The sequence below is a fragment of the Pistacia vera genome, unplaced genomic scaffold (assembly GCF_008641045.1).
Source record: "Pistacia vera cultivar Batoury unplaced genomic scaffold, PisVer_v2 Contig294, whole genome shotgun sequence".
NCBI lineage: Eukaryota > Viridiplantae > Streptophyta > Magnoliopsida > Sapindales > Anacardiaceae > Pistacia > Pistacia vera.
Genome location: NW_022196106.1, coordinates 353,590 through 425,678, shown reverse-complemented (window position 1 = coordinate 425,678; position 72,089 = coordinate 353,590). Strand labels below are relative to the sequence as shown.

The 72,089-nt window shown below is 36.2% G+C and overlaps 1 protein-coding gene and 3 pseudogenes across 1 annotated transcript; all 4 read right to left on the bottom strand.

The window, feature by feature from the left end:
- Positions 1-7,835: 7,835 nt before the first annotated feature.
- Positions 7,836-10,115, bottom strand: LOC116135084 (annotated as a pseudogene).
- An 11,913-nt stretch (positions 10,116-22,028) lies between these two features.
- LOC116135126 lies at positions 22,029-24,929 on the bottom strand (annotated as a pseudogene).
- Positions 24,930-31,117: 6,188 nt separating this feature from the next.
- LOC116135125 (zinc-regulated protein 8-like) lies at positions 31,118-32,323 on the bottom strand. Its single transcript, XM_031420830.1, has 3 exons — positions 31,720-32,323; positions 31,325-31,361; positions 31,118-31,194 (listed from the first exon to the last, which is right to left on the bottom strand). The coding sequence occupies exons 1-3, from the start codon at positions 32,212-32,214 to the stop codon at positions 31,118-31,120; spliced, it is 609 nt and encodes a 202-aa protein (XP_031276690.1). The 5' UTR covers positions 32,215-32,323.
- Positions 32,324-52,020: 19,697 nt separating this feature from the next.
- Positions 52,021-64,357, bottom strand: LOC116135124 (annotated as a pseudogene).
- Between the last annotated feature and the right edge of the window lie 7,732 nt (positions 64,358-72,089).

The following is a 72,089-nucleotide window of genomic DNA, read 5'->3' as shown; positions in this document are numbered from 1 at the left end:
GCATGATGAATTGATGATCATGACCTTCACTCTGCTCCTTAAGTGTATGGCTCTCAGTTTGTATCTGGGATAGAGTCACTTTTGGTCTCGTTTACTCACTTCTTGCTGCATTTGATTCATCTGCACCTGCATGTTGTTCACCATTACTATCACTATGTTGCATGGGGACATTAACTCTCCAATTTATCAAAAATATTAGTCGGGGCAGAATCAATCTTATTCTGTTTCCTTTTCTTAGCTCTTGGTTTTCTTTTACTGGATTTTGCTTCAGTTTTTATGTGCTCAACTTCAAACTCTACTCCCTGCACACCATTTGCATTCACCTCAGGTTTGGCCCCCAGAAACTCATTTGCATTCCCTTCAGTTATTGTTCCCTGCGACCCATCTGCACCTCCTCCTTGGTTACCATCCCATTTGTTCTGTTCACTAGGAGAGCTACCCTCAAATTTCGCAACACCTTTATGTTGGGCATCACCACCCTCACCTAGTTTCATTTTCTTAGATTTCCGTTTCCTTTTCCTAGATACTACATCAGATTTTACATCCTGCAATCGATTTGCATTCACTTCAGCTCTTATTCCCAGCAACCGATCTGCGTTCACTTCAGGTTTGATTCCCTGAAGCACATTTGCATTCACTTCAGTAATTGTTTCCTGCAACCTATCTGCACCATCTTGGTTACCCTCTACTTTATTCTGGTCACTAGGAGCGTTACTATCAAATTTCTCAACACCCTTATGCACGTCATCAACCTTTTGCAGGGCATCACCACCTTCACTTAGCTTCTTCTTCTTAGATTTACGTTTCCTTCTAGATAGTACTTCAATTTTTACATCCTGCACTCCACTTGCATTCACTTCAGTTCTAATTCCTTACAACCCATCCTCATTCGCTTCAGTTTTTTTCCCCTGCAACCCATCTGTGTTCACTTCAGGTTTAGTTCCCTGAAACACATTTGTACATCCTTCAGTTATTGTTCCCTGAAACCCAGTTGAACCTGCTTGGTTACCATCCCATTTATTCTGTTCACTAGGAGCAATACTCTCAAATTTCTCAACACCCTTACCCGGGACATCACCACCTTCACCTAATTTCTTTTTCTTCGCCTTCCATTTCCTTTTTCTAGATATTACTTCAGTTTTTACATCCTGCACTCCACTTGCAGTCACTTCAGTTCTTAATCCCTGCAACCCGTCCGCATTCACTTAAGCTTTTATTCCCTGCGCTCCATTTGCATTCACTTCAGTTCTTAATCCCTGCAACCCATCCGCATTCACTTCAGCTTTTGTTCCCTCAAACACGTTTGCATTCACTTCAGTTATTGTTCCTTGCAACCCAGTTGCACCTGCTTTGTTACCATCCCCTTTATTCTGTTCACTAGGACCACTACCAGGAAATGTCTAACACCTTGTGCGGGTCATCACAGCTTCACCTGATTCTGTTTCTTACCTTTCCGATTCTTTTTCTTATTACTTCAGTTTTACGTCCTGCACTACATTAGAATTCATTCAGTTCTTATTCCTCAACCCCAACATCATTCTCGTTTGTTCCCTGCAATCCATTTGTGCCTCACATCAGCTATATTCTCGGGTGCAACCAATTTGGTTTTACTTTAGCCTATTTCCTGCAACCGATCTACACTCAACTCAATTTTAGGTTCCTGCAACCCATGTGGACGTATTTGGTTACCATCCCCTTTATTGTTCCCTTGGAGCCAATCTTATTAGCTACAAAAGCACCTCCAATTAGTTCCTTTTCTCAGATCCACCCTCATATTTCTTAAGCCTGCAAACCATTCATGTTCACGTCAGTATTTTCTAACAAGAAAATCACAAACAATGATAAAAGATGGAAGAATATCAATCACACTAATAGAGTCCACAATCAATAAAAAACAGAAAGTGTTCTTTCATATCTCCACAGTTCAAATCGGAGGGCAGAAATGACATATTTACCTCCTCAAACAAAATTACACCGGAGTGGCCGCGGAATGTGAGAGTGAAACGGAGGATACTTGTAGAAGACAGATCTGAGAAGCAAAAATGTAGAGCTACAGGCAACTAATGCACGCTGTGTTACATGTAACGCAAATTAATTATAGAAGAGAACTTACAGGACTCCATTTTTGCGATCATACTTCATACCCTAATTGGTGAGTGCTACAGGCCACACAGATTTATCAGAAAGGCGATGAATCCGTTCATCCTTCACTGTGCGTTTATGAAAATACTTTTATGTGAGCGCAATATTTTGACACTCTAATTGCGAAGCAAATATTTATTTGATGAACTCTGGTAGATAGAACTATAGTTGCAACCAAGGGATTCCAAAAGTGATCAATGCATTAATTGTGGGATATACAGCATCACTTCACCAAAATCATTAATTTACATCATCACAAACTAACATTAGCAATGTAGAAATTTTGATTCTTTTGGCTGAGTCATCATCATCAAATCAAGAAAATTTTGGTATATCTGCAAGAAGATGAGACTCCTTGATAAATGGCAGTTTGCAAATCCCTGAATGAAAGGGGAAATTCATAAACCCTGAACTCTTGGAAACCAACGTCATAAAATTCAATCCACCCCTTGGGCTTAATAAAAAACAAATTTTGATTCTTTGGCTCGAGTATATCATCAAATTAAGAAAATTTTGGTATAATCTGCAAGAGACGAGACATCTCGATAAATGGTAGTTTGCAAATACCCTGAATGAACAGGGAAATTCATAAACCTTGTACTCTTGGAAACCAACGGTCTAAAATTCACTAGCTGGGAGCTCAGCATAGATTTCGCCGTACACAAGTGGAGCCACTATCTATTGGGCAACAAGTTCATAATTAAAACTGACCAGAGGAGCCTTCAGTTTCTTTGGACCAGCGAATGAAGACACCAGAACAGCAAATGGCTATCCAAACTCATGGGATTTACCTTTGAGATCAATACTATCCGGGCACTCTAATAAGGGGCAGAGCATTGTCTCGCAGGGAAGAAGAGTGGTTCATCAGGCTATTTACCATGGTACAGTTTTCAGACTACGAAGATCTCACCTCTAAATCCCAGCTTGATCCCAAGTTGTAAACCATTATCAAGACTTACTCCTTGACCCAGGTGCCAGACCTCACTATCAGCTACGCCGTGCTGCCTGCTGTACAAAAACAGGTTAGTTTTGCCCAAATTTTCAAATTTATTCCTAAGTTACTTGAGGTTTCATGCTAGTCCTGGGGCAGTCATCACGGATTCTTTCGGACCTATAGAAGGTGGCAGGAATGCTTATTGGGAAGGGATCAAACGCAGATTGTACAAAATTATGTTAAAGCTTGTACTGTTTGCCAAACACACAAGTATTCATCTTTGAGTCCTGGCGGTCTGCTCCAGCCCTTACCTATTCCCAATCAGATCTTTGAGGATATATCCATGGACTTTATAGGAGGCTTACCGAGATCAAAAGGGTTTGACACCATTTTGGTGGTCGTTGATAGATTAACCAAATATGGGCATTTTATCTTACTGTCCCATCCCTTTAATGCTAAGGACGTGGCTGACATTTTTGTGAAGGAGATTGTCAAGCTACATGGTTTTCCACAGTCGATAGTTTCAGATCGGGACAGAGTGTTTATGAGCCAGTTTTGGCAGGAATTATTCAAGGCTGCCGGCACCACTCTTAAGTTCAGTTCCGCATACCATCCACAGACGGATGGATAGACCGAAGTTGTGAACCGATGTGTGGAAACGTATCTCCGGTGTTTTTGTAGTTCACAGCCGCGACAGTGGCCCAAATGGTTGCCTTGGGCTGAATTCTGGTAAAACTCCACATACCACAGCTCCACCAAGATGACACCTTTTAAAGCCCTCTATGGTCGTGACCCACCCATCCTTCTCAAGTATACTGACAGCCCTTCCCCAGTGGAAGATGTTAACAAGCATCTGATGGAAAGAAATGCCATCCTGAATGACTTGAAAAGCAATTTATTGGCTGCCCAAGGGAGTATGAAATAGGCTGCTGATGCACACAGGAAGGACATCACATTCCAGGTGGGGGATTTCGTTTACTTAAAGCTACAGCCTTACAAATTTCGGTCATTGGCTAGGAAGCTCAATGAGAAATTGAGTCCCAGATTCTATGGTCCATTTGAAGTGATAGCCAAGATTGGTCAAGTGGCCTACAAGTTAGCATTGCCCTCTACGGCACGTATCCATCCAGTCTTCCACGTTTCTCAACTTAAGAAGAGTCTACACAGTGCTGTGCCTATTCAACCATTGCCTCTTTTTCTTAATGAAGATTTAGAACTGCTGGTGCAGCCCGAAACAATGCTCTCTTCTCGCACATTACTTGATGGGACCAGGGAGGTCCTAATCCAATGGAAAGACCTTCCAACCTTCGAAGCCACTTGGGAGCCTTTCGAGGTTATTGCACACCAATTCCCTCAATTCCACCTTGAGGACAAGGTGGCACTTCAAGGGGGGGGGGGGTAATGATAGGCCACCCCTTACTAAAAGCTATCAGAGGCAGAGGAGACGTGAGAAGAGCAGGACTCAAAGGCATGAGAAGAGTGTGACCAGAGGCCAGGGGAATTAGTTAGGAATAAGTACACATGGCTTGTAGGGTTGGTTACCTTGGGAAACTCTCACGTGTATATAAATGGGGGAGGTCTGTTAAAAAAGGGCAGAATATATTTTGTTAAAAAGGGATCCTGAGGGAGGCCACTAACTCCTCGAATTGTTAGCAACTTTATCTGTCATTACGTTCTTTATTCCGTTTATTTTGCGTTATCGATATTGTACCACCGTGAATGAGTTAATATAAACACTTATTTTCCAGTTTCTTTATCTGTATTCTTTGTTGAGATTATTGGATTGTGATTTACTGGAGTTGTGAACTGTGGGAGTTTGAGGTTTGCATCAGTTACCATCCCCTTTATTCTGTCCCTTGGAGCGCCAATCTTATTAGCTACAAAAGCACCTCCAATTAGTTCCTTTTCTCAGATCCACCTCTCATATTTCTTAAGCCCTGCAAACCATTCATGTTCACGTCAGTATTTTCTAACAAGAAAATCACAAAACAATGATAAAAGATGGAAGAATATCAATCAACTAATAGTAGTCCACAATCAAATAAAAAGCAGAAATGTTCTTTCATATCTCCACAGTTCAAATCGGAGGGCAGAAATGACATTATTTACCTCCTCAAACAAAATTACACCGGGCAGTGGCCGCGGAATGTGAGAGTGAAACGGAGGATACTTGTAGAAGACAGATCTGAAGAAGCAAAAATGTAAGAGCTACAGGCAACTAATGCACACTGTGTTACATGTAACGCAAATTAATTATAGAAGAGAACTTACAGGACTCCATTGTTTGCGATCATACTTCATACCCTCAATTGGTGAGTGCATCACAGGCCACACAGATTTATCAGAAAAGCCGATGAATCCGTTCATTCCTTCACTATGCGTTTATGAAAATACTTTTATGTGAGCGCAATATTTTGACACCTCTAATTGCGAAGCAAATATTTATTTGATGAACTCTGGTGGATAGAACTATAGTTGCAACCAAGGCATTCCAAAAGTGATCAATGCATTAATTGTGGGATATACAGCATCACTTCACCCAAAATCATTAAATTTACATCATCACAAACTAACGTTAGCAATGTAGAAATTTTGATTCTTTTGGCTCGAGTCGTATCATCAAATCAAGAAAATTTTGGTATAATCTGCAAGAAGATGAGACTCCTTGATAAATGGCAGTTTGCAAATACCCTGAATGAACAGGGGAAATTCATAGACCCTGAACTCTTGGAAACCAACGGTCATAAAATTCAATCCACCCCTTGGGCTTTAATAAAAACAAACTTTTAATATTGTACCAAGCCGAAACTATACAAAAACCCAATCTTCCCAAAAGAATAAAACTGCTATTTGGGCTTAACCTAACACAATAACCCAACCCNTTCAACCAAATTACCCGTGACCACAACCCCCCAAGAGGACTACTGACTATCGACCACCATCGCTAGTCACCAAAACAATACACGATTGATTGGATCTGACCAACCGTGCGCCGAAAATGACCATAGATCTAATGTGCAAAGGCTAGATCTTTAACTGTCAAACAATCACCTTTTCACGATCAAATCTGTGGCCGTGAAAATACCATAGATCTGCTCATGAAAAACCTTGAAATGGCAGTAAACAACCTCAACAGCACACAATCAATTGTACATTGTTCAAGTGACTACCGACAATGATGGCCAACAACCGACAGGCGACAGCCCTATGTCAATGGTTGAGGTGCTTTTATTAAGTTTTAAAATTTTCTGGTTGTTAAGGTGTTTTAACTAAATCTGAAATGTTGGGGTTAAATAATAAAAAAATCAGTTAATAATAATATTAAAATATAAAGACAATTTAGTAATCTAACCCTAAAATATAACATACCTACAAATTTATTCCTCCCAATCAAACACATCAATATAACATATCCACCAATTTAATTATATCTAACCAAACATATTTTTAATAATATTTTCAATAATCTTCAAGGTTGTCTATCTTCCCATTAATATAACATTCCAATAATACAATATTCCCTAAACTAAACGCCCCCGAACGTCTATCTCCATCTTGAGTCCATTATTGCAGTAACTAAGTTGACTGCATATGAAGAATCGTGGGCCTGGCTGAGTCAATTTGATCCGGGTGAAACCATTGTTGTGTACTTCGATTGCGTTCGTTGCATCACAGTTGATGTACCCCAATTGCCCCACTTCTAGCACGTCATGCTCTACGGTGTATTGGAACACTAGCCCAAGAATCATACCAGTAATTCAAACCGTTATCATAAAGTATACAAAAACTTTGTGGGGCAAATTAATGTGACACCTTACAACCGTCAAATCACATACCAAAAAATAACAGTGGAACAGTTTACAAAATAGAAAGAAGATGAAGATTAATTACCTAAAGTATCTCCGACGGAAAATGTATTGGAATCAGCCCATTGTTGAACATTCAAACCAAGATCCCAACCCAAAGAGTCGCCAACATAATGAATGTTTGGAGTTCTTGGCGCAGCATTTGCGAAGCTTAAGTGCTGGATTAAGAGAAACATAGCTAAGTAAGCTCGATGCCAACCTGAAGTGTAACCAACGTGATGAGTTGTTTTCGCAGCATATGTGAAGCTTAGGAGAAACATAAATTTAGCACTCGTTTGCTGCAAGAAATGAACCAAACAAACATTAACTATAAAAAACAGNTTTCCAAAAGAATAAAACTGCTATTTGGGCTTAACCTAACACAATAACCCAACCCAAAGTTGTTTCAGCTTGGAGTTGAATACCCGGCTCGTTTGGGCGAATTTGGAACAAGCTAGATGAGCTTAGAGGTTAGGGTTATGGGCTAAAGGCACCAACCTGAAGCAACTCCAACCGAGGGCCAAGACCTAAGTAGACTAATCTATACATATATGACATTCTCTGACTTTAGACTTTATTTGAAGCGCATGCACATCGACTGACTGACTGTGTCAGATCCTAGTATATAATTAAATAACCAACAGAAATAGATAAGTTATACCGGAAACCTTGCAGCAGGCAATACACCCATCAGTTGATCAAAAAGTAATACTATACTTACATCAGACTTTTACACAATTTTTATTACATCATGATGTGACATATATCACAATCACACAAAATTTTAATTATTTTGAAATTTTAATATTATAATAAAATTTATGTGATTATAACATATGCCACATCATAATATTTACAAAATGGTGTAAAAAAATGATGTAAACATAACATTACTCTTGATCAAATGACTGGAAGGGTTTCCCAAGTGAGAAGTGAATTTCAAATTTATCAGCATCATAAAAATCTGAACCACGCGGTGCGCAATCGAAATGTTTTTTTAATCACAGCCAATGAACAATAACTGTTTTTTTAACAAACTCAAAGAAATCAAAATGATGTCGTTTTCACTTAATTCAAGCATCCTCAAGATTGAAAAGGCAGCGTTTTGAGTTGCAAACATAAAACAGATGCTGAATGAAACATTCCTTAACAGCCCTCCTCAAGCTAAACTGTGCTTACAGTTTCAGTACCAGCAATTCAGCAGCAGCGGAAATTCAATAGACAATAAACCAAATAACTCTCTTCGGATCTTCAAGCTTCAATACTGAACTTCCATCTTCTCAATATACACTTTGGACTAATCCACCAACATTATAACCACCAGTGTCACATGTCCTCATTATGCTGGCATACATGTGTTCAATATTTGAAACAGCTCCATTAGATGTTTTACTCTTGAATGCAATAATCATTTTTTGGCGACAACAGCAAAACGAATGCTAAGATAGAACCGAAGAACATTTTGATAGCATATCTCATGAAACCATTGTCGTCTTCACCGGAGATCTTCCTCGAAGAAGATATGGCAGTTTCCGCAGGTAAGGCTTCTAGTACTGCATCCGCCAGATCCATGATGAAGGAAGAGGTTCAGCTCAGGGCAGGTACACGTCCCCAGTTCTGAATGCCGGACTCAAGAGCCAACTCCCAGTACTCCATGTCAATCTCTTCAAGAGTTTCTATCTGTTCACTCACAAAGCTGCAGCATAAAGACTACAATTAATTTAACTCTGTAGATTACAAATTTAGTGCTCATATCAACACACAAATTTTCTATTTTAGGAACTGGTCATGTACCTGACTGGAATCGCCAGGAGACTCTTAACACCTCTCTGGCCTAGCTCAACAAGAACTTCATCAGTGTAGGGCTTCAGCCATTGTACCGGCCCAACTCAACTCTACAAAAGAAAGGAAGGGGAAAGAAAAGAAAATTCCAACAATTTAACCAACCAAACATTATAGTGCCCAACCTAATGATTAAGGGGAAACAAAAATCGGTGATGGAGAAAGTTGGTAGACAGCAGCTGCAGACAGTCCTCATAATTAAGGGAAGACAAGAAAGATGGAAGCTAAAACTTATGAAATTGGGTTTCACAGTCGAACCTGGTATGCCAGAGTATGATCATTGCCAACTCCTCTATCTTTCAAGATCTGCATGATTAGGTAGATGCACTCCTCCATCTGATCTTTGTATGGATCACCAGCATTGTCAACATAACTGACTGGTACACGTGGGCACTGAAGAATATCATTACCTGTATTTGGCCATATAGAAGTCAAAGACAAGTTGTAGAGAGCTAATCTCGTCAAATGACCATAACCCAGGCAAGTTAAAATTTAATATATATACTGATTTTGTGCTTCGAAACAACCATATAGAAGAAGAGACTCTAATAAAATGCACCTCCTCAGGGTTTGAGAACTTCTCCAACCCTTTCTGAATCAAGTCAGCCATAGAGTTAATGTAACCTTCTCATTGATACCAGGACCGTATAATAGAAACATGCATCCTTGATAGATATGCATCTTCCCTGACATATTATTCTCACTCAGAAATGGTTTATGATATACAAGATTGATTTAGTACAGACAAGAAATTAGAGAATATACCGGAAAAAAAAAATCACCTAATATTCTCTCAAAACACGAATGCTTGACCCAGTTGTAGATAGAGAATTTGGATAAAGCAGCAACACAACGAGCCTTGTAATTCTGTCTCTCTGAATCTGTCAATGTAGCGAAATTTTTTAACTATATGGACTCCATGTTTTAAGATAGGAGTCTTTCTTATCATAAATTAGCCGTTAAAAACATAATGGCAGAATAATTGCGTCTGGACACCTGGAATTATAGTATTTAATCAAATAAGTACCACAAAGATCACATTTAATAAAACAAAAGGAGAAAGAGCGCATAGCCCCATGGCAGTTCAATGTGAGGCAAAACTATCCCCTGTTACTAAGTGAAAAGATTAAAACCCACCGGCTGCACTGCCTCTTCTGTGGATGGGGTACCATTACCTCATTCCAACATAGACATTGACAGGTAAGTTCTTTGCTTCCAAAGCCATTTTAAGTTATTGCTTTATTGCCTTATTCTGAAAGCAATAACGTATTTACAGACAAAATTGAGGGAAAAAAAGAAGAGGAAAAACAGAGCACAGATTTTCTAATAAAAAATATAGAAAAGAAGAAGAGAAGTAGACCAAAGCATGAACAATAATACCCAAAACATAACAATATAAAAATAATAGGACATGTTCAACCTGCTCATTTGTTATTTTCCGCAGAGGTGAGCCACCACTATGGAAGCATATCCTTCTTTACTTTGGGAGCTCGTAGCACAGAAATATTTTGCAGGGCAACTGAAGAAACCGATACAACCTGGGAAGACGTATGATGTCCTCAATCAATAATAAAACAATTGGAATAAACTAATATTTTAAAGATACAATACGAAAAGAGATAATACTATAAAATAAGGAAAGGAGGGGACAATCTGAGAAAGATAGAGCAGGCATACCGGATCTGCAAATAAATTAAACAAAAATGGTTGAACACCGTGATGTTTTCTCTGGTCCTCAAAGATTCAGAAGTAACACTCCAACCCTATCTTCATTTCAACATTTAAGCGAAGTTAGGTTTTGGCTGAACGCCAAAAGTTGCTATACAAAAGCATCAACAAGTAATCCTTCTTTACTTCTAAAGTCTTAAAAGACGGCTAATTCAGATCCAACTACTGGGAAGGACTTCAAGCCCATAAAAGTCAGCATTTGTAGATAAATAAACAATTATGCTAAGGAGGATAATTTTCAGTTACCATGTCACTAATCTGAAATTTCAATTCAAGTGCTACAATTCTACGAAACACCCAAGTGTTGGGAATACGACTGTCTCTTTCAGTTGAAATTTGTGATCTTCTTTGCTCGAGGCACAGAATCTTTCTCAGAAAGTGAATCAAAACAAGGTTCCCATATCCTTTCCTTTGGAACAACCACTATTTTCATCCACAAAAACTGCAAAATAACCCAACAAACAAGTTAAGAAAAATTATACATCAATTAAAACACTAATGAGGCCAAAAAAAAAAAACAAAAAAACAAAAGGTTTATAATAAGCGAAGTGTATCACCCTAGATCTTTGAATTGTTTTAACAAATCAACATCAATTTTGGTTCCATTTCCCTTGCACACGATTGATTGGCATTAGATAAGAAATCAGAACAAGATTTAGACCAAAGAAAGGGTGACAAAGTGCAATTAGGCATCTGAAAATTTGCACACACCTTGGTGCTTTCAGGAACAAATCTCAATGGATATAAGACAATGTCCACCTTTAAACATAAGATTTACAAGAGCCAAAATATTTTAATTCGTTATTTCTACTCTCATAATGAGGGAAGGGGATGTATTTCCTAGGCCCATAACTGTAGTACCCATAATCAAATTAATTTTATCATAGCCCAGAAATTTATTAAAAAAGAAAAATTGATACTCTCTAATAAGCACAAACAACTAATTTTTTTTAAAACAAATGAGACGTTTGCCTGTATTTTTCCTATTTTTATATTATTTATAGTTCTTTTGTTTTATATTATGGACAAAATAGAAGTATTGTTTTAAAGAATTCAGCCTAATTTTAGATTTCAAAAGGAAGAAAAATTCGAAGATGCAATTACAACTATAAAGTAAATAAATTTTTTGAAAGTGAAATTTCAATGTAAAACTGTAACTTGGTTATTGAAACTCAACTCAATTACTATGAAATTTTATGTAACATTAAGTATTTATGCAGCTAAAGATAACTTAATGATAGTACATTATGATACAAAATCATTCTCAAAACATTAATACACAATTTGAGTTTTTAAATGGCAATTCAGTTTTAAAAACAATTTTTCTGATCAATGCTCTGTTTTAACAAGTTATGCATCAATCATCCATTGATAAGAAAAAAAATATTTTGAAAAAAAAATTAACTAGCTACCTCTCTCTCTTCTCCATCATCTCGACTAGCTACCTCTTCTTCTTCATCATCGTCGTCGTCGTCATCATTGTCATCATCATCATCATCACCACCACCACCACACCACCCTATCTTCTTGTGATTCAAAAAATATAATAACGCAACAATTGATTTTTTTTAAAACAAAAAGAGACATTTACCAAATATTTTCCTTTTTTTTTTTTTTTTTTTTTTTTTGTTCTTTTTAATTGAAAATCACTCAAACATGATTCATACCATTTACTTGTTGACCTAATGTTTCCGTCTTCCTCCTGCAAAACAAATCAGATTTTTAAATAACTTATGTATTTGATTAAACTATTAAGTATTTGTGCAACTAAACATATTTTATATATGATACCAAATCATTTTCAAACATTAAAACACAATTCAAGTTTTGAATAGCAATCATATTTACATAGCCTAAAACATATGTTCTTATCATGTCTGTTTTCTCCCCCTGAAATTTTTCCAAATTATGCATCAATCATCTACTAATAAAAGAAAAAAAATAAATATATTTTGCATTTAATATTTCATTTTCTTTCAAATAGTAAAATATGTACAACTATTTTATTATGTATAACTAATCAATTCACATACCTGTTCTATGAACAATTGTTGCAACGTGGAGTTAAGGTTACCCATCCCCGTTCTTGTCATTATATAATCAATAAAAACTTGTTGAGTTTTGGTGTCAGTTGTTCTCCATAACCAAAGATCTTCATATTGGACATTCCCAAATCCGAAAGGACTCCAAAGCTGGGAATTCAATAGAATATGAGCCTGAGCTAAAACAAGCAATGTTATCTAGACCTCTAAGGCGCAAAGAGACAAACTAGGAAATACAATCCTCTGTATTGCTGATGCTTCCTCATTTTGATTATTTCTTGGTGTTGAGCATCCATCTACTTTAAGTCTTCTAGCTTCACCAGCTTTTGACCATGGACGGGGAGAAAGAGGTTTTTCAATTTGAGCAACCTGTATTTTTTATAGAAGTTAAGTTTCCCAAACTTGGGGAGCTTGTGTGGTGATCTTTCCTCCATGGTACTATGCCCTTTCCCTCATATTCCTCTTCTTCTTTCATCCCGAAGATGAAGATCTCCTCTAAATTCTTGCAATCAATCTCTATTCTCTTCCAAACTAATAAGACTTCGCAATAACACTATGGAGAAATAGTTTAATTAACTTTGGCATCTTTGCACACTTATTCTATTCAGTTGTAGAGGTTCTATGTATTGAGTGTCACTCTTCTCATCTTCATATTTCAATCAGTTTGGCAAGGTCCCAGATTTGTAGTTCCTCTAGTTTTTTGAATGTTAAATTCGATGCCGTGCCCTTCATCCTTCCAATGTATTTAGGAGATACATTACATCTGATCCATCTTGTTAAACTTTTCAAGTCATTGAGACCTCTGTCCATGAGTTCACGAAACATATTTTCCAAACCGATGATAATAGAACATCGGTTTTTTCAATTATCAAGTTCTTAAGGCAATCACAAATCGTGAAATCATGACTCATACCAGTGAGATCATTTTCCTTGAGTATTTTTTCATATATCTATACAGTGCTCCAACTTGCATACCTTTTGGATCACCTATTATTATTGTAAGTTCGATAACTTTTTATTTTGAACAGCATGTTTTATCAGGTAAAAGACCCTGGTTTGGGATAAAATATTTCCAACCTATTAAGTCTAGACAAGCATTGTAACTCAGCAAGCTTGGCTTTGCTTCTCCAATCCCCCTCATCTCCTTCAAAATCCCAAAGCATAAAACTTAGAAAATGTACAACTACCTCTAACTTACAAAGAGCTGATATACACCATGTGCTATTCGCTTTAGCTTTAGACAGAGATTCAAATCTAATAGCTCAAATGAATTATTTGCTAAAAGAGATAGGTATCTCCCTAATTTAAACCACAAAGCTAAGAATTTCAGGTTGCTTAGTTGCCCGTTATAGATAAATCGCCCAACTTGCAATAGTAAAGATACATGTTCTAAATTGTAAGCAAAGAAAGTGACTCGGGCAGTGGCAATAGTTAGTTTTACTCAAGTCTAGAACTCTAAATCTTTCATACCTTGAAAGAAATTGTTATGAGAACCCATTCATGATTCTTTTGCAATAGTAAAGCCTGCACTTTGGACATTCCATCCCATCGTACGCTCGCGTTAATATTATTTGACATCAATGAGATACATGTGAGACTTTCAAATGTATCTCTTTCCGGCCATTCTTCCAAACCAATGCCCGCTTTCACCAAGAGTATTTGTTGTACTTAGGTGCTATTATATGTGCAACATCACGTACAACATCATGCATTTAACATACACATCATAATCTTATCATCGCCGTCATTTTCTTCATGAATCAAGAGAAAGAAGAGACAAGGAACTTACAATAGCACATGCTCTGTCTCTAACAGCTCCATTGTGTCAACATTTTTGAACCACCCCACCACTCCCTATATCTCGCTAAAATGTAATTGAGATTTCGAAATCCTCTGGAATAAGCTACAAAAGAAGAACAATGATTTCGCATCTTCACTCTCTAGATATTTGATGCTCAACTCCAAAGATGAATCACACTTCCTTGCAAGCCTCGGATGTCTTTTGGGGTAGACGTTTTGAGTTGTCGTGCCGCGTCAATCCAGCATACTTGTTTTTGTTCTTCAATGTTGTTGCTATGGTACCAACTGCAATCGGAAAACCACCACATTCCAAGCTATTTGTCTGGCAATTGGGTTTAAATCACTGTTGTCAACACATCTCCACTTCTTTCTCCTTAAAAAGGACCCAATATTCTTCTTTTGATAACGTTGCAACCGTAAATCCGTTGAGCATCCATTTCGTTACTACATCTCTGTTTCGAAAGGTGAGCACAATCTTGCAACCTCCATGGTCTTTCTCCGAAAGGAATACCAATCTCCTCCAATTCAATATTGCCCACACTCTTCAATATTATGAGGATTCGTTTTCTCCTCTCCTTCTTATTCCCATTCTCTCTCTCCCACAGACACTTGCTCTCGCTGACTCGGATATCCGACAATTTTCAGACCTCATGGAAGCAATTTCTCCTGAATATTCCACGAAATCGGGTTCTGGGAAGCAACCACCATAACAACTGAATCGTACATTTTTTTCTTCTTTGGCTGTTTGCCAATTTCTTTCACCCAGTGTGGTCTAACCCACACCCCCCCCCCATCCCACATATTCCGATTATGCTGACCTTGTCCATCTTTCAGGGCCTCCATAATTTCATCATTCTGATTTTCTCTGGATTCAAAAATTCCAGAAATCTCACAGCCGGAGGTATATTGCTGGAGAGGAGGAGCAGGCTGAGACACAGTTTGGAATTTTCCGTCGTCGTCTTGGAGCTGAATGATCACCACTACCTTCTGCTTTGCCACCTTGCTGAACCGGTAGTGCGATCTAGATCCATGCACCACCCTTTGAAGCACCGTTTGTTCGCATTGACTTCATCTGCCAGAAACTTTTCAGCATCTGCAGAGACGTTATCAACTTCTGATATCCAGTTTTTGACATCAGGTAAGATATTTCTCTGTTTCTTTCAGCAGCATCAATCTTCACTTGTACGTTGCCTCTAGTAGCCTCCAGTTTCTTAGCCTCCTTTTTCAACTTTCCAATGTTGTCATTGTAGTGAAACAAGTAACCGAGCTGACGGCCTGTTGCATCGAACAGGCAGTTAAAAAATTTCTCGGCAATTGAACCGACAGTTGAAGTAACAATTTCCATGTTGTTATTGTGTGTTTTGTGATTGATGAGAGATTGAGGATGAATAATGATTGATAGAATGTAGGAAAGAGAAGTGATGTTATGTAATTCATCTCTTAGATACATCCATCCTTTGCCTCTGCTCTCAAGGCTCCTTGGTTCCATGTTAAAAAAGTTATTCTTTTCTTCCATGACTTACTAAGAGTTAAGAATTTGTTTGAGCATTTCTTTTCTTCCATGACTACTAAGAGTTAAGAATTTGTTTTGAGCATGAAAATGGGAATAAAGAAATTCTCAGTGTGTATGATAGAGAAAGAAATAGCAAACCATAAGAAAGGAATTTGCTGTATAATAAAAGAAAACTCAGAGAGTCACAGTATAAAGCAATTGAAAAAAATTGATTGGCAATCGATGGTGCCAACAACTATGGTTAAATTATATATTTTTTAATTTATAATGATTTATTTAAGTTCATTTTGGTTCGAAAAATTATGTATAGGTGTACTTGTTATTCAATTTCTAACTGTATAAAATAACTTTGAAAATATCTGATTTTAAAACTACCTAGACCAGCTTTTCAATTTCTTTGATAAATCTAATTATTTTTACAGTCATTCATTAAACATTTTTGATGTTTGTAGCTTGAGAATAAAATAATTAATTTTCTGCTACAAACATACTCTTAAAATAACCTTTGCCTCTGCTCTCAAGGCTTCTTGATTCCATCCTTAAAAAGTTATTCTTTCTTCCATAACTACTGAGTTAAGAATTTCTTTATGTATGAAAATGGAATAAAGATATTGTGTTGGTTACTGAATGAACAATCAATTAAAGGACAAGAGTTACAGCATAAAGCATTGAAGTAGAAAAGAAAGTGAATGGATGTTGAAATGACTATTGATTCCTAATTTGCCTTGCTTCTCAAGGCTTCTTTGGTTCCATTATTCTTTTCTTTCTTTACTGTTCTCACTTAGATATGTTAAAGTAAACATTAAGAGTGCATGTGTATTCTTGTCTCTTAAACGATAATTGATGTGATTATTTACTGATTTCCCAAAGCCAAAGCATGATGAATTTGATTAGGGTGTGCAAAACCGGATATCCGATCCGGTTTTGCATTTTTCTAAATTTAGATCACAATGAAACTTGATCTAAATCCGATGGATTTTGTCTAATCTGGTTTTGATCCAATCTGAATATTGGAATCAATAAATCCGATATCCAGTTTTATCTGAATTTTCTTAAAAATATCAATTTCCCCCCTAAAATTTTACATTTTTTACCCCTACTACATTAATCATTTTATCACATTTTGACCCCCAAAGTTATCATCGTTTTAAATTGTCCACATACTTTACCACTTTTCACCTAGGACCCCAAATAACTTCTTAAAACTTGTAGTTATGGACAAAACTAGATCGGATCTAGATATCCGGTTTCTTTGTAGAGTCAATCTAGTATCCGATTCGAAAATCCGAATCTACCAAATGGATATCCAAATCTAATCCGAATTTTTGGATATCCGATTTTTCAGATCGGATCAATACAGACCGAATATAAGTATATCGGTTTTTTTGCACACCCCTAAATTTGATCAATTAAACCATGGTAATTTTGGGATAAAGAAATCATAATATTACTATTTATCATAAAGGCAGTGATCATTAAACCATGATGCAAGTAAATAATTATTAATAACGTTTCATGTTACAAAAGTGACGATGCATTTTCAATAAGAACATTATTTCGATAAAATTTCATAAACCTTAGTGAAATTCCAGATATAATATGTGAGTAAAGCAAGGACTGTTTTTGTAGACTGATTTGTTGCTCTAATTCCAACAATTTAAAAAGATGGTTGTGTACTTGTACCAAATAATAGAAAGTTTAAAGAAATTCATACTCTTTCATTTTTTGCTCTAATTTCAACAGCCTTTGCTCTCAACTCAAGCTTAATATTTTTCTCACAAATGGAAGATTCTAATGGAATGGGTAGGGTCGCATTTCCAATACTGTAGGGAACTTTCATGAAACCATGAAACCTACGAGGGTTTTACTTAAAAAACCTTGTATAATGATAACTTGAAGACCTGAAAACAAGCTCATTAAACTTACATAATCATCACTTTCTCTTCTCAATGCCAATTAAGTTATAAAGAGCGCAAGCCTCAACATTGAACAGTATTCCTGAAATCAAGTTAAAAAAGGCTCAAAATTGGGACTCTAAGTTACAAAAAATTACAAAGAACAATGATGTCGTCAAAGAGTTCAAAATTTGGCTCCCAAAACAAAAATGTTCTGGAGTATCTGGATTCAGTTATGTCGAAAAATGATCATATTCTTCTCTCATTTTTGCAGCCTTCACACCAGCAATAACTCTGTTTACTAACAACACGGCAATCCAGTTTTTCACAATGTTAACTAGGACACGCCGTCACTTCTCTTACTTTCTTTCCTGCATGATGAATTGATGATCATGAACCTTCACTCTGCTCCTTAGTGTATGGCTCTCAGTTCGTATCTGGGATACAGTCACTTTTGGTCTCGTTTCTCATTTCTTGCTGCTTTTGATTCATCTGCACCTGCATGTTGTTCACCATTACTATCACTATGTTGCATGGGGACATCAACTCTCCAATTTATCAAAATGTTAGTCAGGGCAGAATCAATCTTATTCTGTTTCCTTTTCTTAGCTCTTAGTTTTCTTTTACTGGATTTTGCTTCAGTTTTTATGCCCTCAACTTCAATCTCTACTCCTGCAGACCATTTGCATTCACCTCAGGTTTAGTCCCCAGAAACCCATTTGCATTCCCTTCAGTTATTGTTCCCTGCGACCCATCTGCACCTCCCCTTGGTTACCATTCCTTTCGTTCTGTTCACTAGGACAGCTACCCTCAAATTTCGCAACACCACCCTCACCTGGTTTCATTTTCTTAGATTTCCGTTTCCTTTTCCTAGATACTACTTCAGATTTTACATCCTGCAATCCTTTGCATTCACATAAGCTCTTATTCCCAGCAACCGATCTGCGTTCACTTCAGGTTTGATTCCCTGAAGCACATTTGCATTCACTTCAGTAATTGTTTTCCTGCAACCTATCTGCACCATCTTGGTTACCCTCTACTTTATTCTGGTTGCTAGAAGCGTTACTATCAAATTTCTCAACACCCATATGCACGTCATCAACCTTTTGCAAGGCATCACCACCTTCACCTAGCTTCTTCTTCTTAGATTTACGTTTCCATCTAGATAGTACTTCAGTTTTTACATCCTGCACTCCACTTGCATTCACTTCAGTTCTAATTCCCTGCAACCCATCCTCATTCGCTTCAGTTTTTTTCCCCTGCAACCCATCTGTGTTCACTTCAGGTTTAGTTCCCTGAAACACATTTGTACATCCTTCAGTTATTGTTCCCTGCAACCCAGTTGAACCTGCTTGGTTACCATCCCCTTTATTCTGTTCACTAGGAGCAATACTCTCAAATTTCTCAACACCCTTATCCGGGCCATCACCACCTTCAGCCAATTTCTTTTTCTTTCGCCTTCCATTTCCTTTTTCTAGATATTACTTCAGTTTTTACATCCTGCACTCCACTTGCAGTCACTTCAGTTCTTAATCCCTGCAACCCATCCACATTCACTTCAGCTTTTATCCCTGCACTCCATTTGCATTCACTTCAGTTCTTATTCCCTGCAAACCATCCGCATTCACTTCAGCTTTTGTTCCCTCAAACACGTTTGCATTCACTTCAGTTATTGTTCCTTGCAACCCAGTTGCCCTGCTTTGTTACCATCCCCTTTATTCTGTTCACTAGGACCACTGCCTCAATTTCTCAACACCCTTGTGCGGGTCATCCCCAGCTGCACCTAGATTCTGTTTCTTACCTTTCCGATTCTGTTTTCTTGAATTACTTCAGTTTTTACGTCCTGCACTACATTAGAATTCACTTCAGTTCTTATTTCCTCACCCCCATCTACATTCACTTCAGTTTTTGTTCCCTGCAATCCATTGGTGCTCACATCAGCTATTATTCTCGGGTGCAACCAATTTGGTTTTACTTTAGCCCTTATTTCCTGCAACCGATCTACACTCAACTCAATTTTAGGTTCCTGCAACCCATGTGGACGTATTTGGTTACCATCCCCTTTATTCTGTTCCCTTGGAGCGCCAATCTTATTAGCTACAAAGCCACCTCCAATTAGTTCCTTTTCTCAGATCCACCTCTCATATTTCTTAAGCCCTGCAAACCATTCATGTTCACGTCAGTATTTTCTAACAAGAAATCACAAAACAATGATAAAAGATGGAAGAATATCAATCAACTATAGTATGTCCACAATCAAATAAAAGCAGAAATGTTCTTTCATATCTCCACAGTTCAAATCGGGGGCAGAAATGACATTATTTACCTCCTCAAACAAAATTACACCAGGCAGTGGCCGCGGAATGTGAGAGTGAAACGGAGGATACTTGTAGAAGACAGATATGAAAGACAAAAATGTAAGAGCTACAGCCAACTAATGCACGCTGTGTTACATGTAACGCAAATTAATTATAGAAAGAACTTACAGGACTCCATTTTTTGCGAGCATACTTCATACCCCAATTGGTGAGTGCATCACAGGCCACACAGATTTATCAGAAGGCCGATGAATCCGTTCATTCCTTCACGTGCGTTTATGAAAATACTTTTATGTGAGCGCAATATTTTGACACCTCTAATTGCGAAGCAATATTTTTTGATGAACTCTGGTAGATAGAACTATAGTTGCAACCGGGATTCCAAAAGTGATCAATGCATTAATTGTGGGATATACAGCATCACTTCACCCAAATCTAAATTTACATCATCAAACAACATATAGCAATGTAGAATTTTGATTCTTTTGGCTCGGTAGCATCATCTCAAATCAAAATTTTTGGTATAATCTGCAAGAAGATGAAGACTCCTTGTAAATGGCAGTTTGCAAATACCCTGAATGACAGGGGAAATTCATAAACCCTGAACTCTGGAAACCAACGGTCATAAAATTCAATCCCACCCCTTGGCTTTAATAAAACAAATTTTAATCTTGTACCCACCGAACCTATACAAAACCCCAACTTCCCAAAAGAATAAAACTGCTATTTGGGCTTAACCTAACACAATAACCCAACCCAAGTTGTTTCAGCTTGGAGCTGAATATCCGGCTGGTTTGGGTGAATTTGGAACAAGCCATGAGCTTAGAGGTTGCGGTCAGGGCTAAAGGCACCAACCTGAAGCAACTCCAACCCAGGGCCAAGACCTAAGTAGCTAATCCATACATATGTGACATTCTCTGACTTTGGACTTTATTTAACATTACTTGAAGCCAACAAAAGCATATTTTAAAATCTTGCAAAATCACAGAATAAGTACAAAGCATGATTTTCTTTTATTTTTTATTGGGTACAGAATAAAGATATCACATAATTATGAAAAACAAACTCAAACACTACCTGCCAGGCAACACCGTTTTCCATTAATATCAACCTGAAAATGTGTGGAAAAATTTTATGATTAGACATAAAAAGGAAGTTGATTTCTAATATATGTCAGGAAACTTAAGTCAGTTCTATAATACCAGCGGGATAAAAATCCAATATGTCATAAATTTCCCATAAAACATGGAAGCGCATGAGAAGTATATAAATAAAAACCAACAGAAATGGATAAGTTATATTGGAAACCTTGCAGCAGGCAATACACCCATTAGTTGATCAAATGGCTTGAAGGTTTCCCAAGTGAAAAGTGAATTTCAAATTTATCAATATATAAAAATCTGAAGCACGCGTGCTAATCAAAATGTTTTTTTAATCACAGACAATGAACAATAACTGTTTTTTTAACAAACTCAAAGAAATCAAAATGATGTCGTTTTCACTTAATTCAAGCAGCATCTTCACGGCAGCGTTTTGAGTTGCAAACATAAACAGATGCTGACTGAAACATCCTTAACAGCCCCCCTCAAGCTAAACTGTGCTTACAGTTTCAGCTTGCTTATGAACACAGCAGCAGAAAATCCAAGAGTCAAATACTCCTTAGACTAGGCAGCCGCAGCAGAACTTCAATAGACATAAACCCAATAACTCTGTTCAGATCTTCAAGCTTCAATACTGACTTCAATCTTCTCAATATACACTTTAGACTATCCACCACCATTATATCCGGCAACAAATTTTAGTTCCTATATGTTCAGCATCTTGGGCTTCATCGACATAGCTCCTCTTTATGCAGGTCCTGAGATATGTCCTTTTTATGCTAGCATAATACCACCAGTTTCACATATCCTTATTATGCTGGCATACATGTGTTTCAATATTTGAAACAGCTCCATTACGTGTTTTACTCTCAATCGCCTTTAAAGAGATTATTCTTGAATGCAATAATCATTTTTGGTGACAACAGCAAAACGATGCTAGAGAGAACAGCATATCTCATGAAGTCCACGTCGTCTTCATCGGAGATCTTCCTTGAGGAACATATGGCGGGTACTGCAGGTAAGGCTTCTATTACTGCATCTGCCAGATCCGTGATGAAGGAAGAGGTTCAGTTCAGGGCAGGTACACGTCCCCAGTTCTGAATGCCGGATTCAAGAGACAACTCCCTGTACTCCATGCCAATCTCTTCAGAGTTTTCTACGTGTTCACTCACAAAGCTGCATCGGAAACACTACAATTAATTTAAGTCTGTATATTACATATTTAGTGCTCTATCAACACCAAAATTGATATTTTAGTAACTGGTCATGTACCTGACTGGAACCGCCAGGAGACTCTTAACTAAACGAATAGAGAAGCAACAGGAACAAAATAATAACAGTTAAACAAACCAAACAGTAACTAAGAAAGTAATACGCGCGATTTACCTGGTTCACTCATGTAGGCTACGTCCAGCTGAGTCAATATTATACAATATGCCTCACCTCTCTCGTTTACAATGAATGAATTGTTCTCACACTCATAACAAGAGAAAGAATGTTATATACTAGGTTTAAGGGATTAAACCTAGTTTTACAAGTGCGTCTCCGTTACCCATTAATGCTGAAGTAGTCGACAACTCCAACATTAACACCTTTCTTACCTAGCTCAACAAGAACTTCATCAGTGTAGGGCGTCAGCCATTGCAGCGGCCCAACTCAACTCTACAAAAAAAGAAGGGAAAGAATGAAAATTCCTAAAATTTAACCAACCAAACATTATATGTGCCCAACCTAACGATAACGGGAAACAAAAATCGTGTGATGGAGAAAGTTGGTAGACAGCCAGCTCCAGACAGTCCTCTAATTAAGGGAAGACAAGAAAGATGGAAGCTAAAACTTGTGAAATTGGGTTTCACAGTCGAACCTGGTATTCCAGAGTATGATCATTGCCACTCCTCTTTCTTTCAAGTTCTGCATGATTAGGTATACCCCTCTGATCTTTGTATGGATCACCAGCATTCTCAACATAACTGACTGTATGCGTGGGCACTGAAGAATATCATTACCTGTAGTTCCACATATAGAAGTCAAAGACAAGTTGTAGAGAGCTCATCTTGTCAAATGACCATAACCCAAGCAAGTCAAATCTTAAATATAAATGCACCTACTCAGGGTTGAAAAATTCTCCAACCTTTCTGAATCAAGTCAGCCACAGACTAATATAACCTTCTCGTTGATACCGACCGTATAATAGAAACATGCATCCTTGATAGATATGCGTCTTCCCTGCACTTATTCTCACTTAGAATGGTTCATGATATACAAAATTGATTTACTACAGACAAGAATTAGAGAAAAAAAAAAAAGCACCTAAATATTCTCTCAAGAACACGAATGCACGACCCAGTTGTAGAGATAGAGCTTTGGATAAAGCGGCAACACAACGAGCCTTGTAATTCTGTCTCTCTGAATCTGTCAAACGTAGCTAATTTTTTAACTATATGGACTCCAAGTTTTAAGATAGGAGTCATTCTTATCTAAATTAGCCGTTAAAAACATAATGTGCCAGAATAATGCGTCTGGACACTAGAATTATAGTAATTTAATCAAATAAGCGCCACAAAGATCACATTTACAAAACAAGGAAAGAGCTCATAGACCCCATGGCAGTTCAATGTGAGCAAAAAGTATCCCATGTTACATAAAGTGAAAAATTAAACCTACCTGCTGCACTGCCTCTTCTGTGAACGGGGTACCATTACCTACCTCCAACATAGACATTGACAGGTAAGTTCTTTACTTCCAAAGCCATTTTAAGTTTGTTGCTTTATTGCCTTATTCTGAAAGCAATACGTATTTACAGACAAAATTGAGGGAAAAAAGAGAAGAAAAACAGAGCACAGATTTTCTAAAAAAAATATAGAAAAAGAAGAAAGCAGCCCACAGCAATGAACAAATATACCCAAAACATAAACAGTATAAAAAATACAGGACATGTTCAACCTGCTTGTTTGTATTTTCCGCAAAGGTGAGCCACCACCTATGGAAGCATATCCTTCTTTACTTTTGGGAGCTAGTAGCACAGAAATTAATTTTGCCAAGGGCCACTGAAGAAACCGATATAACCTGGGAAGACGTTGATGTCCTGAATCATATAATAAAACAATTGGAATAAAACTACTATTTTAAAGATACACAATGAAAATAGATAAAATTGTAAGAATAAGGATGAGGGACAATCTGAGAAAGATAGAGCGCATACCGGATCTGCAAATAAATTAAACAAAAATGGTTGAACATCCGAGTTTCTTTGGTCCTCCAAGATTCAGGAGTAACACTCCAAAACCTATCTTCATTTTCAACATTTAAGCAAAAGTTAGGTTTTGGCTGAACGCCAAAAGTTGCTTATAACAAAAGCTTCAACAAGTAATCCTTCTTTACTTCTAAAGTCTTTAAAAGACGGCTACTTCAAAGATGTCCAACTACCAGGAATCTTCTTTGCCTAGGCACAGAATCTTTCTCAGAAAGTGAATCAAAAAAGGTTCCCATATCCATTTCCTTTGGAACACCAATATTTTCATCCACAAAACTGCAAAATTACCCAACAAACAAGTTAAGAAAAAATTACCATCAATTACAAAACTAAATGAGGAAAAAAGAAAGAAAGGTTATAATAAGCAGAAGTGCATCACTCCAGATCTTTGAATTGTTTTACAAATCAACATCAATTTTGGTTCCATTTCCGCTTGTAAAATGATTGATGGCATTAGATAAAGAAAATTAGAACAAGATTTAGGTCAAGAAGAAAAGGTGTGGACAAAGTGCAATTAGTCATCTGAAAATTTGTACAGGAGATCTCAGTGCTTTCAGGAACAAATCTCAGTGGATATAAGATAATGTCCACCGTTAAACATAAGGATTAACAAGAACCAAAAATATTTTAATTCATTATTTCTGTTCTCATAACAAGGGAAGGAGATTTATGTCCTAGCCCCAATAATAGTAGTATCCAATAATCAAAATTAATTTTATAATAGCGCAAGAAAATTATTTAAAAAGAAAAAATGATACTCCCTTATAAGTTAAAATAAAAAAATTCCTACAATATATCCAATACAACCCACCCATCCCACTCCGCCGGCACAAAGCCTCCCAACTTCCTGTAAACTTCAAAATTTTGATTCAGGTCCTTTGAAAATTTATACCATCACAAGAGATTACATTAATCTATTCTCTTCAGTCAAACCAACTTCCAAAAATTAACGGGCCACACATTCTGTTCTCGTATGATTTTAAGAGCTACTTTGGTTGCATACGATAGCCCTGTCTTTGGATCACGATAACTGTGATGATGAATGCCAATTAAAGCAACAAATATTATTAATGAAGTCCATTCTAAAGTAAATAGACCAAAAACCTCTGAACACCACACAAACATATGACAAATAGAGGGGAACTCTAAGGAAATTTGTATCAACCAAAATCATTCAAAGCGACAAAATTCAAATTCTTTTAAGGGCTTAACCAACTTGTTTAATTGGCAAGAAAATGACTAAACGTTTCCTAGTAACACAAGTATTGAAATGTATACTTAGTTTTCTAGTAACCAGTAAAACAGTAATTTCCAACTCACCCCTGTTGTCGCATTTGAATAAGTTCTAGGAAGTTCCTTTTCTTGAAGCAATACAGAGCCGAAGGAAATTTTATCTAGAGAAACTATTAACTCCAACATTATTAATCCTCTTCCATCTATGCTAACACAATTCAAAGAAGTTAGTTTATAATCATTATTCTCAACGAGATTAATTGTTATGCCACACTAAGAATTCTATTTCAAAACTTATTTCCAGTAAATTAAAGATAAACTACAAATAAGAAATTCCATAAGCCAAGAATCAAACCAGAAACTGTACACCACAAACCGGAACTGCTTAAAACCATGAGTTCAATTCCAAAACATGCATTTCTAAGTTGCCAGCAAGGTTTCAAGACAAATGCCATAATAACTCTTACCTGGCAGGCAATTCGGTCACCGCACAGACAGCCTTCCCTGGATCTGGAAAGACATATCAAAAAACAAAATCAAGAGCATGCACATACTAAACGTTCAAGTAAATCATCACTGCACCAAAGAACACCAAGCCTATGAAATACAAATTATAGGTAAATACATTTCACAAAACCATATTGGAAAATAAAAAACTTCCGGTGACTGAGGTGAGCCAATCCAAGCTCTTCTTTTGCAAACTAATGTGTTGATCATGGAACTTTAACGGTAGTACTTCAGAAATCTATGCATTTGGTTCCCATGAAGAAAAACAAGGTTATTGGAGAATGGGATTTTTTACATGTAATTTTTGGTGAAGTAATTCAGTGCACATGAAGAGAGCCTGGAAAATTAGATGAACATTATAAAGCCAGATTTTACAAGATAGTTTCTTTTTAAATAATAAATTGGCACTTTACATGCTATTGCAGTTTCTATCCACTTAAAAATCTATAATGATTATATCACTACAGCCCGTCCTAGGAAGGCTGCAATCCTGTGGAGGGGAATCATTAATTCATGCAGGGGCCTGTATATTTATAGAAACTCCAGAAGGCCACAAAATTGAATAATTGAGATAAAAAGCATAACTAGAAAAAAAAAATGGAGTCATTGGCAGTTACAAGCTCTGCAGGAGATGTTGACAGTTACACAATTTCAGTGGACGCCATACCAGCATTTTTATCAAAAAAATATCAGCTTGCAGCCACAGTAGATATAGTGAACTTACAAGGAATAGATGTGGTTGAAATCTCTGACTGAAAGGACGCGCCTTTACTGATTTCCAGATATGAATAACCTATGCAAGAAATTTATAAATAAGTATAAAATGTTTACCATCCTTTGACAAATATCATATCTGTAGGCCACTATAGACAGCTTTGTGCACTACTGCTCTCTTCTTAACTTCCTTCTCCCTCGCTGAATTACATTCTAAGTTCCTCAAGTTCATGATCTCTACAAAATTACAGTTCACACTATTAAAGTTGAGCTCATACAAGGAAATGGTACACTACTTCATATATGTTAATAACTTTCCAGAAATTCATGAGTTGATATTATATACCATGTACTGCTATAGCCTAACCTGTCTGAGCTGCTTCCAGAAACATCTCTCGTTGGGTCATCCTCTTCTCCTCTCCTTCCTTTTTCCTTTTTATTGGCTAAAGATAGAAAAGATATAAAACACTGGATAAATATTCATCTCAACTTATAGGATCACAAATTACAAACTGTGACAACATTGTGTACTCTCTTCCTGGTATTGTGGATAGACAAACGTGGCACTAGAACCTTAACCGTAGAAACACTAAAGAAATCAAGGGCCCAATAATGTAACTATACAAGATACCTTAATGTAAGCCCATGGATTGAACTGAGTGGTATAAGCCCTTAGTTTCATGAGGCAACTTTTTTTGGGATAATAAACAAGTTACTTGACTATCAAGATTTTAGGTTACAAGGGTAACCCCTAGTGTAGAACTTAGTGAACAAGTAGGAAAATTCAAAGAATTTTTTGGCATCAACAAAAAAGAAAAAGCAATCATCTAGACACCTAGGAAATATTCCAGGATTTGTGGCCTTCAGGGTAGCAATGCCCTTGGTTTACAGCCCATGCCTAAATGAAATCAATTAAATAATCGAAATATATGATCCCACAATAAGCCAGCTTAATTTTCCCTGAACATTTCCAACAGCAATGTGTTAAAGCAAGTGAATTTATACCTTCTAAAAGAATTTAAGATCATTTACTGCTGCAAAGAGGAGCTATACCTTTCTTCTGCATCATTTTCTCCTCCTTCATCTAGCTCAGGTTCCTAACACCAACAAGTGTGAGTCAAATCAGATAATAAAGATACTGTAATAGCACAATTTTACTGGAAAGCTTCTTCTAGAGAAGCACTCGAACCACATTCATTATAAGCAGTCCCCTTGTTAACAGCAATATCATTTTTGTTGCTTCATTTTCAGAACCAGATCATCATGATCTACCAATGAAAAAAGTTGCAAAAGCACAACAGAAAACTGAATGCAAAGAAAATACAAATGGAGACACTCAATTAAACTATTCATAAGAAAGATTAAGTGGTAGACTTTCTTATACACAAAATAAAAGAGCAGAATTCAAATTCAAATGAGAATGCTTTGAATAATGCATAATCTACTACCTCCTTAAGAGCATCTTGATTTCAAAACAGCTCATCCTCTTCAATTTCATCATCGAGCAGCTTAGTCATCCTGAAAAATCATTCATTTTAGTCTTTTCAATTCCCGCTCAAGTATTACATCAATATAACCATAACTTGTGAATTTTACCACTACACAGCCAGCATACAGGCACAGCATTCATCACATGTAACATCACATACATTACACAATCCGGGACATGATTGACATTGTTAAATGTTTAACCTACGCGTAAATGTTACAAATTTAAAGTGATATAAGACTATTTGTTCAAAGAAATGAAACTGTACCTTCATTTAGATTATCAGATTTTATTTCTTAACACATAGTAATACTTTCATTACAAGTCCAACAACTACCAACAAATGAAACAATTCATCCGGTAACGCTACCACTGTATCCTAAATCTGCACATAAAGGATGCTAACTGCACAAATTTCTTCTATTTTTTTTTTGAAATAGTAATAAAGAACAAAAAATCATAGTCCTGGCATTATGTTCTCCCTGTAACTTTACCATCTAGCAACGTAGGGGAAGCCACCGTCCCAAACTGTCTTATTCCAGTACAGTAACTTATCTTTTAAAAAATAAAATTTCCCAGGCCTCGGATCCGGTTAACACTACCGTTACAGCCTCGTAGTTCCGCATTACCATAACATAAGCAACGAAGAAGGAATTATACGAAACTTACCTTTTTCCTCTTGTTGCTCGAGAGGCGCAGTCGAGAAAAACGACAGGAGCATCTTCTTTGTTCGAGGTTTCTTCCAGTGCCTCCACTGCTTTAAACACTAATTTAAGCAGTTAAAATAATAATAAACAATTAAATAATAATAATGTTAGATTACATTTTCTGCTCCTTTATGATTCTTTTCTCATGTTAAAGATGACTCTCCAAAGGAGAATTGTGTTTGATACATTACAGATTTTGATAACCTATATATTTGTACAAATTATTTAATATGTTACCCACAAATTAACATCGCAATTAATCAATGTATTTATAGTAATAGTACTGTACAAAAATGCTTTAAAAGGTGCTTGTGTTCGTACCTGTTCTCAGGGTTTTGAACATTTCATGCTCTGTCATCCTCTGAATTTTCTGATAATTGTGAGCCAAATTAATGATCACCAACTATATGTGCTTCCAATATTTGACGAACCTGAACAATATTTAACAAAAGTACTCATTGAAAATAGAACGGGAAAATTATGAATAATAATATTTTACGTAATTGAAACAATTAAAAGTATTGAGGGCTGATCAGAAAATAACCTTAGACATGGCAGGTCTTTGTTCTGGGATAGGAGAAATGCATAAGCTGCCTGCATACGTCAAGCATTCAACTTTCTTCTGAATGTAATAAAAATGATCCAATTTGGGGTCCTTTCCATTCATCATTTTCTTTTCTAGTAATTGTCGCCCCTGCACCATCCATATTCATATAAATTAAATAGGCCTTAGTCTGAGGGGATTTTGGTACCCAAATTCGCCTATAACTATCTGAGCTCCTATGCTGACTGATGGTCGACCTGCCACCTCTTTGGATTGAAATTCCCCACCTGTTTATGACATTGATGAGACATAAATAATAAAATTTTCAATGAAAATCTTAAATAATCCAATGGTATACCAAAAGGTATATACCTTTTAAGAAAATCCCTCTTCCTCTTCAGCTTGTCTGCTTTTTCCTAACAGTGGATTTGTTCTCTTTGTTCTACCATTCCATGCTCTATCTTCCCATGAATCTTCCATTACAATTTTCTCACGTGAATCTAAACAAACTATATACGTGGTGATTATGGTGAGGATCCTAATAAAACGATCATGAATCAAACAATCGAAGAAAAAATAAGTATTTTACATCCAAATATTGTTCAAATAGTATAACTATTTACAACAATCAAACTTTCTTTATTTATCTGCAATTGAATTGAGTTGTTTTACAGACATCCCCAAATGGAGAAATTAAACATCATCTCCTTTTGTACTTTGCTCTTTATACTTTCTCAGTGTTAGCCTTCCTCTACAAAACAATATTAACAAAATCCAGTTGGCAATAATAAGAAATATTTTCATTTTAATCATACAAAATTTGGATAAATATTGCAGTTTGTAAACATGATTCATACCAGTAGGTATTCTAGAATCAAGTCTCAGTTGAAGTATTTTCAGGTAGTCCTTCTGGCTTCTCTGCTTCTTGCTTCTTATTCTTTAATTTAAACCATCATTAATTACCTACCTCTTCTTCTCCTTCTTCTTCTGTTGCTTCTTCATCATACAATACTGTCTTCTTGTGATTCAAATAAAATAATAAGTACAAACAATTAATTTTTAAAAACAAAAAGAGACATTTACCTAATATTATTATAAGTTCTTTTTTATTTTATATTATGAGACAAAATAGAAGTATTGTTTTAAGAATTCTGCCTAATGTTAATTTAGATTTCAAAAGGAAGAAAAATTCGAAGATGCAATTACAACTATAAGTAAATAAATTTTTTGAAAGTGAAATTTCAATGTAAAACTGTAACTTGGTTATTGAAACATCAACTCAAATTACTATGAAATTTTATGTAAGATTAAGTATTTATGCAGCTAAAGATAATTTAAGATGATAGTACATATTATGATACAAAATCATTCTCAAACATTAATACACAATTTGAAGTTTTAAATGGCAATTAGTTTTAAAAACAATTTTTCTGATCAATGCTCTGTTTTACAAATTATGCATCAATCATCCATTGATAAAAGAAAAAAAAAATATTTTGAAAAAAAAAATATTAACTAGCTACCTCGTCTTCTTCATCATCGTCGTTGTCATCATCATTATCATCATCACCACCACCACCTCTGTCTTCTTGTGATTCAAAAAAAATATAATAAGCACAAACAATTAATTTTTTTAAAACAAAAAGAGACATTTACCCAAATATTTTCCTTTTTTTTTTTTTTTTTTAATGAAAAATCAACTCAAACATGATTCATACCATTTACGTTGTTGACTAATTGTTTCCGTCTTCCCTCCTGCAAAACAAATCAGATTTTTAGATAACTTATGTATCTGATTAAACTTATTAAGTATTTGTGCAACTAAACATAATTTATATATTATGATACCAAATCATTTTCAAACATTAAAACACAATTTCAAGTTTTGAATAGCAACTCATATTTACATAGCCTAAAAACATATTTTCTGATCAATGCTCAAAAACATATTTTCTTATCGATGCCTGTTTTCCCCTGAAATTTTCCAAATTATGCATCAATCATCCACTAATAAAAGAAAAAATAATATATTTTGCATTTAATATTTCATTTTCTTTAAAATAGTAAAAATATGTACAACTGTTTATTATGTATAACTAATCAATTCACATACCTGTTCTATGAACAATTGTTGCAACGTGGAGTGAAGGTTACCCATCCATCTTTCTTCTTTACCAAGATAATCAATAATAACTTTGTTGAGTTTTGGTGTCAGTTGTTCTCCATTACCAAAGATCTTCATATTTGGACATTCACGAATCCAAAGAGACTCCAAAGCTGGGAATTCAATAGAATATGAGCCTGAGCTAAAACAAGCAATGTTATCTAGACGTCGAAGGCGCAAAGACGACAAACTAGGAAATACAATCCTCTGTATTGCTGATGCTTCCTCATTTGTGATTATTTCATGTAGTGTTGAGCATCCAACTATCCAAAGGCTTCTAAGCTTCACCAGTCTTTTGACTATGGACGGGGTAAAAAGGTTTTTCAATTTAGAGCTACCTCTTAATTTTATAGAAGTCAAGTTTCCCAAACTTGGGGAGGTTGTGGTGTGATCTTTCCTCCATGGTACTATACCCATTTCATCATATTCCTCTTCTTCTTTCATCCCGAAGATGAAGATCTCCTCTAAATTCTTGCAATCAATTATCTCTATTTCTTCCAAACTAATAAGACTTCGCAATAACACTGGAGAAAATAGTTTAATTAACTTTGGGCATCTTTTCATACTTATTCTTTTCAAGTTACAGAGGTTTATGTATTGAGTGTCACCCTTCCATATTTTCGTCATCTCTGGCAGTTTTTCCAATTGTAGATTCTTTAATGATGAGAGCAGCTTTGTTTCTCCATTTGCAACCTTAAGCTCTTCACAATTGAATATATATACCACTGATTTACAATTATCTATTGCAAAATTTTCCAGATTTTGAAACCTCTGTAACAAATGACTTGGAACAATGTGTGCCAACCTGTTGCACTTAACCACATCTAAAGATTTTAGCTTATTGAAGGACTGGGTTGAGTGTTCACCATGACATATTTCAATCAAGTTGGCAAGGTTCCAGATTTTTAGTTCCTCTAAGTTTTTGAATGTTAAGTTCGATGAAGTGTTTGAGCATCCCACTATGCGAGCTCTAAGCTTCACCAGTCTTTTGACTATGGACGGGTAAAAGGTTTTTCAATTAGAGAGCGACCCTTATTTTATAGAGTCAAGTTTCCCAAACTTGGGGAGGTTGTGGTGTGATCTTTCCTCCATGGTACTATACCCTTTTCATCATATCCTCTTCTTCTTTCATCCCGAAAATGAAGATCTCCTCTAATTCTTGCAATCAGTTATCTTATTTCTTCCAAACTAATAAGACTTCGCAATAACACGGAGAAAATAGTTTAATTAACTTTGGACATCTTCGCACACTTATTCTATTCAGTTGCAGAGGTCTATGTATTGAGTGTCACTCTTCCATATTCAATCAAGTTGGCAAGGTCCCGATTTGTAGTTCCTCTAAGTTTTTGAATGTTAAATTCGATGTGCCCCTTCCAATGTATTAGGAGATACATTACATTCTGATCACATATCTTAAACCTTTCAACTCATTTAGACCTCTGTCCATAGTTCACGAAACATATTTTCCAAACGATGATATATAGAAACTCAGTTTTTTCAATTATCAAGTTCTTAAGGCAATCAAGCAATCGTGAATCATAACCTTACCACCTGAGATCATAATTTTCCTTGAGTATTTTTTCATAATCTTAAAAAAGTGTTCCACATGCAAAACTTTTGGATCACCTATTATTATTGCAAAGTTCGATAACTTTTTGAACAGCATGTTATTATCGGTAAAAGACCCTGGTTTGGATAAAAATTTCCAACCTAGTTAGTCTAGACAAGTATTGTACTCAGCAAACTTGGCATTGCCTCTCCCATCCCCTCATCTCCTTCAAAATCCCAAGCACAAACTTGAAAATGTACAGCTCCTCTAACTTACAAAGAGCTGATATAACACCATGTGCTATTGCTTTAGCTTTAGACAGAGATTCAAATCTAATAGCCTCAAATGAATATATTGGCTAAAAGAGATAGGTATCTCCCTAATATTAGACCACAAAGACTAAGAATTTCTAGGTTCCTTAGATGCCCAATGAAGATAAGTCACCCACTGCAACCATTAAGATACAATGTTTTAGATTGCAAGCAAAGAAAGTGACTCGGGCAGTGGCAATAGTTGAGTTTCACTCAAGTCTAGAACTCTAAGATCTTTCATGCCTTGAAAGAAATTGTTAGGGAGAACCAATTCACGATTCTTTTGCAATAGTAAAGATTGCAACTTTGGCATTCAATCCCATTAGGTACAGCTTTAATATTATTTGACATCAATGAGATACATGTGAGATTTTCAAATGTATCTCTTTCAGGCCACTCTTCTAAAACAATGCCAGCTTTCCCAAGAATATTTGGTTGTACTTAGGTGCTATTATAGTGCAACATCACGTACAACATCATGCATTTTAACATATTCTTCACCATTATAGTCATTTTTCCTGAATCAAGAAAAAGAAGAGGCAAGGGTACTTACAAGAGCATGTGCTCTGTGCTAACATCCTCCATTGTCTCAACATTTTTGAACCACCCTAACCGCTCCATACCCCACTAAAACTGTAATTGAGATTCTGAAATCCTCGGAAATAAGCTACAAAAGAAGAACAATGATTTCGCATCGTCACCTCTATAATATTGATGCTCAACTCCAAAGAGGAAATCACACTTCCTTGCAACCCTGGGATGTCTGTTGGGTAGACGTTTTGAGTTGTCGTGCCACGTCAGTCCAGACATGCTTGTTTTTATTCTTCAAAGCTCTTGCTATGGTAACAACTGCAATCGGCAAACCACCACATCAGCGGCTATCTCTCCTGCAATTGGGTTTAAATCACTGTTGTCAACACATGCTCCAGCTTTCTCCTTAAAAGGACCCAAGATTCTTCTTTGATAACGTTGCAACCGTAAATATCGGTGAGCATCCATTTCGTCGCATACATCTCTGCTTCGAGAGGTGAGCACAATCTTGCAACCTCATGGTCATTCCAAAAGAATTCCAATCTCATCAGCTCAATTCTTCTCCAAACATCGTCTAATATTACAAGCATCTTTTCTTCCTTCTTGATTCTTTCCCAAGGAAACTTGCTCTTGCTGATTCAGATGATCCGAAATTTTCGAAACCCACATCGAGCAATTTCCCCTGAATATTCATAATATTTACGGTTTGAGACACAGTTGTCATCACTACAACACCATATCGCTTATCTTCACCTGCCTGTTTGACGATTTCTGTCACTAACGTGGTCTTACCCACACCGCCCATTCCACACACTCCAACGATACTGACGTTGTCATCTCCCAAGGCCTCCAAGATTTGCTTCATAATTGATTTTCTGGATTCGAAAGTTCCAGAAAATACCTCAGACGGATAAATAATTCCTGAGGAGGAGCAGGACGAGATACCTTCTTCTCAACTTTCCAATCTTCTAGGAGCTGAGAAATCGCAACATTCTTGTCTTTCGCCTCCTTACGAATCTGTAACGGGATCTGGGATTAATACACCACCCGTTGAGACACCTCTTGTTTGCATTGACTTCATCTTCCAAAAACTTTGCAGCTTCTGCAGAGATTTTATCAACTTCGGTCATCCAGTTCTGCACATCAGTTTCAATAATTTCAAGATCCTTGCAGCAGCATCAATATTCCTGTACCCTCTCTCTGATACCTGCAAGTTTCTTAGCTTGGTTTTCCAACGTCCAATGTTGTCGTTGTAGTGAAACAAGTAACCGAGGTGACGGCCTGCTGCGCCGAACAAGCAGCTTCGGTAATGCTCCCAACAACTGAAGAAGCAACTCCATGGTGTTTTAAAAGAAAATCAACAAGAGAAATGATAAAGAAAACACAAGGTTTCAGTGATTAACAGAGTATGCATGAACGACTCACTTTATAAGTCTTCTTCTATGTGAGCACTCCAGTCCAAAAAGATAGCTTTTCTTTTCTTTTTTCTTTTTAAAAAAATAAATAAAAAATTGACAGTATCACTGTTACTTTGATAAATAACCTAAAATTACCCAAATAAAATAATGTTCACAATTAACAAAGGTATGTTGTAAGCACCAATATTACCCCAATAACATAAAAAAGTAATAATTAATAGTTAATTTGTTACAAAATTAAAGTACGTACTAAGTCGAGAAACTAAATGTGACAAATGGTGAGGAAATTAATGATTCCTCGTGATGTGTGTGTCATCATATGCTAATTCTTCTTCCTTACCGGGAAGGGTAAGCCGATAAGCTTACAGAAATCTTGAAATGAGAAGACCCAAGTTCAATTTAGCTGGGCAAGGTCTATCAATGTTATGGTTATGGATTGTTGAAGATTTGAGTCCATTAAAACTTTTCCAAACCCAGTATAAATTACAATCCACATACAATAATCGAATTCACAAAATGGAAAATTATAATTATAATAATTCAATAACACTCAATAATTCTGATCTTTACACTTTCCATATATATTCCAAATTTGATGACTCTGCAATTTACTCTGTTTTGACCATTTCATGAATGGTTTCTCCTGAATTTCCACTACAATTATCTGAATTTAACCTTAAAGAAAGGCATTCGTGAAGGTCCTGATAAAAATATCCTTTTATTAATTACAGAAACTGAGATTCCATCACAATTTTACATGCAAATTTCTCCTATAAATATTTCAAGTTTTCAAACTCTTAATTTAGGAAAAAAAAAATGCTGTTCCAGACAGGAACCTGTGATCATTAAATTATAGATCGATTACCAGATTAATCGCTCTAAAATAAATGCTTTAAACTGAACTAGTTGTATTTGTATAAGGTTATAATATATAGTTCAGACAAATCTAACAAATTAGGAATATTCATAAACTCAATTTATGATACGTCTGTACTGTACAAACAAGAAGCGAGAGTTTTCAAGAAAAATCAGTTAATTAGATCATACTTGAGGCATCACCATATTAGATTCTAGCTACCATCCTTAATATTGGAGGGAAAAGTCTTCAATATATACGCACAATTAATTTAAGCGTGCTTCTACAGAATACCTGAAAGCCCTATAGCAAAACCCTCTTGGTAATATCATAAGTTTCATTTTCAAAACATTTATTATGTATTAATTTAGTGGATACGACTGGTACACATATTGATCTGATGTATATGTGAAAGACTTTTCCTTAAAGATTTTATTTGGTTTCTATTTATAAAGAGAAGCGAAGAAAGAAAAGTTAGTTAGAGAGTAAATAAAAGCGTTGGCCGTGGCAAAGAAAAATGTTAGTTGAGAGAGTAAATAGGAGCGTTGGGCAAAAAGAAAGTTAGCTGAGAGAGTAAATAGGACCGTTGGACAAAAAGAAAAATTAGTTAGAGTTCTTAATAGGAGCGTTGGGCAAATCATAAATAAGAAGATAAAAGAGATAGGTGATTTAAGAGAAGAGCGTCAAGCTGCAGGCATTTATTATTTACAAGCACTAATTATTGCAGCATGTTCTTCCTATTTATTACAATCCCACTTTTCACTCTGCACCTACCCTCTTGGACACTTCACTCTATCAATAAATTACTTATGGACCTTCAGGGATATTTTATGATACATATAATTAATTTTTCAGTAAGAAACTTAAATAATCCGATATGTAGCAAAAAGTATACAGTTAGTATATCATACATGCTAGTTCTTGGAAAAATTAATGAATCAAAATTCAACAGACAATATAATGGAAATGATGTCTCAAACCTCTTTAGCTTGTCTGCTTTTTCTAATAGCATTTGATCTCTTTCTGCTACAATTCCATGCTCTATGTTTCCCTCAATTTTCCATTACAATTTTTTTATATAATCTAAACAAACTATGTTGTGACTATGGTAAGTATCCTCAAAAATGATCATGCATAAACCACTAAAGAAAGAAAATATTATATTAGAAATATCATCAAACCACTAAAGAAAGAAATATTTATATTAGAAATATCTTCGATACTCATACTCTTTATAGTCCAGGGGTATGCAAAACTGGTTACCAAACCGAACTGGTCATTTTTTGAATCAAACCGAAAACCGTTCAAGCAAAAATCCAAACCGAATTCGTGCTTGAATCGGTTCTAAACCGATGAATAACTAGTTCGAAAAACAGGTTAATTGGTATGAATTGATTTTGAAATTTAAAAGAAAAAAATCTTAATAACTCGGCTCATAATGCCAGTGAGCCCATTTCTGTAATGATTAATGACCCGATCTATCAAGCCCAGCCCGAGGATATCCAATGTGTAGGACTAACCCAGGCTGTATTATCATAAACATTGACCTGGAAAGTTACTGTTGTAGTCTTCATTTATGTTTGCAAGATGGAGGCCTCATAGTTCGAAATTTACTGGGTATAATCAATGATCTCCATAAGATACGTCTTTCTGATTAAATTAGAATAGGATAACTTTTTGCTATTGAAGAAATTTACAGGGTATAACTTTTTTATCTGTAAAAATGGCTTTCAAGATTATAAAAAATTGAAGAACTAACGAACTTGTAAAAAATTATGTAACGGTCAACTACCGTCTTCCAATCTCTCCTCAACTTAAACGAAGCAAATTAAATTACAAGTCAATTAACTACAACAAACATATGCAACAAAAAAATGGGCAATATTTTGTGAAACTTATGATAGAGAAAATACACATTTATTGGCTCGTTTCAATTGGTACTCTTGATTTATTTGTAGGGATGATAGAAAAAAATAACCAAAATAACCATTTAGTGCTTATCTCATTGAAAACAAGGTCAGTCTCGGAGGCAAAAAGAATTAATTTTAGGGAAAAGAATTAATTTATTAGCTAGTAAGTTTACCATATGCTGCCTGGATTGGAGATGATCCTTTAGAAAATTGTTTCTGCGTGAATGTGTATGAACTAACCATCAGAAGGCTAGAATATGGTTAAGATGTAAAATGATCGCATTCTCGAGTGACAAAAGTATAAAGAAATTAATAAGTTGTATTTACGTCGCATAATTTTTTTTTTAAAAATCTCAGTTATCTTACAATTATCTAGTTATTTAGTTTGGTCAGGTTCTACATGCCGAGATCTTAATATTGAATCTCACCCAAAACTAGCTTCGTTGGATGGGTTTATTCTGGATTTGTAATTTTTAAAAAATTAAGAAAAAAATTAATAAGCCAGTTACCACATAATACCTAGATTGGAGATGATTTACAGAAAAATCTTCATCAAATGGTTGACAAATTTTTGTTTAGTTACCGTAATAGTAGTTAGAAACATTTTGTGAGTGGAATTTAATAGTCACAAGGGTAGGATGACAAGTCAAATATATCTCATTCTAAGATCTTGTTATGCATGTGTTTATTGTTTTATGCTATCCCCATGCCAAATCTAGAATGAAAGAGTTAATTTTTAAGGCATTGATGTTTATTAATATCATTTAAAAATTGTTATATTATTGGAGGAACTTAAAAAGCAGAACATTAGTATGGACTACACTTTTTGAGTTCTAGATTCCAAAAAGAAAATTTTGGTAAGTGACCAATTTTTAGTTTTAGTGGAAAAAAATGCATCAAATCAAGTTATAGATTAAAATGGTCAACACATATAAGGGTAAAACATGCATTGATATACACCATTGTGATGGCTGATGAATTCGTAATTTATTAGCCTTCAATATGAATATTGACATACATCAGCATTTTACCAAAAAATTATTAGCTTGCAACCACTTAGATATGGTTACTAAGGAGTAGGTGTGGTTGAAATATCTAATGCGCCTTTACTGATTTCCAAATATGAATAACCTGTGCGAGAGATTTATGAATAAGTATAAGACGCTTTCAGTATCGACAACGGTGTACAATCTATAGTTGGAGATCATTTTTCTAGAGAACTCAGATCAATAAACAATCAGAGAATGCTACCATCCTTTGACAAATACCGTATCTGTGGCCACTATAGACATCTTTCTGCACTTTGCTCTTTCTTAACTTCTTCCTCCCTCGCGAAAACACGTTCTAAGTTCCTCAAGTTCCTATCTCACAAAATTACAGTTCCGCCATTAAAGTTGAGCTCATAAGAAATCGTCCATAACTTCATATTATTAATATTTTCCAGAAATTCATGAGATGATACTATATACCATGTGTTGAAAATCAGAGTAGTTAAAAAAATATTAAAATTAAAGACAACACATATTAACACATAAAAGGCACACGAATTTTACGTGATGGCAAACTACCTATACCCACGAATAAGAGGGTTTCACTATAATAATATGAATATGATACAAGTATTTCATCACACCATCAACCTCATTCTGAGCGATTGTTGATCCTCTAATTCTCCAGCTAAACATCTTGTTCCTATGGTGTTTAATACCCCTGAATCCCTTACATTAAACTCATGTATCCTCACATTCTCTCTTTCTTTACTTGTCTATCTCATAACCTTGAATTGGTTCTAACTCCTATTTATAGGTAAAATAAGACATTCTTATTTTACTAGGATTCATATTCTATTCCTAATAGAACTCCTCTAATTTAAATCATTCCTTTTAACTTAAATAAAGTCTGAAACCAATTCTTCTTTCCTAATACACTCTCACAATAGAAAAGGAAAACAATTATTCTCAATTACAAATTCTTAAACTAGAAATTTGCCTAAAACTTAAATTTATTTTTCTTCTGTTTGTCTTTTTCTTACTACTTGCCTTTTCCTCTTGATTGGCTTTCTTCATCAATTACCAAAAAGTGTTCACATTCCAACACCATGTACTACTATAGCCTAACTGTTTGAGATGCTTCCAGAAGCATCTCTTCTTGGGTCATCCTCTACTCCTCTCCTTCCTTTTGCCTTTTTATTAGCTATAAATAGAAAAGATATAAAAGACGGGATAAGTATTCATCTCAACTTATAGGATCACAATTACAAACTTGACAACATTGTGTACAGAGAGTCTCTTCCTGGTATGTAGAATAGATAAACATGGCATTAAAACCATAATCGTAGAAAACTAAACAAATCAAGCGCCTAATAATGTAACTTACAAAAGACTTAATGTAAGCAACTAGAAACCTAACCCCAAGGATTGAACTAAGTGGTATAAACCCTAGTTTCAACCAAGGGTCAAAGGTTATGGGGCAACCTTTTGTGTATAATAGTACTTGGCCTCAGGTTTTGGTTACGGAAGTAACCCCGTGTAGAATTAGTGAACAAGTAGATATTTAAAGAATTTTTTGTATCAACCAAAAAGAAAAAGAAATCTCTAGACACCAGGAAATATTCCAGGATTTGGGACCTTGAGGTAGCTATGCCCAGGTTCCCAGCCCATACCTAACTGAAATCAAATAAATAAATCGAAATATCTGATCCTAAACAAGCAACTTAATTTTCCCTAAACATTTCCAACAGCAAGTGTGTAAAGCAAGTGAATTTATCCCTTCTAAAAGAAATAAGCCTCCAACACCCCAAACTGACTCTTCATTGTTGCTTGCATTGGTGCACGTTTTGCATCTCTCCCAGTTGCTAACAATCACAGCAGTTCTTGTAGATTTTCTGACATTTCTCTCACCTTCTGCACATCAGGACGTCTTGATTTTCAGGGGGGATGACTGTTGATTCCAACACCCTCTGCATCCACTACATATTTATCATCATTCTCTTTCCTGCAAAATAAATATATAAACAAATAATACAATAACACATATATAAATATTAGTGTGTAATGGTAAAACTCTTTTTTGTTCCTTCATACATAGGTCAATAAGAATTCAGGTAAAAAAATTAAGGGTAAGCGCTTTTGACGAGACAGAGTGAGAAACACTTTCAAATCAAATTGCCAAATGCTTTTATGTCTATTTAATAATTATTGACTTAAACAAGCAAAAACGTTTTTTGGGATTAAAAAAGCACTTGAAATGCTTTGGTATATACTTTGTAGAGAGCACTTATTTTGTTAGAAATGCAATTAAAGATTTTCTCTAAAATCAGAGCAAGTGCTTTGCCAAACTTTGGTAGAGAGCACTTAATTTGTTATAAATGCAATTAAAGGATTTATCTAAATCACAGTAACTGCTTTGCGAAAAATCTCCTTTTAGCAGCTTTTATTAAAAAAAAAAAAATTAACTTAAAGCTTCTGCTAGAAGCACTCCCAAACACACTCCAACCACTTCATTATAACAGTCCTCTTGTTAACAGCAATATCATTTTTGTTCTTATTTCAGAACCAGATCGTCATGATCTACCAATGAAAAAAGCTGCGAAAGCACAACAGAAAAATAATGCACAGAAAATACAATGATGACACTCAATTAAACTAATCATAAGAAAGATTAAGTGGTAGACTTTCTTATCGACAAAATAAAAGAACAGATTTCAAATTCGAATGATGAAATGCTTTGAATAATGCAAATAATACACTACCTCTAGAGCATCCTGATCATAACAGCTCATCCTCTTCAATTTCATTCCTGCAACTTAGTCATCCTGCAAAATCATTCATTTTAGTCTCTCCAATCCCACTCAACTTACATCAACAATCATAACTTGTGAATTTTAAACTACACAGCAGCATACTAGCACAGATTCATCACACACATTACACAAGACAAGATTGACATGTTAAATGTTTAAACGACGCGTAAATGTACCTTCATTCAGATTATTAGATTTTATTTCTCATCACATAGTAATACTTTCATAACAGTCCAACAACTACCACAAAAATGAACAATTCATTCGGTAACGCTACCACTGTATCCTAACTCTGAACATAAAGAATCTAATTGCACCAATTTCTTATCTTTAAAAAAAAAAAAAAAAAAAAAAAAAAATAATGGTCCTGGCATTATGTTCTCCCGGTAACTTTACCATCTAGCAATGTAGCGAAAGCCACCGTCCCAAACTTCTCATTCCAGTACAGTAACTTATCTTTTAAAAAATAAATTTCCAAGCCTCGGATTCCGGTAACACTACCGTTACAGCGTCGTAGTTTCGCATTACCATAACACAACGAAGAAGAATTATTGAAACTTACCTTTTTCCTCTTATTGCTCGAGAGGCGAGGTCGAGAAAAGCGACAGGAGCATCTCTTTGTTTGAGGTTCTTCCATTGCCTCCGCTGCGGCGTCTACAGAAATTCTTCTTCAGTTCTTTCGGGAAATAATACAGCGCCTCGATTGTCGCTTGCAGATGAAATTTTCTAGCTGTTCTAGTCGAATCTTCAAGAATTACGGCGGAAATTGACAAATCGTAGATCAAATGAGGAAAAGAAATATTGAGAAGGAGAGCGAGAGGAAAAAGAGAAGCTGTTTGATTACTGGAGAACAGTGGAGTTTTGTAAGGGGCTTGTTGGGAAAATTAAACACCCCCGAGTCTTACTATTTTCTTATGGACCCTTAGGTTTCAAAGATATATCTAGTTGCGCCATAAATTTGTCTTTAATATCAAATTTACCCCATGATTTCTAAACTAAAATATTATTTAATATATCAGTACAGACCTTAATTTAAAAATTTATTTTAACATCGCGATTCTAGCAAAATAATAAAGCACACAAAACAATGTTAAGAAGAATGTTTTAGTTAAATCTGGGTGAGATTAATCAATGTACTATAAGTATTTATAGTACTATGAAAAATGCTTAAAAAATGTAATGAAATTGATCCAATCAGGGGTCAATTCCATTCATCATTTTTCTTTTCTAGAATGGTCGCCCCTGAACATCCATCTTCAAATAAATTAAATAGGTAGTTTATGAATTAAAATTTTTAACTAACTTGTGCTCAAAGAGTAGATAATTTGAAAAGTTTCAACCAAATATGTTTTCTTAATGTTTGATTTATCATCTTATGTTCAACAAACAATTTGGTGTAAGAGCTCCTATGCTACCACCTTACCAGACTGAAATTCCCCACCTGTTTATGATATTGATGAGACATAGCTGGTATAAAGCTGGTAAAATCCCATTTGGATTGATCTCTTGTTCAACCTTTGATACTCTGTTTCCCATGAACCTTCCATTACAATTTTCTGACATGAATCTAAGCAAACTAATATGTTGTGACTAGGCGAGGATCATAATAAAATGATCATTAATCAAACAGTTGAAGAAAGAAAAGTACTCAATAAAACTATGCTTACTCACAATCTTACTAACCATCTTACTATCCTGATAAATATAATGGCATAGTACGGGTACTATGCGTATGGTACCTGATATATGCCGTTTATTTTCCAGGATTGTAAGATTGTTAGTAGGATTGTGAGTAAGCTAGCATTACTCAAAGTATTTACATCCATATTTGTTCAAATAGTATACTATTTATACAATCAAACTTACTTTATTTATCTACAATTGATGAGTTATTATATAAACATCCCAAAGTCTTGCATAGCTTAGAAATAGAAATTAAACATCATCTCCTTTTGCGCTTTGCTCGTTATACTTTCTCAATGTAGTCCTTCCTCTACAAAACAATATTATAAAATAAAAATTACTTTTTTTAAGTTATTTCATTTTAATCTTACAAAATTTTGATGAATATTCAGGTTGGTAAATATGATTCATACCAGTAGGTATTGCAGAATCAAGTTCTAAGTTGAAGTATTTTCAGGAAATCCATCTGGCTCTCTGCGCCTTGTCTTCATTCTTTCCATTTCCTGCATCCAATTATGGTTAATTTGATTTCTTTATATTAAACGCCATTTAAAACATTTCTCTTCTCCAAGGATTTTTGGTTATTGAAAGCATTCATTCTTATATATGAATAGTTTTTTATTCCAACACCTTTTGTTTTGAGAGCATAAAATATTGACTAAGACAACTCAACAACCCATCCTCAATAATATCTGCTTATAGTCCCTATAAATTATGCATTAATATTTAAAGCATCAAATAGACATTAATCTTAATTTTAACCATCATTAATTACCTACCCTTCTTCTTCTTCTTCTTCATCATCAGTTGTGTCTTCTTCTGATTCAAACAAATTAGCACAAATAATTAATGTTATTTGAAACGAAACTTGTTTCTCTTTTTTGTGTTCAATGTAAACTGTAACTTGGTTATTGAAACATCAACTCAATTACTATGAAATTTTTATATAATGATAATATTCTACTTAAAAATCATTTACTTAGAAAAGTTATTGAATTAGTCAAACATGATTCATCCCATTTACATGTTGGCTAACTGTTGCCTTCTTTCTTCCTTCTCAAACAAATCAGATTTTTAGATAATATATGTATCTGAGCAACTAAAGATGATTCACTTATTAAATATTTGTGCAATTAAACATAATTTAAGAAGAACTATGTTTATGATACCAAACCCTTTTCAAGCATTAAAACACAATTTCAAGTTTTCAATGGCAATTCAGATTTATTTTCTGATCAATGTCTGTTTCCCTCCCTCGAAATTTTCCAATTTGGAAGCATCTATGCATTGAACACTAAGGCTTCATCATCATCATCAACAAAAAATATTACTAAGAACCCAAATAGAATAATGACGAGACAAATGTGATTTATACCATCATCAATTACCTACCTCCTCCCCCTCTTTTCTCTCCTTTCTCTCTTCATCGTCTCGTCATCATCTTCGTCATCGTCGTCGTCGTCGTCATTCATCATCATCATCATCATCATCTCTCACTGCTTCTGGTGATTCAAACAAATAATAAGCAAAACATCAATTTTTTTTAAACAAAAAGAGACATTTACCTATATTTTCCTTTTTTTTATCTATAAGTTCTTTTTTATTAATCAATTGATTCATACCATTTACATTGTTGACTAAGCGTTGCCTTCTTGCCTTCTTTCCTCCTGCAAAAACAAATTAGATTTTTAGATAAATTTATGTATTTGACCAACTTAATACAAATAATTTTCAAAGATTAAAACCCAATTGAAGTTTTGAATCAATTCATATTCACATAGTCTAAAAACATATATTTTCTGATCAATGCTCTATTTTCCAAATTATGCATCAATCATATCGTGTAAATAAAAAAATAATATTTTGCATTTAAAGTTTCATTCTTTTTTTCAAATAGTGAAAATATTTTCAATTGTTAACTAGACAATCAATTCACATACCCTTTTATGAACATTTGTTGCAACGTGGAGTTAAGGTACCCATCCATCGTTCTCTCATATATCACACTTTGTTGAGCTTTGGTGTCATTGGTTCCCATAACTAAAGATCTTCATATTTCGACATCTATAAATCTGAAGATCTCCAAAGCTGGGAATTCATAGAATATGACCTGAGCTAAAACAAGAAATGTTATCTAGACCTTCAAGACAAGGAGGACAAACTAGGAAACACAATCCCTGTGCTGCTGATGCTGATGCTCCTCATTTGTGATTATTTCATGTAGTGTTGAGCTCTAACTAGATTAAGCCTTTAAGCTTCACCAGCTTTTGACTATGAACGGGTGAAAGGTTTTTCAATTTAGAGCAACCCCTTATTCTATAGTCAAGTTTCCCAAACTTGGGAGGTTGTGGTGTGATCTTCCTCTGGGTACTATACTATTTTCCTCATATTCCTCTTCTTCTTTCTTCATCCGAAATGAAGAGCTCCTCTATTGTCGCAAGACTTATCTCCATTTTTTCCAACAAAAAGATTGTGCAATAAAGCTGGTGAAAAAGTTTATTAAGTTTCGCATCCACAAACTATTGTCTTCAAGTTGCAGAGGTTTATGATGAGTGTCACCCTTCCATAATGCGTCATCTTTGGTAGATCTTCAATCTATAGCTTTAATGACGAGAGCAGCATTTTGTTTCTCCATTTGCAACCTATAGCCTTCACAATCGAATATATACACAAATGACTTGAAACAATGTTTGGGCAAAGCTGCTTACAATTCTGCAAGCTAAAATTTTCAGCTTATTAAGGACTGGATTGGGGGTTCACCATCACATATTCAACCAAGTTGGGATGGTTCCGATTACTATTCCTTAAGTTTTGGAATGATAGTTCGATTCCCTTCCAAGTATTTAGGAGATATTCACTTGCTGATCCTCATTCTTAACTTTTCAACTCATTGAGACCTGTATCCAGTCAAGAAGAGTTTGTAAACCATAGATATAGAACCTCTGTTTTTCAATTATCAAATTCTTAAGAGATCAACCAATCGTGAATTATAACCTCACAGCTGAGATCATAATTTTTCTTGAATATTTTTATGGTAATATCCAAAAGTCCCAAGAAAAATCAGACCACCTATATATTGTAAAGCTTGATAACTTTGAACAACATGTCATTATCAGGCAAAAGATCTGGTTGGGAAAAATTTCAAGCTAGTTTAGTCTAGACAAGTATTGTAACTCAAGCTTGGCATTGCTTCTCGAATCCCCTCATCTCCTTCAAAATCCCAACTCTACCTCAAAAAATATAGCTCCTCTAATTTCAAAGACGATATAACGCCATATGCTATTCGCTCTAGCTTTCACATTGTTCAAATCTAATAGCTCAGATGAATTAATTGGCTAAAAGAGATGGGTATCTCCCTATATTCGAACGACAAAGGCTAAGAATTTCTAGGTTTCTTAGATGCCCAATGATAGATAAGTCACCCAATTCGCAATGATTTAGATACAGTGTTCTAAGATTTGCAACAAAGACAGTGACTCGGTAGTGGCATATTGAGTTTCACTCAAGTCTAGAACTCTAAGATCTTTCATGCCTTGAAAGAAATTGTTGGGGAGAACCAATTTGAATTCTTTTGCAATAGTAAAGACTGCAACTTTGGCCATTCCTCCCATAGTACAGCTTTATATTTTTGAACACCAATGAGAACATGTGAGACTTTCAAATGTATCTCTTCTGCCACTCTTCCAAACCAATGCCAGCTTTCACCAAGAATATTTGGTTTACTTAGGTGCTATTATATGTGCAACATCACGTACAACGTCATGCATTTTAACATATTCTCATCACATAGTCATCTTTTTCATGATCAAGAGAAAGAAGAGATAAGGGTACTTACAATAGCATGTGTTCTGTGTCTAACATCCTCCTTGTCTCAACATTTTTGAACCACATCAAACCAGCTCCATATCTCACTAAAACTTCAATTGGGATTTGAAACCTTCTGGAAATAAGCTACAGGAGAATAATGATTTTGCATCCTCACTCTCAATATTTAATACTCAACTCCAAAGATGAAATCACACTTCCTTGCAACCCTGGGATGTCTGTTGGGGTAGACGTTTGAGTGTGTCGTCCACTCGATCCACCATGCTTGTCCTTGTTCTTCAACGCTCTTGCTATGGTAACAATTGCAATCGGCAGGCCATCACATTCGACTGCTACCTCTCTGCTATTGGGCTTATAATAGAATTTTCAACATCCATCCCAACAAGCTCCTTGAATAGCGCCAAGACTCCTGTTTTGACAAAGTTCCAAACATAGATGTCTTGTCACAGTCCATTGGTCGCACACATTTTTGCTTCGAGAGGTAAGCACAATCTTACACACCTCATGGTCCTTCCCGAAAGGAATACCGATCTCCTCCAATTGAATTCTTCCCACACGTCCAATATTATGAGGATTCGTTTCTCCTCGCAATCTCCTCCCAAGCAAACTTCTCTTGCTGATTCAGGGATCTGACAATGATGTCAGACCTAACCTGTAACAATTTCTTTTTGAATATTCACGATACTTGGGGTCTGGGACACAACCACCATAACAACTGAATCATACATTTTTTCTTCTTTGGCATGTTTGCCAATTTCTTTCACCAGTGTGGTCTTACCCACACCCCCCATCCACATATTCCGATTATGCTGACCTTGTCATCTTTCAGGCCTCCATAATTCATTCTTGATTGATTCCTGGATTCGAAAATTCCAGAAAACCCACTACGAAAGATAAGCCTGAGGAGAGGAGCAGGCTGAGACCAGTTGGAATTTTCCATCTCTTGAGCTGAATGATCACCACTACTCTGCTTTGCGCCTTGCTGAACCGGTAAGTGCGATATCTAGATCGTGCACCACCCTTTGAAGCACCCTTTGTTCGCTTGACTTCATCTTCCAGAAACTTTTCAGCATCTGAGAGACATTATCAACTTCTGATATCCAGTTTTTGACATCAGGTATAATTTCTCTGTTTCTTTCACAGCATCAATCTCACTTGTATGGTGCCTCTGGTAGCCTTGAGTTTCTTAGCTTCCTTTTCAACTTTCCAATGTTGTTTTGTAGTGAAACAATACCGACGACACCTGTTCATAAACAGGCAGTTAAAAAGTTTCCCGGCAATTGAACCAACAGTTGAAGTAAACTTTCCATGTTCTTGATTTTGTGTGTTTCTGATTGATGAGAGATTGAGGATGAATAATGAGGAATAGATGTAGGAAGAGAAGTGAATGTTATGTAATTCATCTCTTAGAATACATCCATCCTTTGCCTCTGTCTCAAGGCTCCTTGATTCATCTTTAAAAGTTATTCTTTCTTCCATAACTACTATGAGTAAGATTTGTTAAGCATGAATGGGAATAAAGAAATTTCATGTGTATTGATAGAGAAATAGCCAACCATAAGAAAGGAATTTGCTGTAAATAAAAAGAGACTCGGAAGATTCAGTATAAAAAAGAAATTGATTGGCAAATCGATGGTGCCAACAACTATGGTTAATTTATATTTTTTTTAATTTATAATGATTATTTAAGTTCATTTTGGTTTGAAAAATTATGTATAGGTGTACTTGTATTCTAATTTCTAACTGTATAAATAAAGTTTGAAAATATCTGATTTTAAAACTACTAGACCAGCTTTTCAAATTCTTTGATAAATCTAATTATTTTACAATCATTTATTAAACATTTTTGATGTTGTAGCTTAAGAATAATATTAAATTTTTCTGCTACCAACATACCTTAAAATAACCTTTGACCTCTGCTCTCAAGCTTGTTGATTCCATCCTTAGAAGTTTTCTTTTCTTCCATAACTACTGGTTAAGAATTTCTTTATGTGAAAATGGAATAAAGATTGTTTGTTGGTTAATGAATGAACAATCAATTAAAGGACAAGAGTTCACGGATAAAGCAATTGAAGTAGAAAAGAGAAAGCAATTGAGTAAAAAGGAAGGATACATTTTTGAAATGATTATTGATTCCATAATTTGCCTTGCTCTCAAGCTTCTTTGGTTCCATTGTTATTTCTTTCTCATCTGTTCTCACTTTGAATCCTAAAGTATAACATTAAGAGTTGCATGTACATTTTTGTCCCGTAAACAAAAATTGATATGATTAATTTAGCGATTTCAAAGCCAAAACATGAAGAATTTGATTAGGGGTGTGCAAACACCGGAAATATCAGATCCGATTTTGCATTTTTTCTGAATTCAATCTGAGTGAAACCTGATCTGAATCCGATCTGATTCATTTGATCCGGTTTTATCCGAAATTGCATGAACACTATCAATTTACCCCCCTAAAATTTCATGATTCTTAGTACCCCTGCCACATCATCATTTATTACATTTTGATCCCCAAAGTTGTCATCTATTCAACAATCCACATACTTTACCTCTTTCACACCTAGATCCCAAAATAACTCTTAACACTTGTAGTATGGACACAACTGGATCGGACTCAGATATCCGTTTTCTTTGTAATCCTAGTTCGAAAATCAGACTCCAAAATGGATCCAATCAATTTTTGGATATCTTACTTTTTTAAATCAGATTGATACGAACCGGATATCGGATATTTGTTTTTTTGCACACCCCTAAATTGATATTAAACCATGGTAATTTGGGATAAAGAAGATCATAAATTACTATTTATCATAAGGAAATGATCATTAAACCAGGATGCAAAGTAATAATTATTAATAATGTTCCATATTACAAAGTGACGTTGCATTTTCAATAAACATTATTTTCGATAAAATATCATAACTTTAGTGAAATTTCCAATATGAATATAAATTTGAATAGAAGACAGATGAAAGCAGAGGCTGGTTTTGCAGACTGATTTGTTGCTCTAATTCCAACAATTAAAAAGATGGTTTGTACTTGTACCAAATAAAAGAAAGTTAAGATCACACTCTTTTCATTTTTTGCTCTAATTTCAACAGCCTTTGCTCTCAAATCAAGCTACATTTTTCTCACTAGGGAGAGATTCTAACGGAATGAGGTAGGGTCGCATTTCCAATACTGTAGAAACTTCATGAAACCTAGGAGGGTTTACTAAAAAAATGAAACTTGAGACCTGAAAACAAGCTCATGAAAACTTATATAAATCATAACTTTCTCTTGTCAATCCATTAAGTTATAAAGAGCGCAACCCTCACATTGAACAAGAAAAATAAAAGTATTCTAAATAACCAGTTTAAAAAAGGCCAAAAATTGGGACTCTTAAGTACAAAAAATTTACAAAGAGCAATGATGTCGTCAAAGAGTTTAAAAGTTGCTCCTAAAACAAAAATGTCCTGGAGTACCGGATTCAGTTATGTTGAAAAATGATCATCTCCTTCTCTCTCTTTTTGCAGCCTTCACACCAGCAATAACTCTGTTTACTAACAACCCGGCAATCCAGTTTTTCAACAATGTTAACTAGGACACGCCGTCACTTCTTTTCTTTCTTTCCTGCATGATGATCATGACCTTCACTCTGCTCCTTAAGTGTATGGCTCTCAGTTTGTATCTGGGATACAGTCACTTTTGGTCTCGTTTACTCATTTCTTGCTGCTTTTGATTGTCTGCACCTGCATGTTGTTCACCATTACTATCACTCTGCAGCAAGGAGACATAACTCTCTAATTTATCAAAATGTTAGTCGGGAGAGAATCATCTTATTATGTTTCCTTTTCTTAGCTCTTGGTTTTCTTTTACTGTATTTTGCTTCAGTTTTTATGCCGCGAACTTCAATCTCTACAAATTTTGCAACACCTTTATGTGGGCATCACCACCCTCACCTAGTTTCTTTTCTAGATTCCGTTTCCTTTTCCTAGATCCTACTTCAGATTTTACATCCTGAAATCCATTTGCATTCACTTCAGCTCTTATTCCCGGCAACCGATCTGCTTTCACTTCAGTTTGATTCCTGAAGCACTTGCATTCCTTCATTAATGTTTCCGGACCCCTATCTGCACCATCTTGGTTACCCTCTACTTTATTGTGGTCGCTAGAATGTACTATCAATTTTCAACACCTTATGCGCGTCATCAACCTTTTGCGGGGCATCACCACCTTCACCTAGCTTCTTCTTACTTAGATTTACGTTTCCTTATGAATACTTCATTTTTACATCCTGCACTCCACTTGCTTCACTTCAGTTCTAATCCCTGCACCTATCCTCATCACTTCAGTTTTTTTCCCCTGCACTGAATCATATCAATGTTAATCCCTCAACCCATCTGCGTTCACTTCAGGTTTAGTTCTCTGAACCACATTTGTACATCCTTCAGTTATTGTCCCTGCAACCCAGTTGAACTGCTTTGTTCCATCCCCTTTATTCTGTTCAATAGAGCACTACTCTCAAATTTCTCACAACCTGATTGGAGCCATCACCACCTTCACCTAGCTTCTTTTGCTTAGTTGTTCAGTTTCCTTTTACTAGATACTACTTCAGTTTTTATGTCTTGAACTCCATTTCCATTTACTTCATTTCTTAATCCCGGCAACCCATCTGCATTCACTTCAGTTTGTGTTCCCTGCAACCGAATTGCGTTCACTTCAGGTTTGTTCCCTCAAACACGTTTGCAAACCATTCATGTTCACTTTCAGTATTTTCTACCAGAAAATCACAAACAATAGAAGAGATGGAGAACATCAATCAACTAACAGTAGTCCACAATCAATAAATTAGCAGAAGTGTTCTTTTCATGTCTCCACAGTTAAAATCGAGGGGAGAAATGACATTATATACCTCCTTAAACATTTACTCCTGGCAGTGGCCTTGGAATGTGAGAGTGAAACGGAAGATTATTGTAGAAGACAGATCTGGAGAGCAAAAATGTAAGACTACACACAACTAACGCACGCTGTGTTACATGTAACGCAAAATATTATAGAAGAGAACTTACAGGACTCCATTTTTGCGATCATCTTCATGCCCTCAATTGGTGAGTGTACTCACAGGCCGCACAGATTTATCAGAAAGGCAGATGAATCCGTTCATTCATGGAGACACAAAAATTTTGTTAATTATAGCAAAAGAATATGCAGCTGTGGATAGGTTAATATTAACAGTTATTCTGTCTCTTACTTGCATGAAAGGCCACCTCTCATGTCTAAACATGAGAGGTTTTTCAAGTCACATATCCCAGGCTGTGTACATCTACCAGTTATATAATTGCCAGAATAGATAATATTTTTTAACCGCACCAAAAGAAGCCAAAATTTTGCCTACTTACAAAAATATTTTCCTTTTCTTTCCTTCTTTCTACAAATGATTACCTCACAAGAGTACGAGAGGCATCTTGTGACTGCCCAACCTGAACCCGCCAGTTTACTGAAGTTCATTAAAAATTACAGGGCAATTAGAGAACCGACTCATAAATATCTTCTGTTTTCATTGAAACAAATTTTCTTTCTTGATAACCTCGCTTACCTGTACATCAATTTTAAAACTTGGAAACTACTTCAAACCTACAACCATTGGTAGAAGAAAATCTTTGGGATATAATATTATCGTGGATAGATTCTCACGTGGAATTTTAACCCTGACTCTTGGAACACCAAGGGTCTAAAAGTGATGCTAGAGTCAATGGATGAGTACTAATCTGTGTACTATAAAGCATAGTACGAGTTACTATGCTTTAGTTAGTACACAGTTAGTACTCATCCATTAGTCCCAAAGTATATTCGTCATAAAATTCAATCCACCCTGGGCTTTAAATAAAACAAAATTTAATCTTGACAAGCCAATTATACGATAAACCCAATCTTCCAAAGAATAAAACTGCTATTTGGGCTTAACTAACACAATAACCCACCCCAAAGTTGTTTCAGCTTGGAGTTGAATACCCCGGCTCGTTTGGGCGAATTTGACAACTAATGAGGCTTAGAGGTTAGGTTATGGGCTAAGGCACCAACCTGAAGCAACTCCAACCGGGGCCAAGACCTAAGTAGACTAATCATACATATATGACATTCTCTGACTTTAGACTTTATTTGAAGCGCACTGCACTCGGGCTGACTGACTGGTCAGATCCTAGTATATATTAAATAACCAACAGAATAGATAAGTTATACCGGAAACCTGCAGCAGCAATACACCCATCAGTTGATCAAAAAGTAATACTATACTTACATCAGACTTTACACAATTTTATTCATCTGATGTGACATATATCACAATCACACAAATTTTAATTATTTGAAATTTAATATTATAATAAAATTTATGGTTATAACATATGCCATCATAATATTCAAATGGTTAAAAAAATGATGTAAACATAACATACTCTTGATCAAATGACTGGAGGGTTTCCAAGTGAGAGTGAATTTCAAATTTATAGCATCATAAAAATCTGACCACGCGGTGCGCAATCGAAATGTTTTTTAATCACAGCACAATGAACAATAACTGTTTTTTTAACAAACTCAAAAACAAAATGATGTCGTTTTCACTTAATCAAGCATCTCAAGATTGAAAGGCAGCGTTTGAGTTGCAAACATAAAACAGATGCTGAATGAAACATTCCTTAACAGCCCTCCTCAAGCTAACGTGCTTACAGTTTCAGTACCAGCAATTCAGCAGCAGCGGAAATTCATAGACAATAAACCAATAACTCTCTTCGATCTTCAAGCTTCAATACTGAACTTCCATCTCCAATATACACTTGGACTATCCACCAACATTATAACCACCAGTGTCACCTGTCCTCATTATGCTGGCATACATGTGTTCAATTTGAACAGCTCCATTAGTGTTTTACTCTTGAATGCAATAATCATTTTTGGCGACAACAGCAAAACGAATGCTAAGATAGAACCGAAGAACATTTTGATAGCATATCATGAAACCATTGTCGTCTTCACCGAGATCTTCCTCGAAGAAGATATGGCGGTTTCGCAGGTAAGGCTTCTAGTCCTGCATCCGCCAGATCCTGATGAAGGAGAGTTCAGCTCAGGGCAGCACACGTCCCCAGTTCTGAATGCCGGACTCAAGAGCCAACTCCTGTACTCATGTCATCTCTTCAAGAGTTTCTATCGTGTTCACTCACAAAGCTGCAGTCATAAGACTACAATTAATTTAACTCTGTAGATTACAAATTAGTGCTCATATCAACACCAAATTTTATTTTAGAACTGGTCATGTACCTGACTGGAATCGCCAGGAGACTCTTAACACCTCGCTGCCTAGCTCAACAAGAACTTCATCAGTGTAGGGCTTCAGCCATTGTACCGCCAACTCAACTCTACAAAAGAAAGGAAGGGGAAGAAAAGAAAATTCAACAATTTAACCAACCCAACATTATGTGCCCAACCTAATGATTAAGGAAACAAAAATCGGTGATGGAGAAAGTTGGTAAACAGCATCTGCAGACAGTCCTCATAATTAAGGAAGACAAGAAGATGGAAGCAAAACTTATGAAATTGGGTTTCACAGTCGAACCTGGTATGCCAGAGATGATCATTGCCACTCCTCTATCTTTCAAGTCTGCATGATTAGGTAGATGCACTCCCTCCATCTGATTTTTGTATGGATCACCAGCATTGTCAACATACCTGACTGGTAACACTGGGCACTGAAGAATATCTTACCTGTATTGGCCATATAGAGTCAAAGACAAGTTGTAGAGAGCTAATCTCGTCAAATGACCATAACCCAGGCAAGTAAATTTAATATATATACTGATTTTGTGCTTCGAAAAACCATATAAAGAAGAGACTCTAATAAAATGCACTCCTCAGGGTTTGAGAACTTCTCCAACTCTTTCTGAATCAAGTCAGCCATAGAGTTATGTAACCTTCTCTTGATACCAGGACCGTATAGAGAAACATGCATCCTTGATAGATATGCATCTTCCTACAATTATTCTCACTCAGAAATGGTTTATGATATACAGATTGATTTAGTACAGACAAGAAATTAGAGAATATCCGAAAAAAAAAGCACCTAAATATTCTCTCAAAACACGAATGCTTGACCCAGTTGTAGAGATAGAGAACTTTGGATAAAGCAACACAACGAGCCTTGTTAATTCTGTCTCTCTGATCTGTCAAATGTACGAAATTTTTTAACTATATGGACTCCAGTTTTAGATAGGAGCTTTCTTATCATAATAGCCGTTAAAAACAATAATGTGCCAAATAATGCTCTGGACACTGGAATTATAAATTTAATCAAATAAGTACCACAAAGATCACTTTAAAAACAAAAGGAAAATGAGCGCATAGACCCCATGGCAGTTCAATGTGAGGAAAAAACTATCCCCTGTTACTAAGTAAAAGATTAAAACCCACCTGCTGCACTCCTCTTCTGAGGGGTCCCATTACCTCATTCCAACATAGACATTGACAGGTAAGTTCTTTGCTTCCAAAGCCATTTAGTTATTGCTTTATTGCCTTATTCTGAAAGCAATAACGTATTACAGACAAAATTGAGGAAAAAAGAAGAGGAAAACAGAGCCAGATTTTCTAAAAAAATATGAAAAGAAAATAAGAAGTAGACCAAAGCAATGAACAAATATACCCAAAACATAAACAATATAAAAATAAAGAAGCGTTCAACCTGCTCATTGTTTTTTCCGCAGAGGTGAGCCACCACCTATGGAAGCATATCCTTCTTTACTTTGGGAGCTCGTAGCACAGAAATTATTTGCAGGGCACTGAAGAAACCGATACACCTGGGAAACGTATGATGTCCCCTCAATCAATATAAAAACAATTGGAATAAAACTATATTTTAAAGATACAAATACGAAAAGAGATAATACTAAGAATAAGGAAAGGAGGGACATCTGAGAAAGATAGAGCAGGCATACCGGATCTGCAATAATTAAACAAAAATGGTTGAACACCGTGATGTTTCTCTGGTCCCAAGATCAGAAGTAACACTCCAACCCTATCTTCATTTTCAACATTTAAGCAGAGTTAGGTTTGCTGAACGCCAAAAGTTGCTTATAACAAAAGCATCAACAAGTAATCCTTCTTACTTCAAAGTCTTTAAAAGACGGCTATTCAAAGATCCAACTACTGGGAAGGACTTCAAGCCCATAAAAAGTCAGCATTTGTAGAATAAATAAAAGACAATTATGCTAAGGAGGATAATTTTCAAGTTACCATGTCAACTAATCTGAAATTTCAATTTCAGTGCTACAATTCTACGAAACAACGCCAAGTGTTGGGAATACGACATGTCTCTTTCAGTTGAATTTACTTCTTTGCCTAGGCACAGAATCTTTCTCAGAAAGTGAATCAACAAGGTTCCATATCCATTTCCTTTGGAACACCACTATTTTCATCCACAAAACTGCAAAATTACCCAACAACAGTTAAGAAAAAATTAGCATCAATTAAAACACTAAATGAGCCAACAAAAACAAAACAAAAAAACAAAAGGTTATAATAAGCAGAAGTGATAACCCTAGATCTTGATTGTTTTACAATCAACATCAATTTTGGTTCCATTTCCCTTGCAACCATTGGGCATTAGTAAAGAAAATCAAACAAATTGACCAAAAAGAAAAGGTGTGACAAAGTGCAATTAGGCATCTGAAAATTTGCAAACAATCTTGTGCTTTCAGGAACAAATCCAATGGATAACAATGTCCACCTTTAAACATAAGATTAACAAGACCAAAAATATTTAATTCGTTATTTCTACTCTCATAATGAGGAAGGGGATTATGTCCTAGGCCCAATAACTGTAGTACCCAATAATCAAATTAATTTTATCATAGCCCAAAAATTTATTTAAAAAGAAAATGATACTCTCTAATAAGCACAAACAATAATTTTTTTAAAAACAAAAAGACGTTTGCCTATATTTTCCTATTTTTATTATTATTTATAAGTCTTTTTTTTTATATTATGAGACAAAATAGAAGTATTGTTTTAAGAATTCACCTAATGTTATTAGATTTCAAAAGGAAAAAAATTCGAAGATGCAATTACAACTATAAATAAATAATTTTTGAAAGTGAAATTTCAATGTAAAACTGTAACTTGGTTATTGAAACATCAACTCAAATTACTATGAAATTTTATGTAATTAAGTATTTAGCAACTAAAGATAATTAAGAGACAGTACATATTATGATACAAAATCATTCTCAAACATTATACAATGAAGTTAATGGCAATATTTTAAAAACAATTTTCGATCATCTCTGTTTTACAATTATGCATCAATCATCCATGATAAAAGAAAAAAATATTTGAAAAAAAAATAACTGTACTCTTTATACTACTCTTCTTCTTCATCATCGTCGCGTCTCATCATTGTCATCATCATCCACCACCACCACCACCACTCTTCTTCTTGTGATTCAAAAAAATATAATAAGCGCAAACAATTGATTTTTTTTAAACAAAAGAGACATTTACCAAATATTTTCCTTTTTTTTTTTTTTTTTTAATTGAAAAATCAACTCAAACATGATTCATACCATTTACTTGTTGACTAATTGTTTCCGTCTTCCTCCTGCAAAACAAATCAGATTTTTAAATACTTATGTATCTGATTAAACTTATTAAGTATTTGTGCAACTAAACATATATATATGATACCAAATCATTTTCAAACATTAAAACACAATTTCAAGTTTTGAATAGCAATTCATATTTACATAGCCTAAAAACATATTTCTGTCATCAATTTCTGTTTGCCCCCCTGAATTTTCCAAATTATGCATCAATCATCACTAATAAAAAAAAATAATATATTTTGCATTTAATATCATTTTCTTCAAATAGTAAAATATGTACAACTTTTATTATGTATAACTAATCAATTCACATACCTGTTCTATGAACAATTGTTGCACGTGGAGTTAAGGTTACCCATCCATCGTTCTTTTCATATAAATAATCAATAATAACTTTGTTGAGTTTGGTGTCAGTTGTTCTCCATAACCAAAGATCTTCATATTTGGACATTCCAAATCGAAGAGACTCCAAAGCTGGGAATTCAATAGAATATGAGCCTGAGCTAAAACAAGCAATGTTATCTAGACCTCAAGGCGCAAAGACGACAAACTAGGAAATACAATCCTCTGTATTGCTGATGCTTCCTCATTTGTGATTATTTCTGTAGTGTTAGCATCCAATCTACTAAGCTTCTAAGCTTCACCAGGCTTTTGACATGGACGGGGAGAAAGGTTTTTCAATTTAGAGCAACCCTGTATTTTTATAGAAGTAGTTTCCCAAACTTGGGAGTTGTGGTGTGATCTTTCCTCCTGGTACTATCCTTTTCTCATATTCCTCTTCTTCTTTCATCCCGAAGATGAAGATCTCCTCTAAATTCTTGCAATCAATTACTCTATTTCTTCCAAACTAATAAGACTTCGCAATAACACTGGAGAAAATAGTTTAATTAACTTTGGCATCTTGCACACTTATTCTATTCAAGTTGAAGGTCTATGTTTGAGTGTCACTCTTCCATATTTCAATCAAGTTGGCAAGGTCCAGATTTGTAGTTCCTCTAAGTTTTTGAATGTTAATTCGATGCCCCTTCCAATGTATTTAGGAGATACATTACATTCTGATCATATTGTTAAACCTTTCAACTCATTGAACCTCTGTCCATGAGTTCACGAAACATATTTTCCAAACCGATGATATATAGAAACTCGGTTTTTTCAATTATCAAGTTTTAAGGCAATCAAGCAATCGTGAAATCATACTCTCCCCAGTGAGATCATAATTTTCCTTGAGTATTTTTTCATAATCTAAAAGTGTCCACTGCAAACTTTTGGATCACCTATTATTATTGTAAAGTTCGATAACTTTTGAACAGCATGTTTATATCAGGTAAAAGCCCTGGTTTGGGATAAAAATTTCCAACCTATTAGTCTAGACAAGTATTGTAACTCAGCAAGCTTGGCATGCTTCTCAATCCCCCTCATCTCCTTCAAAATCCAAAGCATAGAACTTGGAAAATGTACAATCCTCTCTTACAAAGAGCTATATAACACCATGTGCTATTCGCTTTAGCTTTAGACAGCGTTCAAATCTAATAGCCTCAAATGATAATTGCTAAAAGAGATAGGTATCTCCCTAATATTGAACCACAAAGACTAAGAATTTCTAGGTTGCTAGATGCCCGATTAGATAAGTCCCCAACTTGCAATATAAGATACAAGTGTTTAAGATTTGCAAGCAAAGAAAGTGACTGGGCAGTGGCAATAGTTGAGTTTACTCAAGTCTAGAACTCTAAGATCTTTCATGCTTGAAAGAAATTGTTAGGGAGAACCATTCATGATTCTTTCAATAGTAAAGACTGCAACTTTGGGATTCAATCCCATAGGTACAGCTTTAATATATTTGACATCAATGAGATACATGTGAGACTTCAAATGTATCTCTTTCAGCCATTCTCAACAATGCCAGCTTTCACCAAGAATATTTGGTTGTACTTAGGTGCTATTATATGTGCAACATCACGTACAACATCATGCATTTTAACATACCTCATCATCTCATCATCGTCGTCATTTCTTCATGAATCAAGAGAAAAGAAGAGAAGGGAACTTACAATAGCACTGCTCTGTCTTAACTGCTCCATTGTGTCAACATTTTGAACCACCCCAACCAGCTCCATATCTCGCTAAAACTGTAATTGAGATTTGAAATCCTCTGGAAATAAGCTACAAAAGAAGAACAATGATTTCGCATCTCACTCTCTAGATATTTGATGCTCAACTCCAAAGAGAAATCACACTTCCTTGCAACCTCGATGTCTGTTGGGGTAGACGTTTTGAGTTGTCGTGCCGTCAGTCCAGACATGCTTGTTTTGTTCTTCAATTGTTGCTATGGTAACAACGCAATCGCAAACCACCACATTCAGCGCTATCTCTCTGGCAATTGGGTTTAAATCACTGTTTCAACACTGCTCCAGCTTTCTCCTTAAAAAGGACCCAAGATTCTTCTTTTGATAACGTTGCAACCGTAAATATCGGTTGAGCATCCATTTCGTACATCATCTCTGTTCGAGAGGTGAGCAAATCTTGCAACCTCTGGTTCTTCCAAAGGAATACCAATCTCCTCATTCATAATCCCACAACGTCATCTAATATATGAGGATTCGTTTCTCCTTCTAATTCTCTCCCACAGGACACTTGCTCTCGCTGACTCGGATATCCGACAATGATTTCGACCTACTGGAAGCAATTTCTCCTTGAATTTCACGATACTCGGGTTCTGGAAGCAACACCATAACAACTGAATCGTACTTTTTTCTTCTTTGGCATGTTTGCCAATTTCTTTCACCATGTGGTCTTACCACACCCCCCATCCCACATATTCCGATATGCTGACGTCATCTTTCAGGGCCTCCATAATTTCATTCTTGATAATTCTCTGGATTCAAAAATTCCAGAAAATCTCACAGCCGAGTATATTGCTGGGAGAGGAGGAGCAGGCTGAGACACAGTTTGGAATTTGCGTCGTCTTGGAGCTGAATGATCACCACTACCTTCTGCTTTGCCACCTTGCGAACCGTAGGGCGATCTGAGATCGATGCACCACCCTTGAAGCACCGTTTGTTCGCATTGACTTCACTTCCAAAAACTTTTCAGCTCTGCAGAGACTTACACTTCCGATACCAGTTTTGTGACATCAGGTAAGATAATTCTCTGTTCTTTCAGCAGCATCAATCTTCACTTGTATGGTGCCTCTGTAGCCTAAGTTTTCTTAGCTCTGTTCACTTCCAATGTTGTCATTGTATGAACAAGTAACCGAGCTGACGGCCTGGCATCGAACAGGCAGTTAAAAATTTCTCGGCAATTGAACCACAGTTGAAGTAACAATTTCCATGTTCTGTGATTGTGTGTTTTGGATTGATGAGAGATTGAGGATGAATAATGATGATAGAATGTAGGAAAGAGAAGTGAATGTTATGTAATTCATCTCTTAGAATACACCCATCCTTTGCCTCTGCTCTCAAGGCTCTTGATTCCATCTTTAAAAGGTTAGTTACTATTTCTTCTTTCTTCCATACTACTAGAGTAAGATTTGTTTAGCATGAAAATGGAATAAAGAAATTCTCAGTGTGTATGATAAGAGAAAGAAATAGCAAACCATAAGAAAGGAATTTGTCTGTATAATAAAAAAAAAACTCAGAAGAGTCACAGTATAAAGCAATTGAAAAAAAATTGATTGGCAATCGATGGTGCCAACAACTATGGTTAATTATATATTTTTTAATTTATAATGATTTTTAAGTTCATTTTGGTTGAAAATTATGTATAGGTGTACTTGTTATTCTAATTCTAACTGTATAAAATAAACTTTGAAAATAATCTGATTTTAAAACTACCTAGACAGCTTTTCATTTTTGATAAATCTAATTATTTTACAGTCATTCATTAAACATTTTGATGTTGTAGCTTGAGAATAAAATAATTAAATTTTCTGCTACAAACATACTCTAAAAACACCTTTGCCTCTCTCCAAGGCTTCTTGATTCCATCCTTAAAAGTTATTCTTTTCTTCCATAACTACTGAGTTAAGAATTTCTTTATGAAATGGGAATAAAGATATTGTGTTGGTTATGAATGAACAATCAATTAAAGGACAGAGTTACAGCTAAAGCAATTGAGTAGAAAAGAAAAGTGAATGGATGTTGAAATGATATTGATTCCATAATTTGCCTTGCTTCTCAAGGCTTCTTTGGTTCCATTATCTTTTCTTTCTTACTGTTCTCACTAGAATATCTAAAGTAAACATTAAGAGTGCATGTATTCTTGTCTCTTAAACATAATTGATGTGATTAATTTACTGATTTCCCAAAGCCAAAGCATGATGAATTTGATTAGGGTGTGCAAAACCGGATATCCGATCCGTTTTGCATTTTTCTAATTGATCACAATGAACTTGATCTAAATCCGATGGATTTGTCTAATCTGGTTTTGATCCAATCTAATATTGGAATCAAATAAATCCGATATCCAGTTTTATCTGAATTTTCTTAAAATATCAATTTTCCCCCTAAAATTTTACATTTTTACCCTTCTACATTATCATTTTATCACATTTTGACCCCCAAGTTATCATCGTTTTAAATTGTCCACTACTTTACCACTTTTCACCTAGGACCCCAAAATAACTTCTTAAAACTTGTAGTTATGGACAAACTAGATCGGATCTAGATATCCGGTTTCTTTGTAGAGTCAATCTAGTATCCGATTCGAAAATCCGAATCTACCAAAATGGATATCCAATCTAATCCGAATTTTGGATATCCGATTTTTCAGATCGGATCAATACAGACCGATTAGATACTGTTTTTTTGCACACCCCTAAATTTGATCAATTAAACCATGGTAATTTTGGGATAAAGAAGATCATAATATTACTATTTATCATAAGGCAGTGATCATTAAACCATGATGCAAAGTAAATAATTATTAATAACGTTTCATGTTACAAAAGTGACGATGCATTCAATAAGAACATTATTTCGATAAAATTTCATAAACCTAGTGAAATTCCAGATATAATATGTTGAGTAAAGCAGAGGACTGGTTTTGTAGACTGATTTGTGCTCTAATTCCAACAATTTAAAAAGATGGTTGTGTACTTGTACCAAATAATAAAAGTTTAAAGAATTCATACTCTTTTCATTTTTTGCCTAATTTCAACAGCCTTTGCTCTCACTCAAGCTTAATATTTTTCTCACAAATGGAGAGATTCTAATGGAATGAGGGTAGGGTCGCATTTCCAATACTGTAGGGAACTTTCATGAAACCATGAAACCTACGAGGTTTACTTAAAAAACCTTGTATAATGAATAACTTGAAGACCTGAAAACAAGCTCATTAAAACTTATAATCATCACTTTCTCTTCTCAATGCCAATATAGTTAAAAGCGCAACCTCAACATTGAACAGTATTCTGAAATCAGTTAAAAAAGGCTCAAAATTGGGACTCTAAGTTACAAAAAAATTACAAAGAACAATGATGTCGTCAAAGAGTTCAAAATTTGGCTCCCAAAACAAAAATGTTCTGGAGTATCTGATTCAGTTATGTTCGAAAAATGATCATATCTTCTTCTCATTTTTGCAGCCTTCACACAGCAATACTCTGTTTACTACAACACGGCAATCCAGTTTTTCAACAATGTTAACTGGACACGCGCGCACTTCTCTTACTTTCTTTCCTGCATGATGAATTGATGATCATGACCTTCACTCTGCTCCTTAAGTGTATGGCTCTCAGTTCGTATCTGGGATACAGTCACTTTTGGTCTCGTTTACTCATTTCTTGCTGCTTTTGATTCATCTGCACCTGCATGTTGTTCACCATTACTCACTATGTTGCATGGACATCAACTCTCCAATTTATCAAAAATGTTAGTCAGGGCAGATCAATCTTATTCTGTTTCCTTTTCTTAGCTCTTAGTTTTCTTTTACTGATTTTGCTTCAGTTTTTATGCCCTCAACTTCAATCTCTACTCCTGCAGACCATTTGCATTCACCTCAGGTTTAGTCCCCAGAAACCCATTTGCATTCCCTTCAGTTATTGTTCCCTGCGACCCATCTGCACCTCCCTTGGTTACCATTCCTTTCGTTCTGTTCACTAGACACTACCCTCAAATTTCGCAACACCACCCTCACCTGTTTCATTTTCTTAGATTTCCGTTTCCTTTCCTAGATACTACTTCAGATTTTACATCCTGCAATCCATTTGCATTCACTAGCTCTTATTCCCAGCAACCGATCTGCGTTCACTTCAGGTTTGATTCCCTGAAGCACATTTGCTTCACTCAGTAATTGTTTCCTGCACCTATCTGCACCATCTTGGTTACCCTCTACTTTATTCTGGTTGCTAGAAGCGTTACTATCAATTTCTCAACACCCATATGCACGTCATCAACCTTTTGCAAGGCATCACCACCTTCCCTAGCTTCTTCTTCTTAGATTTACGTTTCCATCTAGATAGTACTTCAGTTTTTACTCCGCACTCCACTTGCATTCACCTTCAGTTCTAATTCCCTGCAACCCATCCTCATTCGCTTCAGTTTTTTTCCCCTGCAACCCATCTGTGTTCACTTCAGGTTTAGTTCCCTGAAACACATTTGTACATCCTTCGTTATTTTTTCCCTGCAACCCAGTTGAACCTGCTTGGTTACCATCCCCTTTATTCTGTTCCTAGGAGCAATACTCTCAAATTTCTCAACACCTTATCCGGGCCACTCCCACCTTCAGCCAATTTCTTTTTCTTCGCCTTCCATTTCCTTTTCTAGATTTACTTCATTTTTTACATCCTGACTGCACTCCACTTGCAGTCACTTCAGTTCTTAATCCCTGCAACCCATCCACATTCACTTCGGCTTTTATTCCCTGCACTCCATTTGCATTCACTTCAGTTCTTATTCCTGCAAACCATCCGCATTCACTTCAGCTTTTGTTCCCTCAAACACGTTTGCATTCACTTCAGTTATTGTTCCTTGCAACCCAGTTGCACCTGCTTTGTTACCATCCCCTTTATTCTGTTCACTAGGACACTGCCATCAAATTTCTCAACACCCTTGTGCGGGTCATCACCAGCTGCACCTAGATTCTGTTTCTTACCTTTCCGATTCGTTTTCTTGAAATTACTTCAGTTTTTACGTCCTGCACTACATTAGAATTCACTTCAGTTCTTATTTCCTCACCCCCATCACATTCACTTCAGTTTTTGTTCCCTGCAATCCATTGGTTGCTCACATCAGCTATTATTCTCGGGTGCAACCAATTTGGTTTTACTTTAGCCCTATTTCCTGCAACCGATCTACACTCACTCAATTTATGTTCCTGCAACCCATGTGGACGTTTTGGTTACCATCCCCTTTATTCTGTTCCCTTGGAGCGCCAATCTTATTAGCTACAAAAGCCCCTCCAATTAGTTCCTTTTCTCAGATCCCCCTCTCATATTTCTTAAGCCCTGCAAACCATTCATGTTCACGTCAGTATTTTCTAACAAGAAAATCACAAAACATGATAAAGATGGAAGAATATCAATCACTAATAGTAGTCCACAATCAAATAAAAGCAGAAATGTTCTTTCATATCTCCACAGTTCAAATCGGAGGGCAGAAATGACATTATTTACCTCTCCAACAAAATTACCCAGCAGTGGCCGCGGAATGTGAGAGTGAAACGGAGGATACTTGTAGAAGACAGATATGAAGAAGCAAAAATGTAAGAGCTACAGGCAACTAATCACGCTGTGTTACATGTAACCAATTAATATAGAAGAGAACTTACAGGACTCCATTTTTTGCGAGCATACTTCATACCCTCAATTGGTAGTGCATCACAGGCCACACAGATTTATCAGAAAGGCCGATGATCCGTTCATTCTTCCTGTGCGTTTTGAAAATACTTTTATGTGAGCGCATATTTTGACACCTCTAATTGCGAACAAATATTTATTTGATGACCTCTGGTGATAGAACTATAGTTGCAACCGAGGATTCCAAAAGTGATCAATGCATAATTGTGGGATATACAGCATCACTTCACCCAAATCATTAAATTTACATCATCACAAACTAACATTAGCAATGTAGAAATTTTGATTCTTTTGGCTCGAGTCATCATCATCAGAAAATTTTGGTATAATCTGCAAGAGATGAGACTCCTTGATAATGGCAGTTTGCAAATACCCGATGAACAGGGGAAATTCATAAACCCTGAACTCTTGGAAACCAACGGTCATAAAATTCAATCCACCCCTTGGGCTTATAATAAAAACAATTAATCTTGTACCAAGCCGAACCTATACAAAACCCAATCTTCCCAAAAGAATAAAACTGCTATTTGCTTAACCTACACAATAACCAACCCAAAGTTTTTTCAGCTTGGAGCTGAATATCCGGCTGGTTGGGTGAATTTGGAACACCGATGAGCTTAGAGTTGCGGTCAGGGCAGGCACCAACCTGAAGCAACTCCAACCCAGGCCAGACCTAAGTAGACTAATCCATATATGTGACATTCTCGACTTTGGACTTTATTTAACATTACTTGAAGCCAACAAAGCATATTTTAAATCTTGCAAAATCACAGAATAAGTACAAAGCATGATTTTCTTTTATTTTTTTATTGGGTACGAATTAAAGATATCACATATTATGAAAACAATCTCAAACACTACCTGCCAGGCAAACCGTTTTCCATTAATATCAACCTGAAAATGTGTGGAAAAATTTTATGATTAGACATAAAAAGGAAGTTGATTTCTAATAATATGTCGGAAACTTAAGTCAGTTCTATAATACCAGCGGGATAAAAATCCAATATGTCATAAATTTCCCATAAAACAATGGAGCGCATGAGGAAGTATATAAATAAAAAACCAACAGAAATGGATATTATATTGGAAACCTTGCAGCAGGCAATACCCCCTTAGTGATCAAATGGCTTGAAGGGTTTCCCAAGTGAGAAAGTGATTTCAAATTTATCAATATATATAAAATCTGAAGCCCGCGGTGCGTAATCAAAATGTTTTTTTAATCACAGACAATGAACAATAACTGTTTTTTTAACAAACTCAAAGAAATCAAATGATGTCGTTTTCACTTAATTCAAGCAGCATCTTCCGGCAGCGTTTGAGTTGCAACATAAACAGATGCTGACTGAAACATTCCTTAACAGCCCCCCTCAAGCTAAACTGTGCTTACAGTTTAGCTTGCTTATGAACACAGCAGCAAGAAAATCACAAAGTCAAATACTCCTTAGACTAGGCAGCCGCAGCAGAACTTCAATAGACAATAAACCCAATAACTCTGTTCAGATCTTCAAGCTTCAATACTGAACTTCAATCTTCTCAATATACACTTTAGACTAATCCACCAACATTATATCCGGCAACAAATTTGTAGTTCCTATATGTTCAGCATCTTGGGCTTCATCGACATAGCCTCCTCGTTATGCAGGTCCTGAGATATGTCCTTTTTATGCTAGCATAATACCACCAGTTTCACATATCCTTATATGCTGGCATACATGTGTTCAATATTTGAAACAGCTCCATTACGTGTTTTACTCTCAATCGCTTTAAGGAGATTATTCTTGAATGCAATAATCATTTTTGGTGACAACAGCAAACGATGCTAAGTAGAGAACGCATATCTCATGAAGTCCACGTCGTCTTCATCGGAGATCTTCCTTGAGGAACATATGGCGGGTACTGCAGGTAAGGCTCTATTACTGCATCTGCCAGATCCGTGATGAGGAAGAGGTTCAGTTCAGGGCAGGTACACGTCCCCAGTTCTGAATGCCGGATTCAAGAGACAACTCCCTGACTCCATGCCAATCTCTTCAAGAGTTTCTACGTGTTCACTCACAAGCTGCATCGGAAACACTACAATTAATTTAGTCTGTATATTACATATTTAGTGCTCTATCAACACACAAAATTGATATTTAGTAACGGTCATGTACCTGACTGAACCGCCAGGAGACTCTTAACTAAACGAATAGAAAGCAACGGAACAAATAATACATTAAACAAACCAAACAGTAAACTAGAAGAATACGCGCGATTTACCCTGGTTCACTCATGTAGGCTACGTCCAGCTGAGTCAATTTATTACAATATGCCTCACCTCTCTCGTTTACAATGAATGAATTGTTCTCACACTCATAACAGAGAAAGAAAATTTTTATATACTAGGTTTAAGGGATTAAACCTAGTTTTACAAGTGCGTCTCCGTTACCCATTAATGCTGAGTAGTCGACAACTCCAACATTAACACCTTTCTTACCTAGCTCAAAAGACCTTCATCAGTGTAGGCGTCAGCCATTGCAGCGGCCCAACTCAACTCTACAAAGAAAAGAAGGGGAAAGAATGAAAATTCCTAAAATTTAACCAACCAACATTATAGTGCCCAACCTAACATAACGGGAAAACAAAATCGGTGATGGAGAAAGTTGGTAGACAGCAGCTCCAACAGTCCTCATAATTAGGGAGAGACAAGAAAGATGGAAGCTAAAACTTGTGAAATTGGGTTCACAGTCGACACCTGGTATTCCGAGTATGATCATTGCCAACTCCTCTGTCTTTCAAGTTCTGCATGATTAGTATACTCCATCTGATCTTTGTATGGATCACCAGCATTCTCAACATAACTGACTGTATGCGTGGGCACTGAAGAATATCATTACCTGTATTTCCACATATAGAAGTCAAAGACAAGTTGTAGAGAGCTCATCTTGTCAAATGACCATAACCCAAGCAGTCAAATCTTATATATAAATGCACCTACTCAGGGTTTGAAAAATTCTCCAACTCTTTCTGAATCAAGTCAGCCCCAGACTTAATATAACCTTCTCGTGATGAACCAGACCGATATAGAAACATGCTCCTTGATAGATTGCGTCTTCCCTGACATTTTCTCACTTAGAATGGTTCATGATATACAAATTGATTTACTACAGACAAGAAATTAGAGAAAAAAAAAGCACCTAAATATTCTCTCAAGAACACGAATGCCACGACCCATTGTAGAGATAGAGAACTTTGGATAAAGCGGCAACACAACGAGCCTTGTATTCTGTCTCTCTGATCTGTCAAACGTAGCTAAATTTTTTAAACTATGGACTCCAAGTTTTAAGATAGGAGTCATTCTTATCATAAATTAGCCGTTAAAACATAATGTGCCAGAATAATGCTTCTGGACACTTTTATGTATTAATCAAATAAGCGCCACAAAGATCACATTAACAAAACAAAGAAAGAGCTCATGACCCCTGGCAGTTCAATGTGAGGCAAAAGTATCCCATGTTACATAAGTGAAAAATTAAACCTACCTGCTGCACTGCCTCTTCTGTGAACGGGGTACCATTACCTCACTCCAACATAGACATTGGCGCCGTGTTAGTATTCTTTATTCCAAGCCATTTGTAGTGTTGCTTATTTGCCTTATTCTGAAAGCAATAACGTATTTACGACAAACGTTGAGGGGAAAAAAAGAGAAAGAAAACAGAGCCACGATTTTTCTAAAATAAAAAAAAATAAAAGAAAGAAGAAAGAAACGCAAAACATAATGTCCGAAACATAAATACTACACAAATTACAGGACATGTAACCCTTGTTTGTATTTTCCCGCAAAGGTGACCACCACCGGAAGCATAGTCCTTCTTATACTTGGGAGCTAGTACACAGAAATTAATTTTGCCAAGGCCACTGAAGAAACCGCTATAACCGGGAAGAACGGTATGAGTGTCCTGAATCAATAATAAAACAATTGGAAAATACTATTTTAAAGATACAACATGAAAATAGATAATAATTGTAAGAATAAAGGAAATGGAGGGACAATCTGAGAAGAGAGAGCAGGCATACCGGATCTGCAAATAAATTAAACAAAAGGTTGAGACATCCTGAGTGTTCTGTGGGTCCTCCAAGATTCAGGAGTAACACTCCAAACCTATGCTTCATTTTCAACATTTTAAGCAAACGTTGGTTTTTGGCTGACGCGCAATCATACGCCCAACAAGTGGCTTATAACAAAAGCGTTCCACAAGTTAATCTGCTTCTTTACGTTCTAAAGTCTTGAAAAGACGGCGACGTGCAAAGGTGCCCCATCTCTCTGGAACGGCGAGCTGATCCTGCGGGGCCGAGGCACGCGAAGCATGTGCGCTGGAGATCATATAGTTGTGAGAAATGGCAAAACGCAAGGGGCCCCATTCCCTCACAATTATTCCCTCTTGAACCGCATGGTTCATCCACAAACGGGGTGTCCGCAAATCCTCTGGATCGCTCTCTAAAAAGTGAGGAAAAATACGCTTCAAGGACAAAACGAAAGAGGTCCTGTCGAAACCTCTAAACAGAATACCGTCTGCAGTCATCTCTGTGTTCTTGACATGACTTGCAGCACTTGTGCTTCTCAAGTCTTTTCGTGTCAAGGGGTTGGGTTTTGTGTATAAAGCAACAGCACAGGTGGGTGGGCATTTCCCCGGGGGAAGATGGAGTTACTCGTCTCAGTCTTCGCACCTCCACTACACACAATAAGGTCTCCGAACTAACAAGATGGAGGCCAAGAAGAAAGGTGGGGCAAAGGTGCATGAGAGGCAGCAAAAGGGTACTAGAGCTCTCCGCTTTCTGCTGGGCAGGAAAGTCACTCTCCCCCTTTGTTCTCAGTTGGGAGAGACTCTGGTGATAAGTGCCACTCAGTTCTGTGGGCAAAACACGAGAGGGTGCTACTCTGGTGCAAGCAAAAAGAGGCGTAAGTATGCATGATCGGAACTTCGCATGATTCCACTCCAGGTGCGTCTGATAGGTGTACTTGGGGGCGCGCCCCAGCGAGGGAGGTAGCCAAGAGCAAGCTGGTCCTCGGGGGTAGAAGACGCAGCGTCAGTGGAAATGAGTGAAGAACCAAAATGAGACGGACCCAGTGTAGCAGGGAAAAGAAAAAAAGGCCACAGATAGGCCAAGACAAACCACGAAGGGGGGGGCGGCGCAGTTGACCCTCAGGCGCGGCGGGTGGGGGGGTGTTGTGGTGCAACAACACAGGGGGTCCAAAAGACGTGGGGCACGGGTGTGGTGTCACAAAGCCGTCACCACGGCGGAAACGGCAAAAGGGGAGGCAGGCGCGAGTGAGAGTTGATGACTCGCATAGAACGGGCGTGTTGTCACACGGTAAGTATTCTAGAGTGAGGGCAGCAACCACGGCGCACACAAACATACATGAGTGTGGGGGCGGGACACCCGGAAACACTATGCGCGGTGAAAGCGGGCGGGTTTTTGGATGTGAAACGACGGAGGGCAGACTACGCGCGTGCTACTGCATCAGAACGGTGAGCCAGGGGAAAAACAAGGAGACACAACGGACACGCCTAGCGAAGAAAACCAAACCCGCGAGACAGCGACCCCAGAACATAGCAAGAAAACCAAGAAAGGGGGAGCAACCAAATCTTCTAACCAAAGCAAGGCTTGGAACGGAACCACGGGGAGGGCAAAAAAGACGAAACGGGCCGATACCAAAGAAAGCGAGGAGGGTCGAGAACCAGAAACAGAAGGGCCACTCACCCCTGGTTCGTATGTTCCTGTGGGAGAGTCAATAAGTCTTGCGGTTAAAGGCGCAGGGGGTCGAAGGGCGCGGAGATACCAGAAGGCCATCAGGCGGTTTAAACCTACAAGGAGCGCGCCGACACCACACAGTATCTAACTACACCGGGGCGGCCGGCGGCATGTCTCGCAACAGCCCACAATGAGCTGTCTGGGTAGGGTAGAAGCATGAGCGCACAGAAGATGGGTGCAGTTCACAACTAAATGCTAGTTCAAAACTTAGTTCCCCAGTAAATTCA

Coding starts and splice junctions, on each gene's coding strand:
- LOC116135125 (XM_031420830.1), bottom strand. CDS start 32,214: ATGAAAGAAGAAGAGGAATATGATGAAATGGGTATAGTACCATGGAGG. Junction 31,362..31,719: donor AACAATTGTTCATAGAACAG/GTATGTGAATTG, acceptor TTTGTTTTGCAG/GAGGGAAGACGGAAACAATT. Junction 31,195..31,324: donor ATTAGTCAACAACGTAAATG/GTATGAATCATG, acceptor TTGAATCACAAG/AAGACAGAGGTGGTGGTGGT.